Source organism: Triticum dicoccoides, chromosome 4B (assembly GCF_002162155.2).
Source record: "Triticum dicoccoides isolate Atlit2015 ecotype Zavitan chromosome 4B, WEW_v2.0, whole genome shotgun sequence".
In the NCBI taxonomy this organism is placed as follows: domain Eukaryota; kingdom Viridiplantae; phylum Streptophyta; class Magnoliopsida; order Poales; family Poaceae; genus Triticum; species Triticum dicoccoides.
The window spans coordinates 460,793,464-460,865,552 of record NC_041387.1 but is presented as its reverse complement, the minus strand read 5'-3'; the positions used below and the strand labels follow the sequence as shown (position 1 = coordinate 460,865,552).

General features: G+C 42.4%; 2 protein-coding genes across 2 annotated transcripts; one reads left to right on the top strand and one right to left on the bottom strand.

Moving 5' to 3' along the window:
* Window positions 1-40,966: 40,966 nt before the first annotated feature.
* LOC119290874 (LRR receptor-like serine/threonine-protein kinase FEI 1) lies at window positions 40,967-46,950 on the top strand. Its single transcript, XM_037569540.1, has 14 exons — window positions 40,967-41,324; window positions 41,800-42,004; window positions 42,096-42,231; window positions 42,421-42,492; window positions 42,595-42,666; window positions 42,889-42,960; window positions 43,186-43,257; window positions 43,436-43,507; window positions 43,636-43,733; window positions 43,979-44,134; window positions 44,216-44,548; window positions 45,849-46,094; window positions 46,210-46,343; window positions 46,444-46,950. The coding sequence occupies exons 2-14, from the start codon at window positions 41,911-41,913 to the stop codon at window positions 46,654-46,656; spliced, it is 1,770 nt and encodes a 589-aa protein (XP_037425437.1). The 5' UTR covers window positions 40,967-41,324; window positions 41,800-41,910; the 3' UTR covers window positions 46,657-46,950.
* An 11,840-nt stretch (window positions 46,951-58,790) lies between these two features.
* LOC119290873 (17.4 kDa class I heat shock protein-like) lies at window positions 58,791-59,601 on the bottom strand. The gene has a single exon (XM_037569539.1). The coding sequence runs from the start codon at window positions 59,491-59,493 to the stop codon at window positions 59,026-59,028; it is 468 nt and encodes a 155-aa protein (XP_037425436.1). The 5' UTR covers window positions 59,494-59,601; the 3' UTR covers window positions 58,791-59,025.
* Window positions 59,602-72,089: the final 12,488 nt, after the last annotated feature.

Sequence of the window (72,089 nt, the reverse complement as noted above, 5' to 3'; positions counted from 1 at the left end):
TCTCTGATTGTAGTGTCACGTTAGCAGCATCCTGTAGTAGTGTATATACACTCCACTAAGGGTTTTACTCCATTAACTTTTAGGCGATCGGCTAGAGATGGCCTTATGCCTTGCTTATTTCAGTTATTCACAATATGATGCTCTATATGTGCAACTATTTACTGTGCAGTTCAATTTCATCAATGATAGTTTCAACAATACAACTATGAATGATGATATTTGGTTGTTGTTAAGGATGTTGTAGTTAACATGTCTTTCCATTTTTTAACAATAACTAGTGTACTTTAGACCTGCACAATACCAGTTTGAATGACTATATTTGCTTGTTTTCAAATGGTATGCCTGTTGCAGTTAACATAACTTTCCACTTCTTGTTTTGCTTAACTAGCATGCTTAAACCTGCACACTTAAGCTATCATTTGGAGATTATGTTGTCTACCGTGGATATATTTGGTTGATGTTTAGCCTGTTATGCTTACCATGCCTTTAGATGTACTTGAAGGAAATATGCCCTAGAGGCAATAATAAAGTTATTATTTATTTCCTTAATTCATGATAAGTCTTTATTATTCATGCTATAATTGAATTAACCGGAAACTTAGTACATGTGTGAATACATAGACAAAACATATAGTCCCTAGTATGCCTCTACTTGACTAGGTCGTTAATAAAAGATGGTTATGTTTCCTAACCATAGACATGTGTTGTCATTTGATGAACGGGATCACATCATTAGGAGAATGATGTGATGGACATGACCCATCTGTTAGCTTAGCATTATGATCGTGTTAGTTTCATTGCTACTGCTTTCTTCATGACTTATACAAGTTCCTCAGACTATGAGATTATGCAACTCCTGAATACCGGAGGATAATTTTGTGTGCTACCAAACATCACAACATAAATGGGTGATTTTAAAGGTGCTCTATAGGTGTCTTCGAAGGTGTTTGTTGGGTTGGCATAGATCGAGATTAGGATTTTTCACTCCGTGTTTCGGAGAGGTATCTTTGGGCCCACTCGGCAATACTCATCATTATAAGCCTTGCAAGCATTGTGACTAATGAGTTAGTTGCGGGATGAAGTATTACGGAATGAGTAAAGAGACTTGCCGGTAACGAGATTGAACTAGGTATTGACATACTGACGATCAAATCTCGAGCAAGTAACATACCGATGACAAAGGGAACAACGTACGTTGTTATGCGGTTTCATCGATAAAGATCTTCGTAGAATATGTAGGAACCAATATGAGCATCCAGGTTCTGCTATTGGTTAGTGACCGGAGACGTGTCTCGGTCATGTCTACATAGTTCTCAAACCCGTAGGGTCCGCACGCTTAACGTTCGATGACGATTGGTATTATGAGTTTATGTGATATGATGTACCAAAGGTTGTTCGGAGTCTTCGATATGATCACAGACATGACGAGGAGTCTCGAAATGGTCAAGACATAAAGATTGATATATTGTACGACTATATTCGGACACCAGAAGTTTTCCGGAGAAGTTTCGGATAAAACCAGAGTGCCGGAGGGTTATCGGAAACCCCAGGGGAACTAATGGGCCTCGATGGGTCTTAGTGGAGAGAGAGAGGGGCGTCAAGGTCAGGCCGCGTGCCCCCTTCCCTTGAGTACGAATAGGACAAGGAAGGGGGGCCTTTCCTTCCCCCTCTCCCTCTCCTTCCTTCCCCCTCTTCCCCTCTTGGTGGAATCCTACTAGGACTAGTAGTCCTAGTAGGACTCCCCTCTTGGGGCGCGCCTACAGGGGCCGGTCGGCCTCCCCCCTTGCACCTTTATATACGGGGGCAGGGGGACCCTAGAACACACAAGTTGATTGTTTAGCCATGTGCGGTGCCCCCTCCACAGATTTCCACCTCAGTCATATCGTCGTAGTGCTTAGGTGAAGCGTTGCACCGGTAACTTCATCATCACCGTCACCACACCGTCATGCTGACTAAACTCTCCCTCGACCTCAGCTGGATCTAGAGTTCATGGGACATCACCGAGCTGAACGTGTGCAGATCGCGGAGGTGTCGTACCTTCGGTGCTAGGATCGGTCGGATCGTGAAGACGTATGACTACATCAATCGCGTTGTCATAACGCTTCCGCTTTTGATTTACGAGGGTACCTAGACAACACTCTCCCCTCTCGTTGCTATGCATCACCTAGATAGATCTTGCGTGATCGAAGGAACTTTTTTGAAATTACCGCGTTCCCCAACAGTACTCACACAGGACAATATTGGGAACAACTATTGTTTTCCATCGAGGTTAGTTTCATCCCATTGCTTATATATACTACTATCCAGGATACTGGTAGATGGTACCATATAGGTCGGGTGCTGGTAAGGGATTAATCGTCAAATCGAACATTTCGCTGGATATATCTGTAACAGCAGCAGTTAACTGCAGTTAATCAACCGATATTTGTAACAATGTAATAAACTCCATCTGCCCCATAATATAAGATGTTAATTCATCCAATATGTGAGCATATTAGATGTAATAAGATCTTATATAATGGGACATAGGGAGTGTTGTACTACATCATTTTGCAATTACTATTTAGCTTCTAATATTAACTTGGTGCTTTTAGGTACATATGTCATTGGTAAAGATCCGCGTTTCGACCCTTTTTGCATATGGGGCAAAGAGATATTCATGAACCAACATCAAGTGAGGAAACTGGTAAAGGTTGTTAGTAATATGGGTCAAAAGATGTCAATTAAACTATTTGTTTACACTTTATCCAAGACAACAGTGAACTGCAACATGGTAAGTAAGAACTCTGTAGCCTCTTTTTACTGCCCATAATGAGTTATGTTAGATGACAATTCTAAATCTTTTTCCTTTGCAGTGGTTCTCGGAGCAGTTTACTCAAGATTACCTCTCAAAATACATGATTGGCGGCTGACCATCACAAGGGGTTGGACTAGAGTTGTGCGTGCCTTCTGCATGGAGGAGAGGACAATAGGGGCATTCTGCTTCATCTTGTTCAACAATCAAAATGATTTTCGCCTCTTTCTTTACCATCTTTAATGGTACAAGTATACAACCCTCGTTCATCATTCTTTATTTGGTGCTTATATAATTCTTTTTTATGTAATTCTTGAACATATGTACCTATGAACCGAATAATGCATTGGTTGTTGAACCTGATGGATGTGAATGAAGTTATAGCCTACTTTCAAATTGAAATTCGATACAATTTTAAAGAACAAAAATTAAATTAGGGTGAAAATACCCTCTGCATGTCATTACGGTGCACATGGTCTGTAAAGCACAACATGTGTGATATACATCATAATCCGACACGGTTCACAGAGAGGAAACATGTGTAACCATGCACACAGTTGCCATTTGTAAAGCGTGTGTGATGTTAGACAATATCACAAATGGTGTGATGCGATAAAACTAAATGTTTGTGACAGTCGCCTTATCGTACATGCTCTATAATCATGAGCTGTTTCTGATGTGACACACATCATATATGTTGCACCCCAGAATATCGATTGCGATGGTAATGCAAGCACAAAACGAGTAGCAAGGATGGAGCATTTGGGATATGCAGGATGTCACAAACAGTTGTCTGAAGACTTGCGTTTGGGATACATGCCGGCAACGTGTACGCTTAGTTCCGGAGAAGTTTCAGATAAAATCGGAGTGTGATAACCCACAAGTATAGGGGATCGCAACAGTTTTCGAGGGTAGAGTATTCAACCCAAATTTATTGATTCGACACAAGGGGAGCCAAAGAATATTATCAAGTATTAGCAGTTGAGTTGTCAATTCAACTAGACCTGGATAACTTAGTATTTGCAGCAAAGTATTTAGTAGCAAAGTAGTATGATAGTAATGGTAACAGTGGCAAAAGTAACGATAGCAATTTTATAGTAATTGTAACATTAGCAACGGAAAAGTAAATAAGAAAAGCACAATATGTGAAAAGCTCATAGGCATTGGATCTGTGATGGATAATTATGTCGGATGCGATTCCTCATGTAATAGATATAACATAGGGTGACACAGAACTAGCTCCAGTTCATCAATGTAATGTAGGCATGTATTCCGAATATAGTCATGCGTGCTTCTGGAAAAGAACTTGCATGACATCTTTTGTCCTACCCTCCCGTGGCAGCGGGGTCCTAGTGGAAACTAAGGGATATTAAGGCCTCCTTTTAATAGAGTACCAGACCAAAGCACTAGCACTTAGTGAATACATGAACTCTCAAACTACGGTCATCACCGAGAAGTATCCCGATTATTGTCACTTCGGGGTTGTCGGATCGTACCACATAATAGGTGACTATAGACTTGCAAGATAGGATCAAGAACTCACATATATTGATGAAAACATAATAGGTTCAGATCTGAAATCATGGCACTCGAGCCCTAGTGACAAGCATTAAGCATAGCAAAGTCATAGCAACATCAATCTCAGAACATAGTGGATACTAGGGATCAGACCCTAACAAAACTAACTTGATTACATGGTAAATCTCATCCAACCAATCACCGTTCAGCAAGCCTATGATGGAATTACTCACGCACGGCGGTGAGCATCATGAAATTGGTGATGGAGGATGGTTGATGATGACGACGGTGACGACTCCCCCTCTCCGGAGCCCCAAACGGACTCTAGATCAGCCCTCCCGAGAGAGATTAGGGCTTGGCGGCGGCTCCGTATCGTAAAATGTGATGAAACTTTCTCTCTGATTTTTTTCTCCGTGAAACCAAATATATAGAGTTGGAGTTGAGGTCGGTGGAGCTCCAGGGGGCCCACGAGGCAGGGGGCGCGCCCCCACCCTCGTGGACAGGGTGTGGGCCCCCTGGCCTTGATTCTTTTGCGAGTATTTTTTATATTTTCCAAAAGTTATCTCCGTGGATTTTTAGGTCATTCCAAGAACTTTTGTTTTCTGCACATTAAATAATACCATGGCAGTTCTGCTGAAAACAGCGTTAGTCCGGGTTAGTTTCATTCAAATCATGCAAGTTAGAGTCCAAAACAAGGGCAAAAGTGTTTGCAAAAGTAGATACGTTGGAGACGTATCAACTCCTCCAAGCTTAAACTTTTTCTTGTCCTCAAGCAATTCAGTTGATAAACTGAAAGTGATAAAGAAAAACTTTTACAAACTCTATTTGCTCTTGTTGTTCTACATATGTAAAGCCAGCATTCAAGTTTTTAGCAAAGATTATGAACTAACCATATTCACAATAACACTTAGGTCTCATGTTTACTCATATCAATGGCATAATCAGCTAGCAAGCAATAATAATAAATCTCGGATGACAACACTTTCTCAAAACAATCATAATATGATATAACAAGATGGTATCTCGCTAGCCCTTTCTGAGACCACAAAACATAAATGCAGCGCACCCTTAAAGATCAAGGACTGACTAAATATTGTAATTCATGGTAAAAGAGATCCAGTCAAGTCATAACCAATATAAACTAATAGTAATGCATGCAAATGACAGCGTGCTCTCCAGCGGGTGCTTTTTAATAAGAGGATGATGACTCAACATAAAAGTAAATAGATAAGCCCTCGCAGAGGGAAACAAGGATTTGTAGAGGTGCGAGAGCTTGATTTTAAAATAGAGATGAATAACATTTTGAGCGGTATACTTTCACTGTCAATGCAACAACTATGAGATCTCGATATCTTCCATGCTACATACATTATAGGCAGTTCCCAAACAGAATGGTAAAGTTTATACTCCCCCACCACCAACAAGCATCAATCCATGGCTTGCTCAAAACAACGAGTGCCTCCAACTAGCAACAGCCCTGGGGGAGTTTTGTTTAATTATTTTGATTTGCTTTGATCTTTTGATCATGGGACTGGGCATCCCGATTACCAGCCATATTCTCGTGAATGAGGAGCAGTGTCCACTCCCTTGGGAATAACCCACCTAGCATGGAAGATACAAACAGACCTAGTTGAAACATGAGCTGCTCGAGTATACAAAACAGCATTTCATTTGAAGGTTTGGAGTTTGGCACATACAAATTTAATTTGGACGGAAGGTAAATACCGCATATAGGAAGGTATGGTGGACTCATATGGAACAACTTTGATGTTTATTGAGTTTGGATGCACAAGCAGTATTCCTGCTTAGTATAGGTGAAGGCTAGCAAAAGACTGGGAAGCGACCAACTGAGAGAGCGACAATGCTACGTCTTGAGCTTGCGTTGGTTTTCCCCGAAGAGGAGAGGATGATGTAGCACAATAGCGTAAGTATTTCCCTCAGTTTTTGAGAACCAAGGTATCAATCCAGTAGGAGGTCACGCGCAAGTCCCTCGTACCTGCACAACACGATAGCAACTCGCAACCAACGCTTAGGGGTTGTCAATCCCTTCACGGTCACTTACGAGAGTGAGATCTGATAGAGATAATATTTTTGGTATGTTTGATAGATAGATGCAAAGTAAAAAGGTAAAGGTAAAGTAAAAAACAAAGCAAGTAAATAAAGTGATATAGATTGATATGATGACAATAGACCCGGGGGGCATAGGTTTCACTAGTCGCTTCTCTCGAGAGCATAAGTATTCTACGGTGGGTGAACAAATTACTGTTGAGCAATTGACATAATTGAGCACAGTTATGAGTATATCTAGGCAATGATCATGTATATAGGCATCACGTCCAAAACAAGTAGATCGAAACGATTCTACATCTACTACTATTACTCCACTCATCGACCGCTATCCAGCATGCATCTAGAGTATTAAGTAAAAATAGAGTAACGCCTTAAGCAAGATGACATGATGTAGAGGGATAAATTCATGCAATATGATAAAAACCCCATCTTGTTATCCTCGATGGCAACAATACAATACGTGCCTTGCAACTCTTTCTGTCACTGAGTAAGGACACCGCAAGATTGAACCCAAAGCCATGCACTTCTCCCATTGCAAGAACTACCAATCTAGTTGGCCAAACCAAACGAGTAATTCAAAGAGACTTGCAAAGATAACTCAATCATACATAAAAGAATTCAGAGAAGAATCAAATAGTTTCCATAGATAATACTGGATCATAAACCCACAATTCATCGGTCTCAACAAACACACCGCAAAAAGAAGATTACATTGAATAGATCTCCACAAGAGAGGGGGAGAACATTGTATTGAGATCCAAAAAGAGAGAAGAAGCCATCTAGCTACTAGCTATGGACCCGAAGATCTGAAGTAAACTACTCACACTTCATCGAAGGGGCCATGGTGATGATGTAGAAGCCCTCCGTGGTGGATGCCCTCTCCGGCGGAGCTCCGGAACAGGCCCCAAGATGGGATCTCGTGGATACAGGAAATTGCGGCGGTGGAATTAGGTTTTTGGCTCTGTCTCTGGTCATACGGGGATACGTAGGTATCTATAGGAGGAAGGAGTATGTCGGTGGAGCTCCGAGGGGCCCACGAGGTAGGGGGCACGCCCAGGGGGGGCGCGCCCTCCACCCTCGTGACCGCCTCGTGGCTTTCTTGACGGAGGGTCCAAGTCTCCTGGATCTTATCTGATGAGAAAATCACGTTCCTGAAGGTTTCATTCCCTTTGGACTTCGTTTGATATTTTGTTTCTTTGAAACACTGAAAAAGGCAAAAAACAGCAATTCTGGGTTGGGCCTCCGGTTAAAAGGTTAGTCCCAAAAATAATATAAAAGTGGAAAATAAAGCCCAATATAGTCCAAAACAGTAGATAAAGTAGCATGGAGCAATCAAAAATTATAGATACGTTGGAGACGTATCAGGCATCCCCAAGCTTAATTCCTACTCGTTCTCGAGTAGGTAAATGATAAAAAGAAGAATTTTTGATGCGGAGTGATACTTTGGCATAATTTCAATGTAAATCTTCTTAATCATGGCATGAATATTCAGATCCGAAAGATTCAAGATAAAAGTTCATATTGACATAAAAATAATAATACTTCAAGCATACTAATCAAGCAATTATGTCATCTCAAAATAACATGGCCAAAAAAAAGTTCATCCCTACAAAATCATATGGTTAGGCTATGCTTCATTTTTGTCACACAAAGATGTTCCCAACTTCTATACCCCCGATGACAAGCCAAGCAATTGTTTCATACTCAAATAATCTCAAACTCTTTCAACCTTCACGCAATACATGAGCGCGAGCCATGGATATAGCACTATGGGTGGAATAGAATATGATGATGGGGATTGTGTGAGAAGACAAAAAAGGAGAAAGTCTCATATTGACGAGGATAATCAAGGGGCTATGGAGATGCCCATCAATTGATGTCAACATGAGGAGTAGGGATTGCCATGCAACGGATGCACTAGAGCTATGAATGCTCAACAAAAGAAAACTAAGTGGGTGTGCATCCAACTTGCTTGCTCACGAAGACCTAGGGCACTTTGAGGAAGCCCATCATTGGAATATACAAGCCAAGTCCTATAATGAAAAATTCCCCACTAGTATAAACAAGACAATTTATGAGACTCACTATATGAAAAACATGGTGCTACTTTGAAGCACAAATATATGAGACTCACTAAATGAAGAACAAGGTGCTACTTTCAAGCACAAGTGTGGTAAAAGGATAGTAACATTGCCCCTTCTCTCTTTTTCTCTCATTTTTTTATTATATTTTTTTTGGTGGGCTTCTTTGGCCTCTTTTTTTCTCTTTTTTTTATTTGGGCTTCTTTGGCCTCTTTTTTTGTAAAGTCCGGAGTCTCATCCCGACTTGTGGGGGAATAATAGTCTCCATCATCCTTTTCTTCACTAGGGCAATGCTCTAATAATGATGATCATCACACTTTTATTTTTCTTACAACTCGATATTTAGAACAAAGATATGACTCTATACGAAGGCCTCCGGCGGTGTACCGGGATGGTGCAATGAATCAAGAGTGACATGTATGAAAAATAATGCATGGTGGCTTTGCCACAAATACAATGTCAACTACATGATCATGCAATGGCAATATGACAAACTAAAGTATGTCATGATAATGATGATGGAAGTTGCATGGCAATATATCTCGGAATGGCTATGGAAATGCCATAATAGGTAGGTATGGTGGCTGTTTTGAGGAAGATATAAGGAGGTTTATGTGTGAAAGAGCGTATCATATCACGGGGTTTGGATGCACCGGCAAAGTTTGCTCCAACTCTCAATGTGAGAAAGTGCAATGCACGGTACCGAAGAGGCTAGCAAATGCGGAAAGGTAAAAGTGCGTATGATCCATGGACTCAACATTAGTCAAAAGAACTCATATACTTATTGCAAAAATCTATAAGCCATCAAAAATCAAGTACTACGTACAATGCTCCTAGGGGGATAGATTGGTAGGAAAAGACCATCGCTCATCCCCGAACGCCACTCATAAGGATGCACAAGCCAGGTACACTTCATGCTTCAAATTTGTTACACAACTTTACCCATATGTGCATGCTACGGGACTCACAAACTTCAACACAAGTATTTCTTAAATTAACAACTACTCAACTAGCACGACTTTGATATTATTACCTCCATATCTTAAAACAATTATTAAGCATTAGATTTATCTTAGTATTCAATTCACTCAAAATAAAGTTTCACATATCTCGAACACTAAGTATATTAACATTAAGCAAATTACCATGTTATTAATGACTCTCAAAATAATCTAAGTGAAGCATGAGAGGTCAAGTTTCTTTAAAACAAATCCACCACCGTGCTCTAAAAGATCTAAGTGAAGCACTAGAGCAAAAAATTATCACGCTCAAAAGATATAAGTGAAGCACTATGAGCAAAACTATCAAGCTCAAAAGATATAAGTGAAGCACATAGAGTATTCTAACAAATTTCAATTCATGAATGGCTCTCTCAAAAGGTGTGTACAGCAAGGATGATTGTGGTAGACTAACAAGCAAAGACACAAATAATACAAGACGCTCCAAGCAAAACACATATCATGTGGTGAATAAAAATATAGCTCCAAGTAAATTACCGATGGAAGTGGACGAAAGAGGGGATGCCTTCCGGGGCATCCCCAAGCTTTGACTTTTTGGTGTCCTTGGATTATCTTGGGGGTGCCATGGGCATCCCCAAGCTTAGGCTCTTGCCACTCCTTGTTCCATAATCCATCAAAAGAATTCACCCAAAACTTGAAAACTTCACAACACAAAACTCAATAGAAATCTCGTGAGCTCCGTTAGACAAAGAAAACAAAAGACTACTTCAAGGTACTGTAATGAACTCATTATTTATTTATATTGGTGTTAAACCTACTGTATTCCAACTTCTCTATGGATCATAAACTATTTTACTATCCATAGATTCATCAAAATAAGCAAACAACACACGCAAAACAGAATCTGTCAAAAACAGAACTGTCTGTAGTAATCTGTAACTAACGCAATCTTCTGGAACCCAAAAATTCTACCAAAATTAGACGAGCTGGGAAATTTTTTTATTGATCAGCAGCAATTGGAATCACTATTTTATCACGTTCTGATGATTTTTAACAATTCGGGCACTGAGCGCAAAGATTCTGGAAATTACAGCAAGATCAAATAACTATCTTCCAAGAAGATCTAATAGGTTTAACTTGGCACAAACAATAATTAAAAGATAAAACCACATCTAAACAGAATCTAGATGGATTATTTATTCCTAAGCAGAACCAAAAACAAAAAACACAAAATAAAATTGGGTTGCCTCCCAACAAGCGCTATCGTTTAACGCCCCTAGCTAGGCATAAAAGCAAGGATAGATCTAGGTATTGCCATCTTTGGTAGGCAATCCATAAGTGGCTCTCATGATAGATTCATATGATAATTTTATTTTCTTTCTAGGAAAGTGTTCCATGCCATTTTTTAAGGGAAATTGGAATTTAATATTCCCTTCCTTCGTATCAATAATTGCACCAATCGTTCTAAGGAAATGTCTACCAAGAATAATAGGACATGAAGGATTGCAATCTATATCAAGAACGATAAAATCTATGGGCACATAATTCCTATTTGCAACAATAAGAACATCATTAATTCTTCCCATAGGTTTTTTAATAGTGGAATCCGCAAGATGCAAGTTTAGAGAGGAATCATCAAAGTCACGGAAATCTAGCAAATCACACAAAGCTTTGGGAATAGTAGAAACACTAGCACCCAAATCACACAAAGCATGAAACTCATAATCTTTAATTTTAATTATAATGGTAGGTTCCCACTCATCATGGAGTTTCCTAGGGATAGAAACTTTCAACTCAAGCTTTTCTTCATAAGATTGCATTAAGGCATCAACAATGTGTTCGGTAAAGGCCTTATTTTGACTATAAGCATGAGGAGAATTTAACACAGATTGTAACAAGGAAATACAATCAATTAAAGATCAATTTTCATAATTAAATTCCTTGAGATCCCACCTAGTGGGCTTAGCAATATCTAGATTTTTATTTCTTTCAATCCCACCTTTATCAATTTCATCATCAAGATCTAAAAACTCAGAATTCTTAGAACGCCTTCTAGGTAAAGGAAGATCATAATCAGATTCATCAAGATTCATATTGCAAAACAAGGATTTAATAGGGGACACATCAATAACTTTTAGATCTTCATCTTGATTTTCATAGGAATTATAAGAACATGCTTTAATAAAGGCATCTTTGTAAGCACGCATCCTAGCGGTTCTTTCTTTGCACTCATCAATGGGAATTCTCATAGCTTTGAGAGACTCATTGATATCATGCTTAGGAGGAATAGATCTAAGCTTTAAAGAATCAACCTCAAGAGAAATTCTATCAACGTTCCTAGCCAAATCATCAACTTTAAGCAATTTCTCTTCAAGCAAAGCATTAAAATTCTTTTGTGAATTCATAAACTCTTTAACACTACTCTCAAATTCAGAGGGCATCTTATTAAAATTTCCATAAGAGTTGTTGTAGGAATTTCCATAATTATTAGAGGGATTACTAGGATAAGGCCTAGAATTAAAATTCCCTTTATATGCATTGTTACCAAAACTATTCCTACCAACAAAATTCACATCCATAGATTCATTATTATTCTCAAGCAAAGTAGATAAAGGCATATTATTGGGATCAGAAGAAACACTCTTAACAAATAAATTTCTAAGTTCATCCATCTTTTCACTCAAAACATTGATTTCTTTTATAGCATGCACCTTTTTATTAGTAGATCTTTCAGTATGCCATTGAGAATAATTGACCATAATATTATCTAGGAGTTTAGTACCATCTCCTAAAGTGATTTCCATAAAAGTGCCTCCCTCGGCCGAATCTAATAGATTTCTAGAAGCAAAATTCAATCTAGAATAAAATTTTTGTATAATCATCCACAAGTTCAAACCATGAGTAGGACAATTACATAGCATTAATTTCATTCTGTCCCAAGCTTGTGCAACATGTTCATGATCAAGTTGCTTAAAATTCATAATATCGTTCCTAAGAGAGATAATCTTAGTTGGAGGAAAATACTTAGAGATAAAAGCATCTTTGCACTTGTTCCAAGAATCAATACTATTTTTAGGCAAAGATGAAAACCACGCTTTAGCACGATCTCTAAGTGAAAAAGGAAATAGCTTTAATTTAACGACATCATTATCGACATCTTTTTTCTTTTGCATATCACATAAATCAATGAAGCTATTCAGATGAGTAGCGGCATCTTCACTAGGAAGGACGGCGAATTGATCGTTCATAACAAGATTCAACAAAGCAGTATTGATTTCACAAGATTCAGTATTGGCAAGAGGAGCAATCGAAGTGCTGAGGAAATCATTGTTATTGGTATTGGTGAAATCACATAATTTGGTAGCATCTTGAGCCATCGCGACAAACAAGCAAACTAACACACGAGCAAACAAAAGGCAAAGGGAAAAAGAGCAGGAGATTGGGAAAGAGAGGGCGAATAAAACGGCAAGGGTGAAGTGGGGGAGAGGAAAATGAGAGGCAAATGGCAAATAATGTAATGCGAGAGATAGGGATTGTGATGGGTACTTGGTATGTTGACTTTTGCGTAGGCCTACCCGGCAACGGCGCCAAAAATCCTTCTTGCTACGTCTCGAGCTTGCGTTGGTTTTCCCCGAAGAGGAGAGGATGATGCAGCATAGTAGCATAAGTATTTCCCTCAGTTTTTGAGAACCAAGGTATCAATCCAGTAGGAGGTCACGCGCAAGTCCCTCGTACCTGCACAACACGATAGCAACTCGCAACCAACGCTTAGGGGTTGTCAATCCCTTCACGGTCACTTACGAGAGTGAGATCTGATAGAGATAATATTTTTGGTATTTTTGATAGATATATGCAAAGTAAAAAGGTAAAGGTAAAGTAAAAACAAAGCAAGTAAATAAAGTGATATAGATTGATATGATGAGAATAGACCCGGGGGCCATAGGTTTCAGTAGTGGCTTCTCTCGAGAGCATAAGTATTCTACGGTGGGTGAACAAATTACTGTTGAGCAATTGACATAATTGAGCATAGTTATGAGTATATCTAGGCAATGATCATGTATATAGGCATCACGTCCAAAACAAGTAGATCGAAACGATTCTACATCTACTACTATTACTCCACTCATCGACCGCTATCCAGCATGCATCTAGAGTATTAAGTAAAAATAGAGTAACGCCTTAAGCAAGATGACATGATGTAGAGGGATAAATTCATGCAATATGATAAAAAAACCATCTTGTTATCCTCGATGGCAACAATACAATACGTGCCTTGCAACTCTTTCTGTCACTGAGTAAGGACACCGCAAGATTGAACCCAAAGCCATGCACTTCTCCCATTGCAAGAACTAGCAATCTAGTTGGCCAAACCAAACGGATAATTCGAAGAGACTTGCAAAGATAACTCAATCATACATAAAAGAATTCAGAGAAGAATCAAATATTTTCCATAGATAATACTGGATCATAAACCCACAATTCATCGGTCTCAACAAACACACCGCAAAAAGAAGATTACATCGAATAGATCTCCACAAGAGAGGGGGAGAACATTGTATTGAGATCCAAAAAGAGAGAAGAAGCCATCTAGCTACTAGCTATGGACCCGAAGGTCTGAAGTAAACTACTCACACTTCATCGGAGGGGCCATGGTGATGATGTATAAGACCTCCGTGGTGGATGCCCTCTCCGGTGGAGCTCCGAAACAGGCCCCAAGATGGGATCTCATGGATACAGGAAGTTGCGGCGGTGGAATTAGGTTTTTGGCTCCGTCTCTGGTCATACGGGGATACGTAGGTATATATAGGAGGAAGGAGTACGTCGGTGGAGCTCTGAGGGGCCCACGAGGTAGGGGGCGTGCTCAGGGGGGAGGGGCACGCCCTCCACCCTCATGACCACCTCGTGGCTTTCTTGATGGAGGGTCCAAGTCTCCTGGATCTTATCTGATGAGAAAATCATGTTCCCGAAGATTTCATTCCGTTTGGACTTCGTTTGATATTTTATTTCTTCGAAACACTAAAAAAGGCAAAAAACAGCAATTCTGGGCTGGGCCTCTGGTTAAAAGGTTAGTCCCAAAAATAATATAAAAGTGGAAAATAAAGCCCAATATAGTCCAAAACAGTAGATAAAGTAGCATGGAGCAATAAAAAATTATAGATACGTTGGAGACGTATCAGACAACAGTCATGGACATGCATTAAAATTAATCAACACTGAGTGCAAGCATGGGTAGGATATAATCCACCATGAATATAAATATCATGAAGGCAATGTTGATTTTGTTTCAACTAGATGCGTGAACATGTGCCAAGTCAAGTCACTTGAATCATTCCAAGAAGGATACCACCCTATCATACCACATCACAACCATTTTAATAGCATGTTAGCACGCAAGGTAAACCATTATAAACTCCTAGCTAATTAAGCATGGCATAAGCAACTATAATCTCTAATTGTCATTGCAAACATGTTTATTCATAATAGGCTGAATCAGGAATGATGAACTCATCATATTTACAAAAACAAGAGAGGTCAAATTCATACCAGCTTCTCTCATCTCAATCAGTCCATCATATATCGTCATTATTGCCTTTCACTTGCACGACCGAACGGTGTGTATAATAATAATAGTGCACGTGCATTGGACTAAGTTGGAATCTGCAAGCATTCAATTCAAGGGAGAAGACAAGGTAATATGGGCTCTTGGTTAAATAAACAATCATGCAAATGAGAGCCACTAAACATTTTCATTATGGTCTTCTCCTCTCGACCCCCAAAGGAAAGAAAAGAAAATAAAACTATTTACACGGGAAAGCTCCCAACAAGCAAAAAGAAGAACGAGAAATGTTTTTGGGTTTTCATTTTAATTACTACTACAAGCATGGACATTAAACTAACTTTTTTTTGGTTTTTCTTAAGGTTTATCAAACACACAAGAAGAAAGCTAGAAAAAGAAATTAAACTAGCATGGATAATACAATGAAAGAGTATGAGCATCGACGACTAGAATAAGTGTGTGAACATGAATGTAATGTCGGTGAGAAATATGTACTCCCCCAAGCTTAGGCATTTGGCGAAGTTGGTTTATTGCCAAGGATAGCCTGGCTGATATCCGAAGTTATAACCGGGGTTGTACTGAGATGCAGCAGCCATTGCCTCCTGAGCTGCGGCGTGTTGGCGAGCTGCCTCCACCTCCTCTCGTGTTCGATTGCCTCCTCCCTGGTAACAACATATCTTTGTTTTGCCTGGTAATCAAAAAGGGCAGGAGCAGGGAGAGTAACATGGACAGCGCGACATCTGTGAAAGATTAGTCGATACTGGAGGAATTGTTCATTCCTCACAAGAAAACGATGACTGACCATAGCGTCATAATCTAAATAAGTGGAAGGAAACTCCATATCACCCTCACGTGGAGGTATACCAAGATAATTAGCAACACGGGTCGCATAAATCCCTCCAGGTAAATCTCCAACTAAACCATTATTATGCAACCTACGTGCAACTATTGCCCCCAAGTTGTAATCTTTATTACCTAATACAACACTCTTGAGGACGCAAAGATCAGGGACACACATGTGACATGCTTCATCTTAACCATTTATGCATCTACCAATGAAGAGAGCATACAGAACCTATCACTAAAATACCCGATAGGGCTTAGCGGAACGAAAAGGGTTTTCCATGAGAAATAATGTATAGCAGGAAAATGAATGCTCCCTATGGTAGCTTGTGCTATATCCCTAGATTCTCCCACAGTGATACTAGCTAGAAAGTCTTTATATCCAGATTTACGGGGTTCAATAACATTACCCACTGTCGGAGTTTGCAAGCAGTTGTAAAATCTTCTAGGTCCATGGTATATGATTGATCATAAATATCAAACAGGACATTCTGAGAATTACGCGAAGATGTAAATTTAAACCTTCTCACGAATGAATCAGTCAATCGGTAGTACTGAGGACACTTATCTTGCATGAAGTCCTCAAGATCGGCATTACACACATATGCGTCAAATTCATCCTTCATGCCTACATTGACCATAAACTCTTTTGACGGCCATTCACAAGGCCGCATGTCATCTTCCCTTGGTGGTTCATCATCTTGCTCATGCATAGCATGCCAGGGTCCTCTCTTTGTTGAGGAACCACCTTGGTACATTTTCCTAGACATATTTCTTCCTCTAAAAAATTTCTAAAAAAATTTAGTAACTTCAAAATAAAAGTGAATCAAACTGAACAAGATTGATAGCAACTACTCCCACAAGTGCCTAGAGCCTATATCATGCATTAGAATTACTTGGTACCTCATAAATTTGACATGAAAGCTCAAGAACAGGGTCACCTAGGCAGCAAAAATTTGCAATGAATAAAACACTAGAACAAAAAATAATTGGACCATTGGAGGAGTCACATACCAAAGAACAATCTCCCAAAGCAGTTTTGTGAATGGAGCTTTGAGCAAAGAGATCAAAAATCATAGCAAAATGAGCTACAACTCGTGCTTGAGCTGGATGGGGATTTTTTTCCTGGACCCTCATGGCCAGGTGCTTCCCCCCCCCCCCTGTTGTGTTCTCAGTGCCTAAAATCCTCAAATATTCCATAAAAAATCATACAAAATTTGCAGGGCATTTGGAGAACTTTTATTTTTGGGATATTTTTTATTGCAATTCAGAAAACAGACAGATAATACTATTTTCTTTATTTATTCTAAATAACGAAAAGTGTAAAGAGGATACAAAAGGTTGTGCCTTCTAGTTTCATCCATCTCATGCTCATCAAAAAGGAATCCACTAACAAGGTTGATCAAGTCTTGTTAACAAACTCATTCCGAATAACATGGAACTGGAGAAAATTCGAATAACACTAGGTTACCTCAACGGGGATATAAACATCCCCAACAATAAGAATATCATATTTTTTTTTCTTGACAGTAGGAAGAGGGAATTCAAAACCTCCAATAATGATAGTTGGAACTTTTCCAATAGAATTGATGCTATGAACTTGAGGTTGTTTCCTCGGAAAGTGTACCGTATGCTCATTACCATTAACATGAAAAGTGACATTGCCTTTGTTGCATTCAATAACAGCCCCTGCAGTATTCAAAAAGGGTCTACCAAGGATAATCGACACTATCGTCCTCGGGAATATCAAGAATAACAAAGTCCGTTAAGATAGTGACATTTGCAACCACAACAGTCACATCCTCACAAATACCGACAGGTATAGCAGTTGATTTATCGGCCATTTGCAAAGATATTTCAGTAGGTGTCAACTTATTCAATTCAAGTCTACGATATAAAGAGAGAGGCATAACACTAACACCGGCTCCAAGATCACATAAAGCAGTTTTAACGTAGTTTCTTTTAATGGAGCAAGGTATAGTTGGTACTCCTGGATCTCCTAGTTTCTTCGGTATTCCACCTTTAAAAGTATAATTAGCAAGCATGGTGGAAATTTCAGCTTCCGGTATCTTTCTTTTATTTGTAATGATATCCTTCATATATTTAGCATAAGGGTTTACTTTAAGCATATCAGTTAAGCGCATACGTAAGAAAATAGGTCTAATCATTTCAGCAAAGTGCTCAAAATCCTCATCATCCTTTTTCTTGGATGGCTTCGGAGGAAAAGGCGTGGGTTTCTGAACCCATGGTTCTCTTTCTTTACCGTGCTTCCTAGCAACAAAATCTCTTTTATCATAATGTTGATTCTTTGATTGTGGGTTATCAAGATCAACAGCAGGTTCAATTTCTACATCATTATTATTACTAGGTTGAGCATCAACATGAACATTATCATTAACATTATCACTAGGTTCATGTTCATCACCAGATTGTGTTTCAGCATCATAAATAGAAATATCATTGGGATTCTCGGGTGTGTCTACAACAGGTTCACTAGAAGCATGCGGAGTCCTATTCTCGAATGCATCTACATTATTTCTCTAAGAATCCTACTCGATTCTCTTAGGGTGGCCTTCATGATACAAAGGTTCCTGAGTCACTCTACTAGTTCTAGTAGCCACTCTAACAACAAAGTCATGTTTATTATTTAATTCATCAAGCAAATCACTTTGAACTTTAAGTACTTTCTCTGCTTGAGTGGTAACCATAGAAGCATATTTGCTAATGAGTTTAAGTTCACCTTTAACTCTAGCCATATAATCACTCAAGCATTCAATCATGTGAGCATTACTCTTTAATTCTCTACCGACATAAGAATTAAAACTTTCTTGCCTAGCCATAAAGTCATCAAATTCATCTAAACATTGGCTAGAAAATTTAGTAGACAGGATTTCAACCTTATCATATCTATAGAGAGAATTTACCTTTACGACCTGTGTCGGGTTATCAAGACAAAGTGTTTCTTCGACAGGCGGTGTATTAAGACCATGTATTTCTTCAACGGGAGGTAAATTCTTAACATCTTCAGCTTTAATACCTTTTTCTTTCATCGATTTCTTTGCCTCTTGCATATCTTCAGGACTGAGAAATAGAACTCCCCTTTTCTTTGGAGTTGGTTTAGGAATAGGTTCAGGAGTTGGATCAATTGGCTCAGGAATTGGCTCCAGAAGAGTCCAATTATTTTCATTAGTCAACATATTATTCAATAACAATTCAGCTTGGTCGACTGTTCTTTCCCTGAAAACACAACCAGCACAACTATCCAAGTGGTCCTTGGAAGCATCAGTTAGTCCATTATAAAACATATCAAGTATTTCATTTTTCTTAAGAGGATGATCAGGCAAAGCATTAAGTAATCGGAGAAGCCTCCCCCAAGCTTGTGGGAGACTCTCTTCTTCGATTTGCACAAAATTATAAATTTCCCTCAAAGCAGCTTGTTTCTTATGAGCGGGGAAATATTTAGCAGAGAAGTAATAAATCATATCCTGGGGACTACACACACGTCCAGGATCAAGAGAATTAAACCAAGTTTTAGCATCACCCTTTAATGAGAATGGAAATATCTTAAGGATATAATAATAGTGAGACTTCTCATCATTAGTGAATAGGGTGGCTGTATCATTTAACATAGTAAGATGTGCCACAACAGTTTCAGATTCATTGCCATAAAAAGGACCAGATTCAACCAAAGTAATAATTTCAGGATCAACAAAGAATTCATAATCCTTATCAGTAACACAGATAGGTGAAGTAGCAAAAGCAGGGTCATATTTCATTCTAGCATTCAGAGATTGCTACTTCCATTTAGCTAATAACTTCTTAAGATCATATCTATCATTGCAAGCAAGAATAGCTCTAGCAGCTTCTTCATCCATAACATAACCCTCAGGAATAACAGGCAATTCATACTTAGGGGAGAACCTTCATCATCACTATCTTCAATAATTTCATCGTCAATAATTTCATTCTCTCTAACCCTAGCAAGTTGTTCATCAAGATATTCACCTAATGGCATAGTAGTATAAAGCATAGAAGTAGTTTCGTCATAAGTATCATGCATAGCAGAAGTGGCATCATCAATAACATGCGACAAATCAGAATTCAAAGCAGTAGCAGGTTTAGGTGTCGCAAGCTTACTCAAAACAGAAGGAGAATCTAGTGCAGAGCTAGATGGTAGTTCCTTACCTCCCCTCGTAGTTGAGGGAAAAATCTTAGTTCTTTCGTCTTTCAAGTTCCTCATAGTGATCAGTAGATATAAATCCCAAGTGACTCAAAGAATAGAGCTATCCTCCCCGTCAACGGCGCCAGAAAATAGTCTTGATAAACCACAAGTATAGGGGATCGCAACAGTTTTCAAGGGTAGAGTATTCAACCCAAATTTATTGATTCGGCACAAGGGGAGCCAAAGAATATTCTCAAGTATTAGCAGTTGAGTTGTCAATTCAACCACACCTGGATAACTTAGTATCTGCAGCAAAGTATTTAGTAGCAAGGTAGTATGATAGTAATGGTAATAGTGGCAAAAGTAACGATAGTAGTTTTATAGTAATTGTAACAGTAGCAACAGAAAAGTAAATAAGCAAAGCACAATATGTGAAAAGCTCGTAGGCATTGGATCGGTGATGGATAATTTTGTCGGATGCGATTCCTCATGTAATAGTTATAACATAGGGTGACACAGAACTAGCTCCAGTTCATCAATGTAATGTAGGCATGTATTCCAAATATAGTCATGCGTGCTTATGGAAAAGAACTTGCATGACATCTTTTGTCCTGCCCTCCCGTGGCAGCGGGGTCCTAGTGGAAACTAAGGGATATTAAGGCCTCCTTTTAATAGAGTACCGGACCAAAGCATTAGCACTTAGTGAATACATGAACTCCTCAAACTACGGTCATCACCTAGAAGTATCCCGATTATTGTTACTTCGGGGTTGTCGGATCATAACACATAATAGGTGACTATAGACTTGCAAGATAGGATCAAGAACTCACATATATTCATGAAAACATAATAGGTGACTATAGACCTGAAATCATGGCACTCGGGCCCTAGTGACAAGCATTAAGCATAGCAAAGTCATAGCAACATCAATCTCAGAACATAGTGGATACTAGGGATCAAACCCTAACAAAACTAACTTGATTACATGGTAAATCTCATCCAACCCATCACCATCCAGCAAGCCTATGATGGAATTACTCACTCATGGTGGTGAGCATCATGAAATTGGTGATGGAGGATGGTTGATGATGACGACGGTGATGAATCCCCCTCTCCGGAGCCCCGAACAGACTCCAGATCAGGCCTCCCAAAAGAGATTAGGGCTTGGCGGTGGCTCCGCATCGTAAAACGCGATGAAACTTTCTCTCTGATTTTTCTCTGCGAAACCAAATATATAGAGTTGGAGTTGAGGTCGGTGGAGCTCCAGGGGGCCCATGAGGCAGGGGGTGCGCCCAGGGCGAGGGACCCCCCCCCCTTGTGGACAGGGTGTGGGCCCCCTGGCCTTGATTCTTTCGCCAGTATTTTTTATATTTTCCAAAAGTTATCTCTGTGGATTTTTAGGTCATTCCGAGAACTTTTGTTTTCTGCACATTAAATAACACCATGGCAGTTCTGCTGAAAACAGCATCAGTCCGGGTTAGTTTCATTCAAATCATGCAAGTTAGAGTCCAAAACAAGGGCAAAAGTGTTTGGAAAAGTAGATACGTCGGAGACGTATTAGAGTGCCGGAGGGTTATCAGAAACCCCGGGGGAACTAATGGGCCTCGATGGGCCTTAGTGGAGAGAGAGGGGGCGGCCAGGGCAGGCCGCACTCCCCCTTCCCTTGAGTCCGAATAGGACAAGGAGGGGGGCGCCCCCCTTTCCTTCCCCCTCTCCCTCTCCTTCCTTCCCCCTCTTCCCCTCTTGGTGGAATCCTACTAGGACTAGTAGTCCTAGTAGGACTCCCCTCTTGGGGCGCGCCTACAGGGGCCGGCCGGCCTCCCTCCTTGCTCCTTTATATATGGGGGCAGGGGGGCACCCTAGAACACACAAGTTGATTGTTTAGCCGTGTGCGGTGCCCCCCTCTACAGATTTCCACCTCGGTCATATCGTCGTAGTGCTTAGGCAAAGCCTTGCACCGATAACTTCATCATCACCGTCACCACGCTGTCATGCTGACGAAACTCTCCATCGGCCTCAGCTGGATCTAGAGTTCGTGGGACGTCACCGAGCTGAAGGTGTGCAGATCACGGAGGTGTCGTACCTTCATTGCTAGGATTGGTCGGATCATGAAGACGTACGACTACATCAACCGCATTTTCATAATGCTTCCGCTTTCGGTCTACGATGGTACGTAGACAACACTCTCCCCTCTCGTTGCTATGCATCACCTAGATAGATCTTGTGTGATCGTAGGATTTTTTTGAAATTACCGCGTTCCCCAATAGTTGTATCAAAGCCAGGTCTATGCATAGATCTTATATGCACGAGTAGAACACAAAGAGTTGTGGGCGATAATAGTCATACTGCTTACTAGCATGTCATACTTTGATTCGACGGTATTGTTGGATGAAGCGGCTCAGACTGACATTACGCATACGCTTACGCGAGACTGGTTCTACCGACGTGCTTCGCACATAGGTGGCTGGTGAGTGTCAGTTTCTCCAACTTTAGTTGAATCGAGTGTGGCTATGCCCGATCCTTGTTGAAGGTTAAAACAGCACCTGACGAAAAATCGTTGTGGTTTTGGTGCGTAGGTAAGAACAGTTCTTGCTAGAAGCCCATAGCAGCCATGTAAAACTTGCAACAACAAAGTAGAGGACATCTAACTTGTTTTTGCAGGGCTTGCTGTGATGTGATATGGTCAAGGCCTGATGTGATATAAATTTTTGTATGAGATGATCATGTTTTGTAACAAAGTTATCGGCAACTGGCAGGAGCCATATGGTTGTCACTTTATTGTATGCAATGCAATCGCCATGTAATTGTTTTACATTATCACTAAGCGGTAGAGATAGTCATAGTAACAATAGTTGGCGAGACGACAACGATGCTATGATGGAGATCAGGGTGTCGCGCCGGTGATGATGGAGATCATGACGATGCTTCGGTGATGGAGATCATGAGCACAAGATGATGATGGACATATCATGTCACATATTTTAATTGCATGTGATGTTTATCCTTTATGCATCTTATTTTGCTTAGAATGTTGGTAGCATTATAAGATGATCCCTTACTAAATTTCAAGGTACAAGTGTTCTCCCTGAGTATGCACCGTTGCTACAGTTCGTCGTGCCGAGACACCACGTGATGATCGGGTGTGATAAGCTCTATGTTCACATACAACGGGTGCAAGCTAGTTTTGCACACGCAGAATACTCGGGTTAAACTTGACAAGCCTAGCAAATGCAGATATGGCCTCAGAACACTGAGACCGAAAGGTCAAGCATGAATCATATAGTAGATATGATCAACATAGTGATGTTCACCATTGAAAACTACTCCTTCTCACGTGATGATCGGATATGATTTAGTTGATTTGGATCACGTGATCACTTAGATGATTAGAGGGATGTCTATCTATGTGGGAGTTCTTAAGTAATATGATTAATTGAACTTTAATTTATCATGAACTTAGTACCTGATAGTATATTGCATGTCTATGTTGTTGTACATCAATGGCCCGTGCTACCGTTCCTTTGAATTTTAATGCGTTCCTAGAGAAAGCTATGTTGAAAGATGATGGCGGCAACTACACGGACTGGGTCCATAACTTGAGGATTATCCTCATTGCTGCATAAAAGAATTATGTCCTGGAAGCACCGCTAGGTGCCAGGCCTGCTGCACATGCTACTGATGACGTTAAGAACGTCTGGCAGAGCAAAGCTGATGACTACTCGATAGTTCAGTGTGCCATGCTTTACGGCTTAGAATCGGGACTTCAAAGACGTTTTGAACGTCATGGAGCATATGAGATGTTCCAAGAGTTGAAGTTAATATTTCAAGCAAATGCCTGAGTTGAGAGATATGAAGTCTCCAACAAGTTCTACAGCTGCAAAATGGAGGAGAATAGTTCTGTCAGTGAACACATACTCAGAATGTCTGGGTACCATAACCACTTGACTTAGCTGGGAGTTGATCTTCCAGTTGATTGTGTCATTGACAGAGTTCTTCAATCACTGCCACCAAGCTATAAAGGCTTCGTGATGAACTATAATATGCAAGGGATGGAAAAGACAATTCCCGAGCTCTTTGCGATGCTAAAGGCCGCGGAGGTAGAAATCAAAAAGGAGCATCAAGTGTTGATGGTCAACAAGACCACTAATTTCAAGAAAAAGGGCAAAGTGAAGAAGGGGAACTTCAAGAAGAACGGCAAAAAGGTTGCTGCTCAAGAGAAGACACCCAAGTATGGACCTAAGCCTGAAACTTAGTGCTTCTACTGCAAAGGGACTGGTCACTAGAAGTGGAACTGCCCCAAGTATTTAGCGGATAAGAAGGATGGCAAAGTGAAAGGTATATTTGATATACATGTTATTGATGTGTACTTAACTAATGCTCGCAGTAGCGCCTGGGTATTTGATATTGGTTCTGTTGCTCATATTTGCAACTCGGAACATGGGCTACAGATTAAGCGAAGATTGGCTAAGGACAAGGTGACGATGCGCGTGGGAAATGGTTCCAAAGTCGATGTGATCGCGGTCGGCACGCTACATCTACATCTACCTTCGGGATTAGTTTTAGACCTGAATAATTGTTATTTGGTGCCAACGTTGAGCATGAACATTATATCTGGATCTTGTTTAATGCGAGACAGTTATTCATTTAAATCAGAGAATAATGGTTGTTCTATTTATATGAGTAATATTTTTATGGTCATGCACCCTTGATGAGTGGTCTATTTTTATTGAATCTCGATAGCAGTGATACACATATTCATAGTATTGAAGCCAAAAGATATAAGTTTAATAATGATAGTGCAACTTATTTGTGGCACTGCCGTTTGGGTCATATTGGTGTAAAGCGCATGAAGAAACTCCATGCTGTTGGACTTTTGGAATCACTTAATTATGAATCACTTGGTGCTTGCGAACCGTGCCTTATGGGCAAGATGACTAAAACTCTGTTCTCCGGAACAATGGAACGAGCTACTAACTTGTTGGAAATAATACATACCGATGTATGCGGTCCAATGAGTATTGAGGCTCAGGGTGGGTATCGTTATTTTCTTACATTCACAGATGATTTGAGCAGATATGGTTATATCTACTTAATGAAACATAAGTCTGAAACATTTGAAAAGTTCAAAGAATTTCAGAGTGAAGTGGAAAATCATCGTAACAAGAAAATAAAGTTTCTATGATCTGATCGTGGAGGAGAATATTTGAGTTACGAGTTTGGTCTTCATTTGAAACAACATGGGATAGTTTCACAATTAACGCCACCTGGAACACCACGGGAAATGGTGTGTCTGAATGTCGTAACCATACTTTATTGGATATGGTGCGATCTATGATCTCTCTTACTGATTTACCGCTATCGTTTTGGGGTTATGCTTTAGAGACGATTGCATTCACTTTAAATAGGGCACCATCAAAATCCGTTGAGACGACGCCTTATGAACTGTGGTTTGGCAAGAAACCAAAGTTGTCATTTCTTAAAGTTTGGGGCTGCGATGCTTATGTGAAAAAGCTTCAACCTGATAAGCTCAAACCCAAATCAGAGAAGTGCATCTTCATAGGATACCCAAAGGAAACTGTTGGGTACACCTTCTATCACAGATCCGAAGGCAAAATCTTTGTTGCTAAGAATGGATCCTTTCTAGAGAAGGAGTTTCTCTCGAAAGAAGTGAGTGGGAGGGAAATAGAACTTGATGAGGTAATTGTACCTTCTCCCTTATTGGAAAGTAGTTCATCACAGAAATCAGTTCCAGTGATTCGTACACCAATTAGTGAGGAAGCTAATGATGATGATCATGAAGCTTCAGATCAAGTTACTACCGAACCTCGTAGGTCCTCTAGAGTAAGATCCGCACCCGAGTGGTATGGTAATCCTGTTCTGTAAGTCATGTTTCTAGACCATCACGAACCTACGAACTATGAGGAAGCGATGGTGAGCCCAGATTCCGCGAAATGGCTTGAGGCCATGAAATCTGAGATGGGATCCATGTATGAGAACAAAGTGTGGACTTTGGTGGACTTGCCCGATGATCGGCAAGCCATAGAAAATAAATGGATCTTTAAGAAGAAGACCGACGCAGACGGTAATGTTACTATTTACAAAGCTCGACTTGTTGTGAAAGGTTTTTGACAAGTTCAAGGAGTTGACTAGATGAGACTTTCTCACCCGTAGCGATGCTTATGTCTATCCGAATCATATTAGCAATTGCTGCATTTTATGATTATGAAATTTGGGAAATGGATGTCAAAACTGCATTCCCGAATGGATTTCTAGAAGAAGAGTTGTATATGATGAAACCATAAGGTTTTCTCAATTGATACGTCTCTAACATATCTATAATTTTTTATTGTTCCATGCTATTATATTACCCGTTTTGGATGTTTATGGGATTTACTTTACACTTTTATATCATTTTTGGGACTAACCTATTAACCAGAGGCCCAGCCCAAATTGTTGTTTTCTTGCCTATTTCACTGTTTCGAAGAAAAGGAATATCAAATGGAGTCCAAACGGAATGAAACCTTCGGGGGAGTTAATTTTGGAACGGAAAAAATCCAAGAGACTTGGAGTGCACGTAAGGGAAGCCACGAGGCAGGGAGGCGCGCCCTACCCCCCTGGGCGCGCCCCCCACCCTTGTGGGCCCCTCGTGGCTCCTCTGACTGACTTTTTCGCCTATATATGCCCATATACCCTAAAAACATTGAGGAGCACAATAGATCGGGAGTTCCACCGCCGCAAGCCTCTGTAGCCACCAAAAACCAATCAGGACCGTGTTCCGGCACCCTGCCGGAGGGGGGATCCCTTACCGGTGGCCATCTTCATCATCCCGGCGCTCTCCATGACGAGGAGGGAGTATTTCATCCTCGAGGCTGAGGGTATGTACCAGTAGCTATGTGTTTGATCTCTCTCTCTCTCTCTCTCGTGTTCTTGAGGTGATACGATCTTGATGTATCGCGAGCTTTGCTATTATAGTTGGATCTTATGATGTTTCTCCCCCTCTACTCTCTTGTAATGGATTGAGTTTTCCCTTTGAACTATCTTATTGGATTGAGTCTTTCAGGAATTGAGAACACTTGATGTATGTCTTGCATGTGCTTATCTGTGGCGACAATGGGATATTCACATGATCTACTTGATGTATGTTTTGATGATCAACTTGCGGGTTCAATGAACTTATGCATAGGGGTTGGCACACGTTTTTGTCTTGACTCTCCGGTAGAAACTTTGGGGCACTCTTTGAAGTACTTTGTGTTGGTTGAATAGATGAATCTGAGATTGTGTGAGCATATCGTATAATCATGCCCATGGATACTTGAGGTGACATTGGAGTATCTAGGTGATATTAGGGTTTTGGTTGATTTGTGTCTTAAAGTGTTATTCTAGTACGAACTCTACGATAGATCGAACGGAAAGAATAGCTTCGTGTTATTTTACTACGGACTCTTGAATAGATCGATCAGAAAGGATAACTTTGAGGTGGTTTCGTACCCTACAATAATCTCTTTGTTTGTTCTCCGCTATTAGTGACTTTGGAGTGACTCTTTGTTGCATGTTGAGGGATTGTTATATGATCTAATTATGTTATTACTGTTGAGAGAACTTGCACTAGTGAAAGTATGAACCCTAGGCCTTGTTTCCTAGCATTGCAATACCGTTTACGCTCACTTTTATCATTAGTTACCTTGCTGTTTTTATAATTTCAGATTATAAAAACCTATATCTATCATCCATATTGCACTTGTATCACCATCTCTTCGCCGAACTAGTGCACCTATACAATTTACCATTGTATTGGGTGTGTTGGGGACACAAGAGACTCTTTGTTATTTGGTTGCAGGGTTGCTTGAGAGAGACCATCTTCAACCTATGCCTCCCACGGATTGATAAACCTTAGGTCATCCACTTGAGGGAAATTTGCTGCTGTCCTACAAACCTCTGCACTTGGAGGCCCAACAACGTCTACAACAAGAAGGTTGTGTAGTAGACATCAAGCTCTTTCCTGGCGTCGTTGCTAGGGAGGTGAGTGCTTGAAGGTATATCTTTAGATCTTGCAATCGAATCTTTTAGTTTCTTGTTTTATCACTAGTTTAGTTTATAAAAGAAAACTACACAAAAAAATGGAACTGAGTTTGCCTCATACGCTTTATCTTTTTAATATACTTCGTGAGAATGATGGAAAGGAAAATTGTGCTCAAGTGCTAGAAGAAGAAGTCTATAAAATGTTTGGCTCTAAATCTTTGAATGAGGAGCATGATTGCAATGTTGTTAGTATGAATTCCTTGAATATCCATGATCCTAATGATATGCAAAGCCACAAGCTTGGGGAAGATATGTTTGATGAAGATGATATTTTTTGTTCCCCAAGTTTAGATGAGCAAATTTATTATGATGAAAGCATGCCTCCTATTTATGATGATTATTGTGATGATACGTATGCCATAAAGAATAAACTTGCTTATGTGGAGAGTAGTAAAATTTTTATGCAAGTAGATTATGAAAAGAATGCTTTATGTGCTGGTTATATTGTTGAATTCATTCATGATTCTACTGAAATTATTATGAGGGAGGAACATATGCTTGTAGGAATTGCAATAATATCAAGTTTCCTCTCTATGTGTTGAAAATCTTGAAGCTATGCTTGTTTTACTTTCCTATGCTAGTTGATTCTTATTCCCATAAGTTGTTTGCTCACAAAATCCCTATGCATAGAAAGTGGGTTAGGCTTAAATGTGCTAGTCATATGTTGCATGATGCTCCCGTTATGTTTCAATTCTTATCTTTTATGTGAGCATCATTGTCATCATCATGCCTAGCTAGAAAGGCATTAAAGAAAAGCGCCTGTTGGGAGACAACCCAATATTTACCATTAATGTTTTTGTGTTTCCACATGATTATGCTACTGTAGTAGTCATGTTTTATATCTTTTTTTCAATAAAGTGCCAAGTAATACCTTTAGGATAGCTTACGGTGATAGTTGTGTTGATCCTGCTGAAAATCAGAAACTTTTGCTCCTAGTAAATTAGTTTTGATAATTCACAGAAACATGCTTTTGATCTGATTCTTTTTGATATATATTGGCACACAAATTTATCAAGTTTTCCTAAGTTTTTAGGATTTTTTGTGTTACATAAGTATTCGAGAGTTACATATTACCACAGACTGTTCTGTTTTTGACAGATTCTGTTTTCTATGTGTTGTTTGCTTATTTTGATGAATCTATGAGTAGTATTGGAGGGTATGAACCATAGAGAAGTTGGAATACAGTAGATATTACACCAATATAAATAAATAATGAGTTCATTACAGTACCTTATGTGGTGGTTTTTCTTTCTTGCACTAACGGAGCTTATGAGATTTCCTATTGAGTTTTGTGTTGTGAAGTTTTCAAGTTTTGGGTAAAGGTTTGATGGACTATGGAATAAGGAGTGGCAAGAGCCTAAGCTTGGGGATGCCCATGGCACCCCAAGATATTCAAGGATAACCAAAAGCCTAAGCTTGGGTATGCCCCGAAAGGCATCCCCTCTTTCGTCTTCGTCTATCGGTAACTTTACTTGGAGCTATATTTTTATTCGCCACATGATATTGTTTTGCTTGGAGCATCTTGTATGATATGAGTCTTTGCTTTTTAGATTACCACAATCATCCTTGTTGTACACACCTTTTGGGAGAAACCCACATGATTTGGAATTTATTAGAATACTCTATGTGCTTCACTTATATCTTTTGAGCTAGATAATTTTTGCTCTAGTGCTTCACTTATACCTTTTTAGAGCACGGTGGTGGTTTAATTTTGTAGAAATTGTTGATCCCTCATGCTTCACTTATATTATTTTTAGATTATTTTAGAGCAGCATGGTATTTGCTATGGTTATAAAATTGGTCCTAGAATGATGGGCATCCAAGTTGGGTATAATAAAAACTATCATAGGAAGTGAATTGGATGCTATGATCAATTTGATGCTTGATAACTGTTTTGAGATATAGAGGTGGTGATATTAGAGTCATGCTAGTTGGGTAATTGTGAATTTAAAGAAAACTTGTGGTGAAGTTGGCAAGTCCCGTAGCATGCACGTATGGTAACCGTTGTGTAACAAATTTAAAATATGAGGTGTTCTTAGATTGTCATCCTTATGAGTGGCGGTCGGGGACGAGCAATGGTCTATTCCTACCAATCTATGCCCCTAGGAGCATGCGCATAGTGCTTGGTTTTTTATGACTTGTAGATTTTTGCAATAAGTATATTTGTTCTTTATGACTAATGTGAGTCCATGGATTATACGCACTCTTACCCTTCTATCATTGCTAGCCTCTTCGGTACCGTGCATTGCCCTTTATCACCTTGAGAGTTGGTGCAGACTTCGCCGGTGCATCCAAACCCAGTGATACGATACGCTCTATCACACATAAACCTCCTTATATCTTCCTCAAAATAGCCACCATACCTACCTACTATGACATTTCCATAGCCATTCCGAGATATATTGCCATGCAACTTTCCACCGTTGCGTTCGTCATGACACGCATCATCATTGTCATATTGCCTTGCATGATCATGTAGTTGACATCGTATTTGTGGCAAAGCCACCTTCATAATTTTCATACATGTCACTCTTGATTCATTGCCCATCCCGGTACACCGCCGGAGGCATTCATATAGAGTCATATCTTGTTCTAGTTTTGAGTTGTAATTCATGAGTTGTAAATAAATAGAAGTGTGATGATAATCATTATTAGAGCATTGTCCCTTATAAAAAAGGAGAAAGGCCAAATAAAAAAAGGCCCAAAAAGGGAGGGGGGACAATGCTACTATATTTTTCCACACTTGTGCTTCAAAGTAGCACCATGTTCTTCATATAGAGAGTCTCATTTGTTGTCACTTTCATATACTAGTGGGAATTTTTCATTATAGAACTTGGCTTGTATATTCCAACGATGGGCTTCCTCAAAATGCCCTAGGTCTTCGTGAGCAAGCAAGTTGGATGCACACCCACTAGTTTCCTTTGTTGAGCTTTCATACATTTATAGCTCTAGTGCATCTGTTGCATGGCAATCCCTACTCCTCATGTTGACATCAATTGATGGGCATCTCCATAGCCCATTGATTAGCCTCGTTAACATAAGACTTTCTTCATTTTTTGTCTTCTCCACACAACCTCCATCATCATATTCTATTCCACCCATAGTACTATATCCATGGCTCACGCTCATGTATTGCGTGAAAGTTGAAAAAAGTTTGAGATTACTAAAGTATGAAACAATTGCTTGGCTTGTCATCGAGGGTGTGCAAGATGAGAGCATTCTTGTGTGACGAAAATGGAGCATGACCAAACTATATGATTTTGTAGGGATGAACTTTCTTTAGCCATGCTATTTAGAGAAGACATGGTTACTTTGTTAGTATGCTTGAAGTATTACTATTTCTTATGTCAATATGAACTTTTATTTTGAATCATTTGGATCTGAACATTCATGCCACAATAAAGAAAATTACATTAAGGATTATGCTAGTAGCATTCCACATCAAAAATTCCGTTTTTATCATTTACCGACTCGAGGACAAGCAGGAATTAAGCTTGGGGATGCTTGATACGTCTCCAACGTATCTATAATTTTTGATTGTTCCATGCTATTATATTACCCGTTTTGGATGTTTACGGGCTTTACTTTACACTTTTATATCATTTTTTGGAACTAACCTATTAATCGGAGGCCCAACCCAAATTGTTGTTTTCTTGCCTATTTCAGTGTTTCGAAGAAAAAGGAATATCAAACGGAGTCCAAACGGAATGAAACCTTCGGGAGAGTTATTTTTGGAACGGAAGCAATCCAGGAGACTTGGAATGCACGTAAGGGAAGCAACGAGGAAGCCACGAGGCGGGGAGGCGCGCCCTACCCCCCTGGGCGTGCCTCCCATCCTCGTGGGCCCCTCGTGGCTCCCCTGACTGACTTTTTTCGCCTATATATGTCCATATACCCTAAAAACATCGAGGAGCACAATAGATCGGGAGTTCCGCCACCGCAAGCCTCGTAGCCACCAAAAACCAATCGGGGCCCTGTTCCGGCACCCTGCCGGTGGGGGGATCCCTCACCGGTGGCCATCTTCATCATCCCGGCGCTCTCCATGATGAGGAGGGAGTAGTTCACCCTCGGGGCTGAGGGTATGTACCAGTAGTTATGTGTTTGATCTCTCTCTCTCTCTCGTGTTCTTGAGGTGATACAATCTTGATGTATCGCGAGCTTTGCTATTATAGTTGGATCTTATGATGTTTCTCCCCCTCTACTCTCTTGTAATGGATTGAGTTTTCCCTTTGAAGTTATCTTATTGGATTGAGTCTTCAAGGATTTGAGAACACTTGATGTATGTCTTGCATGTGCTTATCTATGGTGACAATGGGATATTCACGTGATCTACTTGATGTATGTTTTGGTGATCAACTTGCGGGTTCAATGAACTTATGCATAGGGGTTGGCACACGTTTTCGTCTTGACTCTCCGGTAGAAACTTTGGGGCACTCTTTGAAGTACTTTGTGTTGGTTGAATAGATGAATCTGAGATTGTGTGATGCATATCGTATAATCATGCCCATGGATACTTGAGGTGACATTGGAGTATCTAGGTGATATTAGGGTTTTGGTTGATTTGTGTCTTAAGGTGTTATTCTAGTACGAACTCTATGATAGATCGAACGGAAAGAATAGCTTCGTGTTATTTTACTACAGACTCTTGAATAGATCGATCAGAAAGGATAACTTTGAGGTGGTTTCGTACCCTACAATAATCTCTTTGTTTGTTCTCCGTTATTAGTGACTTTGGAGTGACTCTTTGTTGCATGTTGAGGGATTGTTATATGATCTAATTATGTTATTATTGTTGAGAGAACTTGCACTAGTGAAAGTATGAACCCTAGGCCTTGTTTCCTAGCATTGCAATACCGTTTACGCTCACTTTTATCATTAGTTACCTTGCTGTTTTTATAATTTCAGATTACAAAAGCCTATATCTATCATCCATATTGCACTTGTATCACCATCTCTTCGCCGAACTAGTGCACCTATACAATTTACCATTGTATTGGGTGTGTTGGGGACACAAGAGCCTCTTTGTTATTTGGTTGCAGGGTTGCTTGAGAGAGACCATCTTCAACCTACACCTCCCACGGATTGATAAACCTTAGGTCATCCACTTGAGGGAAATTTGCTTTTGTCCTACAAACCTCTGCACTTGGAGGCCCAACAACGTCTACATCAAGAAGGTTGTGTAGTAGACATCATCGATCCAAAGGGTGCTAACAAAGTGTGCAAGCTCCAGCGATCCATTGGACTGGTGCAAGCCTCTCGGAGTTGGAATAAACGCTTTGATAGTGTGATCAAAGCATATGGTTTTATAAGACTTTTGGAGAAGCCTGTGTTTACAAGAAAGTGAGTGGGAGCTCTGTAGCATTTCTGATATTATATGTGGATGACATATTGTTGATTGGAAATGATATAGAATTTTTGGAAAGCATAAAGGGATACCTGAATAAGAGTTTTTCCATGAAAGACCTCGGTGAAGCTGCTTACATATTGGGCATCAAGATCTATAGAGATAGATCAAGACGCTTAATTGGACTTTCACAAAGCACATACCTTGATAAATTTTTGAAGAAGTTCAAAATGGATTAGTAAAAGAAAGGCTTCTTGCCTGTGTTACAAGGTGTGAAGTTGAGTCAGACTCAATGCCCGACCACTACAGAAGATAGAGAGAAAATGAAAGTCATTCCCTATGCTTCAGCCATAGGTTAGATCATGTATGCAATGTTGTGTACCAGACCTGATGTATCTCTTGCTATAAGCATAGCAGGGAGGTACCAAAGTAATCCCGGAGTGGAGCACTGGACAACGGTCAAGAACATCCTGAAATACCTGAAAAGGACTAAGGATATGTTTCTCGTTTATGGAGGTGAAAAAGAGCTTGTCGTAAATGGTTACGTCGATGCAAGCTTTGACACTGATCCGGATGACTCTAAGTTGCAAACGGGATATGTATTCTTATTGAATGGAGGAGCTGTCAGTTGTTACAGTTCCAAGCAGAGCGTCATGGCGGGATCTACGTGTGAAGCGGAGTACATTGCTGCTTCGGAAGCAGCGAATGAGGAGTTTGGATGAAGGAGTTCATATCTGATCTAGGTGTCATACCTAGTGCATCGGGTCCAATGAAAATCTTTTGTGACAATACTGGTGCAATTGCCTTGGCAAAGGAATCCAGATTTCACAAGAGAACCAAGCACATCAAGAGACGCTTCAATTACATCCATCATCAAGTGTCGGAGGGGGACATAGAGATTTGCAAGATACACACGGATATGAATGTTGCTGACCCGTTGACTAAGCCTCTTCCACGAGCAAAACATGATCAACACCAAAGCTCCATGGGTGTTATAATCATTACAATGTAATCTAGATTATTGACTCTAGTGCAAGTGGGAGACTGAAGGAAATATTTATTTCCTTAATTCATGATAAATGTTTATTATTCATGCTATAATTGTATTAACCGGAAAGTTAGTACATGTGTGAATACATAGACAAAACATATAGTCCCTAGTATGCCTCTACTTGACTAGCTCGTTAATCAAAGATGGTTATGTTTCCTAACCATAGACATGTGTTGTCATTTGATGAACGAGATCACATCATTAGGAGAATGATGTGATGGACATGACCCATCCATTAGCTTAGCATTATGATCGTGTTAGTTTCATTGCTACTGCTTTCTTCATGACTTATACAAGTTCCTCAGACTATGAGATTATGCAACTCCTGAATACCAGAGGAAAATTTTGTGTGCTACCAAACATCACAACGTAAATGGGTGATTATAAAGGTGCTCTACAGGTGTCTTCGAAGGTGTTTGTTGGGTTGGCATAGATCGAGATTAGGATTTTTCACTCCGTGTTTCAGAGAGGTATATCTGGGCCCACTCGGTAATACTCAACACTATAAGCCTTGCAAGCATTGTGACTAATGAGTTAGTTGCGGGATGAAGTATTACGGAACGAGTAAAGAGACTTGACGGTAACGATATTGAACTAGGTATTGAGATACTGACGATCGAATCTCGGGCAAGTAACATACCGATGACAAAGGGGAACAACGTATGTTGTTATGCGGTTTGACCGGTAAAGATCTTCGTACAATATGTAGGAACCAATATGAGCATCCAGGTTCCGCTATTGGTTATTGACCAGAGACGTGTCTCGGTCATGTCTACATAGTTCTCAAACCCATAGGGTCCGCACGCTTAATGTTCGATGACGATTGGTATTATGAGTTTATGTGATATGATGTACCAAAAGTTGTTCGGAGTCCCGGATATGATCACTGACATGACGAGGAGTCTCGAAATGGTCAAGACATAAATATTGATATATTGGACGACTATATTCAGACACCGGAAGTGTTTCAGAGAAGTTTCGGATAAAACCAGAGTGCTGGAGGGTTATCGGAAACCTGAGGGAACTAATGGGCCTCGATGGGCCATAGTGGAGAGAGGGAGGGGCGGCCAGGGCAGGCCACGCGCCCCCTTCCCTTGAGTCCGAATAGGACAAGAAGGGGGGCGGTGCCCCCCTTTCCTTCCCCCTCTCCCTCTCCTTCCTTCCCCCTCTTCCCCTCTTGGTGGAATCCTACTAGGACTAGTAGTCCTTGTAGGACTCCCCTCTTGGGGCGCGCCTACAGGGGTCGGCCGGCCTCCCCCCTTGATCCTTTATATACAGGGGCAGGGGGCACCCTAGAACACACAAGTTGATTGTTTAGCCATGTGCGGTGCCCCCCTCCACAGATTTCCACCTCAGTCATATCGTCGTAGTGCTTAGGCGAAGCCCTGTGCTGGTAACTTCATCATCACCGTCACCATGCGTCGTGCTGACGAAACTCTCCCTCGACCTCAGCTGGATCTAGAGTTCATGGGACGTCACCGAGCTGAACGTGTGCAGATCGCGGAGGTGCCGTACCTTTGGTGTTAGGATCGGTCGGATCGTGAAGACATACGACTACATCAACCGCGCTGTCATAATGATTCCGCTTTCGGTCCACGAGGGTACGTAAACAACACTCTCCCCTCTCGTTGCTATGCATCACCTAGATAGATCTTGCGTGATCGTAGGATTTTTTTTGAAATTACCGCGTTCCCCAACAGTACTCACACAGGACAATATTGGGAACAACTGTTGTTTTCCGTCGAGGTTAGTTTCATCCCATTGCTTATATATACTCACTATTCAGGATACTGGTAGCTTGTACCATATAGGTCGGAGGCTGATAAGGGATTAATCGTCGAATCGAACATTTCGCTGGATATATCTGTAACAGCAGCAGTTAACTGCAGTTAATCAACTGATATTTGTAAAAATGTAATGAACTCCATCTGCCCCATAATATAAGATGTTAATTCATCCAATATGTGAGCATATTAGATGTAATAAGATCTTATATAATGGGACAGAGGGAGTGTTGTACTACATCATTGTGCAATTGCTATTTAGCTTCTAATATTAACTTGGTTCTTTTGGATACGTATGCCATTGGTAAAGATCCGCGTTACGACCCTTTTTGCATATGGGGCAAAGAGATATTCATGAACCAACATCAAGTGAGGAAACTGATAAAGATTGTTAATAATATGAGTCAAAAGATGCCAATTAAACTATTTGTTTACACTTTATCCAAGACAACAGTGAACTGCAATATGGTAAGTAAGAACTCTATAGCCTTCTTTTTACTGCCCATAATGAGTTGTGTTAGATGACAATTCTAAATCTTTTTTCCTTTGCAGTGGTTCTTGGAGCAGTTTACTCAAGATCACCTCTCAAAATACATGATTGGCGGCTGACCATCACAAGGGGTTGGACTAGAGTTGTGCGTGCCTTCTGCATGAAGGAGAGCACAATAGAGGCATTCCGCTTCATCTTGTTCAGCAACCAGAATGCATTTCGCCTCTTTCTTTACCATCTTTAATGGTACAAGTATACAACCCTCATTCATCATTCTTTATCTGGTGCTGGTGTAATTCTTTTTTATGTAATTCTTTAACATATGTACCTGTGAATCGAATAATGCATTGGTTGTTGAACCTGATGGATGTGAATGAAGTTATAGCCTACTTTCAAATTGAAATTCGATACAATTTTAAATAGCAGCAATTAAATTAGGGTGAAAATACCCTGTGCATGTCATTACGGTGCACACGGTCTGTAAAGCACAACGTGTGTGATATACATCATAATCCGACACGGTTCACAGAGAGGAAACATGTGTAACCATGCACACAGTTACCATTTGTAAAGCGTGTGTGATGTTAGACAATATCACAAATGGTGCGATAAAACTAAATGTTTGTGGCAGTCGCCTTATTATACACGCTCTATAATCATGAATTGTTTCTGATGTGACCCACATCGTATATGTTGCACCCCAGAATATCGATTGCGCTGGTAATGCGAGCACAAAACGAGTAGCAAGGATGGAGCGTTTGGGATATGCAGGATGTCACAAACAGTTGTCTGAAGACTTGCGTTTGGGATACATGTCGGCAACGCGTATGCTTATCTACACAAAACGTATCTGTTGCTATTCCCTATCCCCGACAGTTTGTGGGTCATGTGGGGAGGAACCCCCTATCGCACACACTGGCCTGGCAATGGTTTGAAATGCCGCCACAGAAAGGGGTTAAAAATGTTTATATAGCATCTTGTTATACCAGTGTGCCACGCCCCTGCACCTGACAAGCAACTATTCTCCCAGGCTTTTCTTATCACATCCTCACACACATCTTCATGTAGCCAGCGAGCTTCAAAACAGAATAAGTGTCCACCTCTCTTCCATCCCCTGCAGACTCCTTCCATATGCACAATGATCGGCATGTGGTCAGAATGCCGAGGCTCACCATTGACCACCACATAATTTGGAAATATGTCACACCATTCATTGTTTGATGTTGCCTGGTCGAGCCTTTCATAAATGTACGTGCATAATTCTTTACTATGATTTCTCCATGTGTACATGTCATCCTCAAATCCAATGTATCAAAGCCCACAAAAATTTAGAGCCTCTCGGAAACCATCAATATAGTGTTGCGGTCAAGCCACCCCTTCTACTTTTTTCATAGCTCGTTAGAATTTCGTTAAAATGTCTTCCATTTTTGTGTTGTTGTTTCAGAATTTTCAGTAGCCTCCAATTCTCCATCCTATCCATAGCTGACTCTACGTACGCTCCCATCAACCGCCAAATCGATCCACCCCCCTGCTTAACATCCACATCCACATGCCGCCTTCCATACGATCTCAAGGTCACATCCACTCCTCTTCGCCAGAACAAAATGACCCCTCTCCCAGTCCCCTCATCTTTCCACGATGTCATGTTGGTGATCCTGAACCACTACCTAAACCTCCCTAACTCCTTCTCCTCCATTCTTGTTTCACACAAGAACAAAATATCGGGATTCTCCACTCTCCCCAATTCAAGAAGAGAACGAATTGCTAGGCCATTCCCGAGACCCCGGTAGTTCCAGCTGACTATTTTCATTGCTCCCGGCAGGGCTCCTCTAGCCGCCCGGTTGGTATGCTTGTGGTTGTGTTGTTTACTTCTTCCTCGCCTCTTGAACTGTTGTCATCTATTACGCTGTAAGATCAGACTCTTCTCCACTTTTGCCCTTCTTGAGGTTGCTGGCTACACTAGTATCCATCTCTTCAGCTTCTCTTTTCCCAGTTTAACATCTAGGTTACCGTTCAAGCCCACTCCCTCCGGACGCACCTTCCTCTTGAACTTCTTCCCATCCTTCCCCTTCCCAGCATTACTATCTGACATCTCCCTCCGAGGACTTCTCTCTTCACCAACCTTGTTAATCTTTGCCGCCGCTCCCTCATTTTTACCTTCCATCTGCGCTAACAGTGCCCCCCACAACCAGTAGGTCTACTACCATATTGTTTTGCTCCCTGTCCTGCAGAGTGTTTGGAGCTGGATCTAACTGGAGGCTTTTAGTTCCCTATTTGTTGCAGCTTTGTCGACTATCTCAGTCAGTTTCAGTGGACTCGTGACCTACCCCTCTTCAGCTGTGTTCTTGTCACTGTTCTCAAAGTTTGAGCTATCTTTTTTCCAGGATGCCGCATTGCTCCCTGAGCCACCAGAGCCTCTTCCCCAGCCATATAGCCTCCTTTCCCCTGAACCATGAGAACCATGACTCCCTCTACCTTCGCCTATGCTCTTTCTGTCAGTGTTACCCCATATATCTTGCCATTTCCCTCTTCCTCCGCCCCCTCTTCTATAGCTTTCCTCAGCCCTCATCCATGGGTCATATTGCGATGCGTCACCTCTAACAGGCTTCCTCCTGCACTCCTTCTCACCATCCCCGATCACACCACAAGTATAGCAAAAGCCGAGCATGTGCTCGTATTCAAAACGACACCGAAGCAAGTCCTTCTTCTTCTTCTTCTTCCTCTTCTTCTTCTCACCTAGCTCCACTATTGTTTCACCTTTATTCTCCTCCCGCCTATTCTCCCTATCCAACACAAAACCCCTCATGAGGGGCTCATTGATATCCAACTTAACCTTCACTCGGAGGTACTTCCCCATTACCTTGCCCCCATGACCAACATTCACATCCAGAAACTCATGAAAATCAGCACCAATGCTCTCCCAGTGGCTCGTTCATATACCCAAGAGGTAGCCCAAAGACACAGATCCACATGGGAATGAGGTTGAAGTCATATTCATCCACTGTCTTCTCCGGATCAAACTCCTCCATGACGATCAACTCCTTGTCAAACCACCAGGGGCCTTCCTCCAATGCTCTTATCCAGGATGTTTGCCTCTAGCTCTTTGCACTCCAAGCCTTTAATCGGACACCAAATTCTTCCCAAGGTTTTCCCTACTACCCCTGCGTGCGCTGATTTTTCCGAGAACAACTTCTCCACTGCCTGAGGATCATCCGGTGCCCAATCATACGATTACCCCTTCTCTGCCTGCCCTGCCTTCACACTCCTTTCCACCGCCGAAAACTTCAAACCTCTCATCAGTCCTTCCACATCCTCCATCACTCCTTCACAACCCCGCACACCAAGACAAAGTACCCTAGGGACGAACCGGTGGTGTACGACGGCGGTCCCTAGCTCGCGGAGACTTATGGTGGATGGGACGGAGTGTGGATGAGGTGGTTTGCAGGGAGGCGATCCTGAAAAGTCAGACTGATGCAGATCGATGATCGGCGACGGTGTCCATGCCAGAAACCCTAGGGAGTCTGGGTTCGCCCCAAGATCGCCACTCCGTGACGTACGCTAACCGTCACCGTAAGGGACGGACCTATTATTGAAGACCTTCTTACGGCTAGGTATGAAATTGGTCTGCCCAAAACATGTTGATTGCTATGAGTATGTGATTCGTGAGTTCCTCTAGCTAATAAGTACTCCTTCCGTTCCTATATAAGTCTTTCTAGAGATTTCAATATGGCTACATACAGATGTATATAAACATAGTTTAGAGTGTAGATTCATTTATTTTGCTCCGTATGTAGTCCATATTAAAATCTCTAAAAAGACTTATATTTAGGAACGGAAGGAGTACATCATGAGCCCTCTCTGCAGTAAAGAATGCGTCGCTTTTCTCGTCCAAGTGAAGAGAGATGTCGTTGTCACTTCGCGTGCCATAATACAAGCCCATTTTTTCGGGTACAAGTACAAACACCTTAACCCAATGATAACTGCTAAACAGCAATACAGACAACGAACTTGCTCTAAGCACAAGATTTCCTTTAATAACAATATAAAATCAACACGAAATCTAATCAGACAAATTCCGTATATCATGCAAGGCAATCTGGTAATAACTGAGCGATTAGCTGTTCGCCCCGTCGTCCCGTGTGCCGCCGTCGCTGACGCAGTGCGCGGACAAAACCGCACTCTCTCACGCTCACTGCTACGACTACTCGCGCCCCAGCTCCAGTCCCACTCCCACACCCACGCCACCACCGGCTGCCTAATCTCCTCGGACCCATTTACCCTCCCCCCTCACTCTGCCAGTGCTCAGTGCTCTCAGCTCTGCTCACCACCACCACCACCACCACAGTGACCACACCACACCACACCCAGTGCCGCTTCTTCCCACTCCCTGCTCACATCCTCCATCTCCCCCACCGCTAATCGTCGGCACCTCTGTTCCCTGAGCTCCTCTTCCTCCTCGAGTCCAGACCCACCAATCTCAACCCAACCGCGGCTCTACCGCCCGCCGCCGCGCCGTAGCAGCTTAGCGTCGCCGCCGCTCTCCTCGCCGCAAGATCGCGCTCCTGCTGTCTCCGCCCCGCTGAGGGTTTGAGGTACGGGCTCATTCCCATCCAGTGATGCTCTTAGTTAAACCCCACCGAGCTCCAGGATTTCTGCTCCGGGCGTGCCGCTCACGCCATCTAGATCCGCTACTGGTTCCCGATTTGAGAAACGAGCCCGCCTAATGCTTCCGTCCTGTAGATTTATTTTCTTGGATTTGGGGAATCTCGAAGTCAGATGCTCGAAGGCAGCTAGTTCAGTTAGCCTGAAAGGATTATTTTTTTGCATAAAAAGACTGAAAATGTTGCTTCATTTAGTTCCCATAGCATCTCGAAAAAAAGTTAGTAGCTCCCATATCATGGCCGCCAATTTCGTGCGAAAGCCCCGGACACCGTTATCTCGAAAAGTACTGCATTTGATCTGCTATTTTTTCTCCGCCGTTCAAGGCTTAAGATTTCTCTGAGCGCGTCTTTAGTTTGTTACTACTATATGATTATTGCTGATTTGTTTTGCTTTTCACCATTGCAGGGTTGGTTGGTTGGGTTCTCTCCGATTGTAAAGATGCATACCGTATTTCCTCATTCATGACCTCTGGAATATGCTCTAGTCACCCTTGTATGCTCCACCAGGTGGTGACAAATGGGCTATTTTCTCAGAAAACAGCCCGGTTTCCTCTTTATTCTGATCATCCTGCACCTTGGGGGCCGTGCAGCAAGAGCGCTAAGTTCAGACGGTATGTGATGATGGTTGTGGCTGCTCACGGGCCATTTGATTTGTTTTTTCTGCTTATCCAATACTGATCATGCACGAACTGTTTCATACAGGTGAAGCACTTCTCGCCTTTAAGAAGGCAATCACAAATTCAGATGGGGTCTTTCTAAGTTGGCACGAACAAGACGCGGATCCCTGCAAATGGAAGGGTGTTAAATGCGATGGTCACAGCAAGAGAGTGATTTATCTGTAAGAAACAAAAAACCACTCTGCATATTAACTCTGCTTACTGTCATTTGCTCAACTTCTTAACCTATCCACTCACTGTTTTGCTTCAGTTATTTGGTGTTCATATTTTGGACACCATGTCCTAGTTTCAATTCATATTCAGTATTTTGAGTCGCATTATCATAAGGTCACTCACTGCCTTCCATTTAGGATTCTCCCATATCACAAGTTAGTCGGGCCCATACCACCAGAAGTTGGAAGGCTAAATCAGCTGCAGACTTTGTAAGTGTGTTCACCTTTTCTTTTTTTGCATTTCTTAGCTATTTCCCGCCTTGTATATCAAAGAACTTGGTCTTTGATATAAATGTGGTTTTATGTCATTAGATCACTACAGGGGAACAGTTTGTATGGTTCACTCCCTCCCGAGCTAGGAAATTGTACCAAGTTGCAACAACTGTAAGTTTTATTGTAATTCTGATTGCTACCTATGTTTTTTTTCATCGAATGAAATGTTAGATTCTGCAACGGATAATTAATTAAATGTTAGATGCTGCAACTGATAATTAATGGTCACAAGCTTCTTGTATCTGTGCCAGAGAATTTTTAGCATGTAATTTTTGCTTTTATTTCTTCTGTGAAATCAGGCTCTTATTGCGTATGTTGTGAAATCACTTGCAGGCATCTACAAGGAAATTATATAAGTGGATATATCCCTTCGGAATTTGGTGATCTGGTTGAACTTGAGACGTTGTGAGTCCTCTGGTGTAGTTTTAGCTTCTTTATTAAATTTGATTATAAATACCTCAGGTTAGACTAATGTTACTACATCTGCCATGTACCATTTTTTACAGTAATGGGTCATATAAGAAGGCTTCAACACAAATTATATGTATTGAAATGTAGATAAATTCACCTTTTGTGTTTATGTTATTTAGATATTCATTCCTATTTCTGAAATATGTTTATTTTATCCAGGGACTTATCCAGCAATACGTTGAAGGGATCAATCCCGCATTCTCTTGATAACCTGACCAAACTTGCATCTTTGTAAGTGCTTTTTTTTTTATGTCCATAAGCTGACCAAACCTGTTATGTTAAGCTACTCTCTCCGTCCCAAAATAAGTGTCTCAACTCAACTTTGTACTAACTCTAGTACAAAGTTGTACTAAGGTTGAGACACTTATTTTGGCCCATGAAAAAATAATTATTTTCACATCCTATGCAGCAACGTATCCATGAACTTTCTGACAGGACCAATACCATCAGATGGTTCACTTACCAATTTTAATGAAACTTCGTGAGTTGTCTTCTCTCTTATTTATATCTATCTAACTAAATCTGCATATTCAGTCGAGTAAAGGCGTATGCATTGTGCCATAAGCTGCTCTTTCTTCTACCCATCTGAATTTTCACATGGTAATGCAGCTTTATTGGGAACCGTGATTTATGTGGTAGGCAGATTAATTCAGTGTGCAAAGATGCACTTCAATCACCATCAGATGGCTCTCAGCAGCCTTCCAAAGGTAACAGATATTTGAACATTAGCCTAAATTATTTGCATTATTTGTTGTATGCGTCTAATATTTTTTGTTCACAAGGTCGAATGTGCATTTAGTCATTGACGCCAATAATAGCTAATAGATCCTTTTATTATGGCAATTTTGCATTCTGTAAATTAACTTCTATTTTCAGTTCAACAACGGGCCTCTATATTTTCAGTTCATAATAATTTTGTGTTCTTATGTGTTTTCCTGTTCTATTATGGTAGATGACCCAAATAAAAGGAGTTCCAGAGTTGTTATAAGTGCGGTCGCGACAGTGGGAGCTCTGCTATTGGTGGCTCTGATGTGTTTCTGGGGTTGTTTTCTGTACAAAAATTTCGGGAAGAAAGATATACATGGTTTCAGGGTGGAGCTATGTGGAGGTAACGATGCCATGAGTTATGCGAAGCCAGTAATTCACATGTCATAAAGAACTTTTGTTATAACCTTGCTTATCATTTCAGGCTCTTCTGTTGTGATGTTCCACGGGGACCTCCCTTACTCCACAAAAGATATCCTTAAGAAGTTAGAGATCATGGATGAGGAAAATATCATTGGAGCAGGGGGTTTTGGGACTGTGTACAAACTTGCAATGGATGATGGCAACGTTTTTGCATTGAAAAGGATAGTGAAAACAAATGAAGGGCGTGACAAATTCTTTGATAGAGAACTTGAGATATTGGGAAGTGTTAAGCACCGTAATTTGGTCAATCTCCGTGGCTATTGCAATTCCCCTTCATCGAAACTGTTGATATATGACTACCTTCCAGGTGGAAGCCTGGATGAAGTGCTACATGGTGAGTTCCATATTTTTCTTTTCGCCATACATCTTAATTCTGTTTTCATTGAACTCTTCCAATTATTCATAGTTGCAGTTGTAATATAAACTGATTTTAGCTTGCTTTCCTCAGTGATCTTTAAGCATGTGTTAAGCAAACACTAAAATAGCCTATAGGATTAAGTTATTTGTGCCTGAAACTCAGCGTGACATCAAAACCTAGAAATCCTGAATTTAAGATATGGGTGCCGCCATGCAAGGAAAAGAGTACAAATAAAAAAGTTGGTTTTGCCTGCGATCCAATTTTGAGGCCTAGAGGATCCTTAGAGTAGACCTTCACCTTCTCAATCAAACCAGACCCTACAAGAAAAAAAGTTCAGATAACTGTGTCCTTGGAGTAGATTTTGGTTATAGGCAAGGTCAGGTTTACATCATATCTTGGAGTAGAATAGGATTTGATCACACGTGCAATGTAAAGGATGAATAAGAAATGCCACTTCCTCTGCATACAAATACGAGGCCTACAGTTTTTGTGTCATTATATTGTGGACTAGCAGCAGGGAGCCCGAACAGAGGGAGATCAGTGGTCCTTTAATCAATAGTATCGTGTTAGGAAATTTAAAATTGCAGGAGCCTAATTCATTAAGATCTAGGAGTCCATATTGTGTTAGGAAAGGTCAAGGGCTTGAGCATCCACTATACAAGGATGTCATGTTCGAGTCAAGTAAGAACAATGAATCTATTATCTCCAAGCTATTCTCTGATAGTAACCTATGTCTACCCAAACCCTTCAAGCCACAGCTTTTGGTTATCTTCAGCGCGGTAGTCATCATGTTGTGGATCAAGGTCCACTGGTCCACAACTTGTTTTAAAACGGCGTGCATGCAAATTTAGTAACATTTTCTCTCTTTTGTCCTTGTTTATCTCCCCTCTCTTCAAAATTTATGAGTAAGCACCCTTTCTCTCTCTCACGAGTCATGATGGATCAAGGTTCACAACACCTTGGTTTCAAATGGCATACATGCAAATATCATGGTTAAAGTACGCCTTATAATTTCTCAAAAAGAAGCACACATTTTAAGAAAAAGAAACAGAGGAAGTATTTCTTGCAGGCAGACTGAATAGTCTGTAGTTCATTTCAGTAGCTAAACAAGGATGGACAGCCTTAACTATGGTTTCATCTAAAATTTATGTCGAACCAAATTGACCTTGTACAAGTAACTTTTGCTCAGGTCTTCCATGAGCATTAGTCTATTACTGAACAGGAACAATTTTTTAAAGCCCAGCCTAACGTCTCATATGTTCATCGTTCTTGGCAGAAAAAACTGAGCAGCTGGAATGGGAGGCGCGCATTAACATAATACTTGGAGCTGCAAAAGGCCTGGCTTACTTGCATCATGATTGCTCACCTCGAATAATACATCGTGATATTAAGTCGAGCAATATCTTACTGGACGGCAATTTTGAGGCACGTGTATCAGACTTCGGACTGGCAAAGCTACTGGAGGATGAAGAATCTCATATTACTACAATAGTTGCAGGAACATTTGGATATCTTGCCCCAGGTATGTGAAAGTTGTTCCATTTCATCAATGATGAGAACGAAAATGCATGCTTCACTTCGGAAAATGTATCGCTTTGTAATAATCTGAGCTAATATTCGCAATATCGAACATCCAGAGTATATGCAAAGTGGCAGGGCTACCGAAAAGACGGATGTCTACAGTTTTGGAGTTTTGGTACTCGAGATACTGAGCGGAAAGCGACCTACTGATGCGTCATTCATTGAGAAGGGGTTGAACATTGTTGGATGGGTACGACCTTTTTATTTCCTTTCTTTTCATGTGCACAACTCGCATGCATGTCACATCTTTTTATGTATTTACCACAAAGGGTTAACTTGCTATATGGCAGCTGAACTTCTTGGCTGGAGAGAGCAGAGAGCGGGAGATCGTGGATCCGGATTGCGACGGCGTGCAGATCGAGACCCTGGACGCCCTGCTCTCTCTCGCCAAGCAATGCGTGAGCTCTTTGCCGGAGGAGCGTCCGACGATGCATAGGGTGGTACAGATGCTGGAGTCGGATGTAATTACACCGTGCGGCAGTGATTTCTACGATTCAGAGTAGGGCTAGGAAACCACGGCTGCTGGCTTCTACGATCGTGTGGTAGTGATTTCTACGGTCTGGATTGAGACGCACCACATTCTTCTGCCGCTGGTTTCCCTGTGGAGGCACATTCCATTTATTCTTTGCAGATTTTTGTAAATGCATGCATTACCGAGGGGTTGGGTGGGCTCCAACAGGCTGGTTCTACGGGGACAACATTTTTGCGATTTGTATGTATCTATGCCACGCTACAGAGTACAGACTGTTATATGTTGATTTAATAAGGGGAATTGCCTGGAGATTGATGTGCTTGTATTTAACCATCAATGGGGGGTGGTCGTGTTGTATCTTTACATGGCCTTGGGTGTAGTGGCTATATTGTATCTTTACATGGCCTTGGGTGTAGTGGTTACCTAGGGATGGTCCTCTCACCCATGGATAAGATGGTTTGGAAGGCTTGGGCACCTTCAAAAATTAAATTCTTTGCTTGGTTGGCGCTCCAAGATAGAATTTGGACCGTCGATAGGTTGGCAAAACGTGGGTGGCCAAATTGTGATCTTTGCCCTTTTTGCAAGAGGGCGCAAGAATGCGGACCTCACCTCTTCTACAAATGCCGCTATACTTGAAGGCTTTGGTCATTGGTCATCGAGAAATTCCTCATTCTCAGGCTAGACACTTCTGCTTGGCCCTTCTTTGACTCGGTTAAAGATTGGTGGGCGAGTACTTGCGCCGACGGCACGCCAAACCGACAAGCCAAGGCATCCCTCACCATGCTCGTGTCATGGACAATTTGGAACGAGCGTAACGCAAGAGTTTTCAAACATAAGAGTGCTCCACCGACAATCTTGCTCTTCTCCATCTCTACTGAGGCCAACCTTTGGATCGTCGCCGGTGCAAAAAAGCTAGGGCCTTTAATTTTGCGAGAATAATCCGCATGCCGTGTAATTGGGTGACTTGTAACAAACTCTTTTCTCTCTTATTTAATGGATGAGGCAAAGCTTTTGCCTTCGTTTCAAAAAAAAAACATTGTGACGATTTTCGTCTGGTTTCCATTAATTAATTGGGGCCGTTCATAGAAGATGAGGTCGAGAGGGTGATCAAATCCATGCCCCCGGATAAAGCTCCGGGGCCGGACAGATTCACAGGCAGGTTCTATGCAATGTGTTGGCATATCATCAAAGAGGACTTCATGGCAGCCATGCACTGCTTCTACAATGGTGACATGAGGGGAATGGCAGCAATAAACAAGTCTCTTGTTACTCTCCTGCCGAAGAAAGAGGGGGCCTTGGATGTGGGGGACTTCCGCCCCACAAATCTTGTGCATGGTGCGATCAAAATCTTTGAGAAAGTGCTCGCGTGCAGACTAGTGGTGGACTTGCCGAGACTCGTAGGCAATCATCAGAGCGCATTTGTGAAGGGTCGATCGCTGCATGACAACTTCATGCTAGTGCAATGCATGGCCAGACGCCTCAACGCCTTGGGAAGGCCAGCGATTTTGCTTAAGCTTGATATCTCAAAAGCCTTCGACTCGGTGAGGTGGCCTTTTCTCCTGGAGTTACTACAACAAATGGGTTTTGGACCACGGTGGAGATCATGGATTTGCGGCATACTTGCGACCTCGTCCACCAAGGTCATGGTTAATGGTGAACCTGGTGACACTATCCTCAACTGCAAGGGGCTACGACAAGGTGACCCCATCTCACCAATGCTATTCATTCTGACTATGGAGTCGCTTCAGCGCTTGTTTGAGTTTGCTGCCAGTAGAGGATTCCTTGCGCCCTTGGCGCAGGTAGGCCTAAGGAAGAGGCTTTCCATCTTTGCGGATGATGTGGCCTTGTTTGTGAAGCCTATCCCTATGGATCTTGCTATCTGTCGGTGCATTTTTCAGCTGTTTGGAGAAGCGTCAGGCCTCAAGATCAACATGAACAAGTCGGCGGGCTTGCCAATACGCTGCACGGAGGAGGAAGTCAACTTGGTTTGCAGTCAGCTTGGATGCCCTGTGGGGTCATTCCCTATCAAGTACCTTGGCCTGCCTTTGTCCTTGCGGAAGCAGACCGCGCCCCAGTTGCAATATCTTGTGGATCAAATGGCGAACAAGTTGCCCTCGTGGAAAGCTGCCCTGATGCCGAAGAGTGGTAGTTTGACCTTGGTGCATTCGGTCCTATGTGCCATGCCAATTCATGCGATGATGGCAATGGACCTACCCATGAAAACGATTGAAGCTATGATCAAGATATGTCGAGGCTTCCTCTGGTGCAGACGATTGGAAGCGCAGGGTGGAAACTGTGCTGTGGCTTGGGACGCTGTTTGTGCTCCCAAATGGGCAGGAGGCTTAGGCCTGCCTAACTTGAGATGGATGAACGTGGCCATGCAGTCTAGATGGCCCTGGCTCAAAAGAACGGATGTGACCAGACCATGGAATGAGTTCAACATTAAAGTCCCTAAGGAGTCCATGCAAATCTACCAGGCAGCCACTGCGAGCACTGCTAATGATGGACGCACAACACTTTTCTGGGAAGATCGATGGTTGCATGGGCAGAGGGGGCAGGAAATTGCACCTTTGATCTACAGCAGTATACCGAGAAGGATCCGAACCTCTACTCCTCACGGGCTGTAGCTGATAGACGTGAGGAGTAGCGTACTGTAATTGAACATTGTATTATGGTGGAGGCATTCTTTTGTCCTTCTTCTTTAATATATGATATGCACACTCGTGCATATTCGAGAAAAAAATTTAATTAACTGGGTACTCTCTTTTTAATTAATGAATGAGACAAAAAAATTGCCTTTCATTTCAAAAAATTAAAATAATTTTTTTGAAGAGGTTGAAACATTTGACCTTTGCATTCAAGGATGCACACAACTATTTTTATTAAATTATTCAACAGAGTTTAATAAAAAACTATTTTTATTAAATTATTTGACGTAGTTTAATAAAACAAACACATGGATTGACCGAAAGCCGCCTATTTGACGATCAACCCAAAGCTGCCTATTTGACGACCTCTTTTGGCTATACCAATAAGGTTGATAAAGTGCCCAACCTCGTGCCAAAGCACACGATCTAATCAGGTGACCTTCCCAAACCGCCCGTCGGCGAGTTGAGAGCACCAATCGGTTGTAGCAGACGCTCAGCGCGTACCGCATGCACACTCTCTAGGATCCGCCGCTGCCATCTTTCGTTGTCTCAGCTTTAGGAGGGATCAATGCATCGACCTTGCCAGTCGTCTCTGTCGTCGACGCCACCACGACGCCAGACAATGCCATCCTTCTGCGCGAGTCCATCTACACGCATCCGACGTCGAGACTCCACTACGCCGCACCACGAGATCCATCGTTGTCGATGCGGAAGATGTAACACCGCTCCACCTCTGGGCCCCTCTAGTCAGCACCCGCTTCAAAACCCCTGGGGGGAGAATGACACAATGTACCATCAACGTCCGATTCGGGAGACCCAGATTTAGGGTTTCCCCCGGAGCAGGCCGAGCGAGATGACGCAGCCTGCACCGATGATGCCTCAACAAGGAAACAACGTCAAAGACACTGCCATCGTCCATCAAGACCGAAGTCGACGCGATTTTCACCGTCAGTCACGCCATCCCGACGTTGTAGCTGATTGGAACCGCGCGGTGCCTCGCCATGGAGACGCACGCAACCGCTGGACCGCCACTACAACCCCCGTCCACCATCGCCGCCGGCCACCACTACCCAGAAGATAGCACCAGCCGTCACCGTCCATAACCCGTGCCGCCTGGTGCCTTGGGACCACGGATCTGGGCCAGATCGCCGCCGCTGCCAATACCCGACATGCCCCACCACCAGAGGGTAGCCGCATCACCCGCCTCAAGACGAAGCCGCTAGGAAGCAGAGCAGATCGCGCCGCCGTGACCCTCCACGTCGCGACGCCTTGGCCCATCGATCCCGGCCCGCACCAGATCCACGCACGAGGGGGCGGAGAGCCCTGGTGCCGCAGGTGTCGGTTGGGCTTCGCCCGGTCACGCCCTCTGGCGGCGACAGGGGAGGGGAGGAGCGGGAGGAGGGGCGCCCGGTGGCGGCTAGGGTTCCCTCACGTCGCCTGCCGGGGCGACTCAGGAGGATCGCCATTAAAATAATAAATAAATAAATAATATTGTAAATCTTGATAAACCTTGATCATTAGTGCTCATAGCGTAACTATTGACAAGCGTTGGCCTATCTTAGCGTGTTTTGCGTGGTGAAAATACAACACACTTCTAGGCGAAGTTCATGAGGGAAGAAAAATAGGAGCCCAAAGTGGCAAAGTTGTACACTAGGCATGTTTGATTCAAAGGGTTTAAATTTTTCAAAGTACATTTTTGTTTCATAAATTACCATTTGATTCTGACCCCACTGAAGCATTCCTATGAGCGTGATCTAGTAATTTTAGTGCAAATTCTTTTTTAGCGTAGTAGCACACACACTCTATTCTTAGAAAAGCGAGCATTAATGCAAATCTAGAAATTGAACCCTAATGAACTGGTTTCACCACAAGGAACCGAACAATCTGAGCAGTTCACAACTTTGGTACAAATTCGATCATGTGATAGACAATGCAATATAGGTTTGGACAATCACATGTGAAAATAGATCAGTACACAATTTTGTACAAATATGATCCTACGATATTTGCAATCTCTACTAACTCCCTCCGTCCGGAAATACTTGTCATTAAAATGAATAAAAGAGGATGTATCTAGATGTATTTTAGTTCTAGATATATTCTTCTTTGTCTATTTTGATGACAAGTATTTTCGGACGGAGGGAGTACTTAAAAAGAATGTAAAGTTTCCGTTTCACCTTTCTTCGCACCACCCCTTCGTTCAATCTTCCACGTATAATAATCAATCACCTTAATTTACTTATCTTTTGAACCAATTTCATTTTAATTTACTTACCAAATTTTTAATCAAAATAAGAGGTAAATAACTGTCAGAATTTGATAAATATTTATTTACACAATCGCATACTATGGGCAGGTAATTCATTTCTGATCATAATATAAGGTAAATTAGAAACAAAATTTGACGAACATTTATTTATACAGTTATATATTATGAGCAGGTAAATCATATTAGAATATTTATATCTCATCGCAATGCACGGACATTGTTCTATGCAATATAGGTTTGAACAATCACCTAGCGATCCCACCCTTGTAAGCCTCTCACCACTAGAAAAACAACGAAGCTACAAGCTACAACCAAATGGAACCAGATACGAAAACGATTGCTTGGAACGAAACTTCTTTGAAACAACTCTAGTGAGGAAAACACAGCCAGACATTGAGCAGGAACTCGCTAACAAGCTTACATTTCGTAGCATAGTGAAGTCTATTTTCGGGAAGACGCAAAGCTTAGGTATCATTTGATACTCCCTCTGATTCTAATGGAGATTAGATTAGTAGGAATATAGGCGGAAACGTCTTCAGATTGAGTCTCAACTATTGGTAAAAGCGGTCATACTTCCTTCGCCTAAAAGAGAATTTAATTTAGTGGCTCTTTCAATAAAAAACATCCTCTGGATAAACCTCACGGCTAGGAGATCTTCTTAATAGAAGGGATGTTTGGCGATAAGCTTGTGCCTGTTTGGGGAGATCATCATAAATTATTAAAGTACGCCGTTCGTTGTACATAAAATACTCAGCCAGGGTCTTTCCCGTCTCCTTTTTTTTCGAAAGGGGGAGGGGGGGGGGGGGCGCCCCGGCCTCTGCATCAGAGCGATGCATACAGCCATCTTATTAACCAAATAGCAGAAAGTGCGAACAAGGTTCCAAAGTCTCCAGCTGATAAAAGAAAAAGGCAGCTCACACAAAGCTTAAAAAGCTAGATACACAAACTAGCCAAGAAAAGATGCCACAACCGGCTGGCTAAAAATAGATAGGTAAACTAATTGCCTATCCTATTACATGACTGCCATCCAAACCGGTTGAAGATATCCCAAGCTACCATCTCCCAACGGATAGATCCAGTAACCAAATGCTCCCTGACCTCCATTGGAGTGAGTAACGACCACGAACGGATCACTGCCGTAGCTCGGAAAATAATCTGCAAAAAATGAATCCGTGATGTTCTGTTAAAAACCAAATCATTTCTGCAATTCCAGATAGTCCACAACAAAGCGCAAACTCCAACCCTAATATGTCTTGCTAAGTCAGGCTCAACCCCATTAAGCCATGTCCCAAATAAAACATTGACACAAGTGGGTGGAGTAATATTAAAAGCAATATGGACCGTCCGCCAAAGAACTTTGGCCAACGGGCAATCAAAGAATAAATGCTTAATCGTCTCATCCCGATCACAGAAACTACACCTAGTAGGTCCTGTCCAATTACGCTTTATCAAGTTGTCCTTTGTTAAAATAACTTGTTTATGAACAAACCACATAAACACTTTAATTTTTAAAGGAACTTTGACAGCCCAAACATACTTGGACGTTGGAATGGAGTTCGAATTAATAACATCAATATACATTGATTTAACTGTAAATACTCCAGAACTAGTCAACTTCCAGCGTAATCCATCGGGTTGGTGAGAAAGTTGAACCTCCATCAGTCTCCTAACTAGATGGAGCCATTCTTCCCAATGATTGCCCGCTAGCGACCGCCTAAACTGAATATTAAGGGGGATAGATTGAAACACCGTTGTCACAAAAACATCATGTCGTTGAGCAATCCGATATAAAGACGGATATTGAATGGCTAAAGGTGAGTCGCCAAGCCAAGTATCCTTCCAGAAACGTGTACTTGCACCGTTTCCAATAACAAATCTCGTCCTATTGAACATTGATTGTTTGACTTTCATTAGTCCTTTCCAGAAAGGCGAATCAGTCGGCCTGACGGTGACCTGGGACAATGTTTTAGTCTGGAGGTACTTGCTGCGGAGGATCTGCGCCCACATGGCCTCAGTTCCGGAAGAAAGCTTCCACAACCACTTACTAAGAAGGCATCTATTCTTAACTTCAAGATTTTCAATACCAAGACCTCCTTGGTCTTTCGGTCGACAGATAATGTCCCATTTAGCAAGCCGGTATTTTCTTTTAAGATCATTACCCTGCCAAAAGAAGCATGACCGATAGAAGTCCAGTCTTTTCCTAACACCAACTGGGACCTAAAAAAATGATAAGAGGAACATAGGCATACTCGTGAGCACCGAATTAATCAAAATCAAACGGCCTCCGTATGACATGAGCTTACCCTTCCAGCAGCTCAGTTTTTTTTCAAAACGATCCTCGATGCACTTCCATTCTCTGTTTGTCAGCCTATGATGGTGTATCGGAATACCAAGGTACGAGAAAGGTAGACTCCCCAACTCGCACCCAAACAATTGCCTATAAGACTCCTGGTCGTCTTTGGCTCTATCAAAGCAGAACAACTCGCTCTTATGAAAGTTAATCTTTAACCCGGTCAATTGTTCAAAAAGGCATAACACCAGCTTCATATTTCTCGCCTTGGCCAAGTCATGCTCCATAAAGATGATTGTATCATCTGCGTACTGAAGGATGAAAACACCTCCATCAACGAGATGAGGTACCAAACCACCTACTTGACCATTCTCCTTAGCCCTTCCTATCAAAATTGCTAACATATCCACCATAATGTTAAACAAGATAGGGGACATCGGATCTCCTTGTCTGAGGCCTTTATGTGTCTGGAAGTAATGACCTATACCGTCATTCACTTTAATTCCCACACTCCCTTTTTGCGTAAAGGATTCGACCTGTCGGCGCCAGGCTTCATCAAAACCTTTCATACGCAAAGCCTGTTGGAGGAATGGCCACTTGACCTTATCGTACGCTTTTTCGAAATCCACCTTAAAAATTACTCCATCTAATTTTTTGGAATGGATTTCATGGAGCGTTTCATGAAGAACAACCACCCCTTCAAGGATGTTCCTGTCCGGCATGAAAGCAGTTTGAGATTGTTGCACCACAGAATGCGCAATCTGTGTGAGCCTATTGGTCCCGACCTTGGTGAAGATTTTGAAACTAACATTGAGAAGGCAGATCGGCCTGAACTGCTCAATTCTCACAACATTCGTTTTCTTAGGGAGCAATGTGATAGTTCCAAAATTCAAGTGAAATAATTGAAGCTGTCCAGAGAATAGATCATGAAACATAGGTAGTAAATCCCCCTTAATAATGTGCCAGCACTTTTTATAGAACTCGGCCGGGAACCCATCCGGTCCGGGAGCCTTATTGTTTTTCATTTGTGCAATAGCATCAAACACCTCCTTTTCTGAGAACGGGGCAACCAGGATATCATTATCAGCAGCAGACAACTGAGGCACATCCTCAGTCCTGGACTCATCGAGGGACACACGATTATCCTCCGGAGGTCCAAATAACTGTCTATAATACTCGGTAATATAGGTTTTGAGATTATCCTGACCTAAAATCGTACCCTCATCCCGTTCAAGCTGAAAGATCCGCTTCTTTCTGTGCTTACCATTAGCAATGAGGTGAAAGAATTGAGTATTCGCGTCCCCTTGGACCACTTTGCGGACCTTAGCTTGCAAAGCCCACTTCAATTCTTCTTCGCGGAGAAGTTCTTTCAGCCTCTTCTCCGTCTCATTTTTGACCTGGATCTCAGGAGGCAGCAAAATCGTGGATCCGGCTTTTATGTCCAGGGCCTGTACAAGAGAAAGGAGCCTATCCTTCTCGATCTTATACACCCCACTAAGGTGCTTAGCCCAACCCCGTAAGAAACTTCTCAAATGCCTAATCTTATTCTGCCAATGCTCGACCGCCGTCCTTCCTCCTACACCCTTAGCCCATTCCCTGGCTATGAGGTCTAAGAACCCCTCGCGTTCGAACCAGGCCATCTTAAATGAGAAGGTGTTTTTGTTCCCCAAATGTTTTGGCTCCCCTGAGTCGACGAACAATGGTGTGTGATCGGAAATTCCCCGCGCGAGAGCTTGCACCGTGACAAGAGGGAATTTTTGTTCCCACACCACGCTCGCGAGAACTCGATCAAGATTTTCATATGTCGGATTTGGCAGAGCGTTAGCCCAGGTAAACTTTCTACCAGAAAGCTCTATCTCCCTCAGATCCAAGCTTTCAATAATGGTATTGAACATAAACGACCACCTGCCGTCAAAATTATCATTATTTTTCTCCTCTCTCCTCCTAATGATATTGAAGTCACCCCCGACCAAAATTGGAAGCTGCTCGGACCCACAGATCCGAACAAGGTCCGCCAGAAACTCCGGTTTACGCTCGGGCTGTGCGGCACCATAAACCGCCACCAAAGCCCAGTTGAACCCATCAACTTTAGACCTAACTCGAAACTTTACCGCGAAGTCTCCCATTACTACACTCCGGACTTCAAGGGAGTCGCATCTCACACCCAGTAAGATACCTCCCGATCTTCCTCGCGGAGGGAGGCAATACCAATCGAAATCAATAACACCCACAAGAGAGGATAGAAACTGCGGCGCAAAATTATCTCCACCCGTTTCCGATAGAGCAATAAAATCTAACCGATGTTCCAGAGAGGCCTCAGCAAGAAACCTTCTTTTAGCCAAGTCTTTCAGACCTCTGCTATTCCAAAAGATTCCTTTCATAATTCGTCATGGAATTTTTTAGTAGTCCGTATCCTAGCACTCCTACGAACTGCAGAGTCGGGATAAATCTTCCGTTTCCACTTACGCTTTGGCTTAGTGGGCTCTGTCGCCCGGTCCTCATAACCGGGCTAACCGGAACTAACAGGTGGAACATCTAAAGGCACATCATCGTCCTCAGACTCCTGATTAGAAGGTGCTAGATCCGCACATAGATTATCTAGCACTCTAACCCCTAACGCATCAATCTCGTCATCATTCATGGGTTTAACCGCTGCCAGATTACGAATAGTCTCTAGGGCACGCTCTGCCTCCAAATCTAACATATCATTCACCGAATTGAAGATCTCATTATCAGTAGCACCAAGTGAAACTCCTAATTGGTTTGCATTATGAATGATGTCCTCAGGAGAAAAATGCAATAAAGAATTAGATATGGTGACGGACATACCAGAAGATATCGCAGCATCGTGAAGCTTGGTCGCCCTCATAGCGCACCGCTGCTGCATATCATCCACCTCCGGAAGGTCCTGAACGCGAGCACTCATCCGTCTCCCAGTCGAGACCGGGTCCGGGATCCCGCCAAAGGCAACAACCTCCTCTCTAGTGAACAGAGGAGGCGGCTGCGGGCTCCCAAGGCCCTCGGACAAGTGCCCCGCGGGTAGGACAAGAGACGGGACAGCTGGGGCCACCTGCCCGCTCCCTCCTCCTGCCCCACCCACCGGCTCAGAGTGAGGCGCCGAAGTCGCAGGAGGCGCGGTCCTCCTGACCGCAGGCGAGGAAGGGAGATCTAGGGCCACCTGCCCCAACCCCCCTCTCCCAGCGCCTCGGGAGACGCAGAAGCCACCACCAGGCCCTGAGGAGGGAGAGTCGAGGTCGCCTGCCTCGGGCTCCCACTCCCAGCGTTGGGCGACCCCGACGCAACCGGCGTCACTGGCGTCGGTACAGTGGGTGAGAGGTCAAGGCCACCTGCCCTGACCCCCCTCCCCCAAGGTCCGCCTCGAACGAAGACGACATCACCGGAGCCACGACAACCGGTGAAGCAAGGGAAATAGAAGCGACCTCCGGCTCCACTTCCCGAGCTGCAGCCCCCTCAAAGTCCAACGAAGGAAGCGTGTGCTCAAACACATCATCAGTCTCCACCCGATCACTCCAAAGTCTGGGAGGCGCAGAAGCAGGCTCAAAAGACCCGAATTGCAACGACGTCTTAGGCACCGATGGTGTGGGTGCCGGCTCAACTCCGGTCCCCTCCCCAGGCAACTGAGCATCTGGGCGAGACCCGGTCGACCCTTCTCGAGCGGACTCGGCCGGTGCCCCCTTGGCTCCTGCACCGCCGTCACTCTCGTGCATATCAACATCATCCCCATTAACCTCCTCAGAAAACATCTCAGTGTCCTCAAACTCTATATCGAGCGGGAAAACCTCTCCCCTATATGTCCAGTGGACCACATCAGGCACGAAATCAACATTCAGAACACTCACCAAGATCCGAGCAACTCCATGAGCACGAGTGAAAGCCATATCCACTCTCTCCGTTTTCCCAACCATGATACCCATACTGGCCACAACTCGAACATCCTGTAAAGGCTTAGATGGGGCCCCAGAAAACCTCAACCAGACCTGCGTAAGCGGCTTTCCTTTAGGTTCCACCTTCGTCCACTCGTGAAACTCCAAAATACACTTAGTACCAGGAACTCTAGACAAGCCAAAGCACAACAGTTTCTGCAGATCCTCCACAGAAGGGAAATTCACCTTGAAGACATTAGCTTCGAGGCTGACGAGCTCCCACTGGAAGTCACCCGGTGCCAACTCCTGAAGCCTCCGGATAATCTGAGCCTCAGTCACCTTGCCCTGGGTTGCTTTGACAATCCCGGTAGTCAAGCACTGTGTCTCCTCTGGAATCTCCCTCGCCACCGGGGACTCAAAAAACAACAGCTCCGCACAATATAGTCCATAATAGTCAGAGCAGGAGCCTGGTCACGCAAAAGTGGGCACTCTCCCGAAGTATGTGCTGGCTTGCCACACGAGTCACACAGCTCTGCCACGCAGTCTGCAATAAAATGGCCCTTCTCACCACACCGGTAACAGAGCATCCTTTCCTTCCTGCGCACCCACTTGGCCGCCCTCTCAGAATCAGACTTGTCAGACGCCTCAGCCACAGCCCCACGCACAGGAACCTCAACATTGGTCAGGGCTGTTACCACATCCATTGCCTGACTAGTAAGATCAGAAGACTGAATGTTATCTGTCACAACAGCGGTAGTCGCATGGTCAACAGCAGCCGGGGGCGTAGTCTTTCCCGTCTGCTAACTCCGCTCGCGCGGTCTGAGCCGCTGGTGCTCCGTCCACTCCGGGAGCTGCTGTGGCGGAGCGGAGAGTATCCGAACAGGGCTTTAGTTATTTTGGATCCGAGGGAGTATCATTTTATTGCTAGGTAGAGAGCATGAAGTCTATGTAGAAGTAGAGCGGCCAACGTATAAAAGAACTGAAGAGGAAACGAGTTGGAACAGAGTAATAGACATGGAGAATGCTGCTCCTCTGACTCTGCTCAAATACAACAAACACTACACCTTCGAGCCATGCGCAAACACGAAACTCATATTGCGCGCACGGCTCACACACAAACCATCAACAACGGTAACAACGGTACACCAAAGACCAAACTGAACCCAGCATTCGACGCAACACTAGGACGAGACTCAAACCCAACACCCGCATATCCAAAGCTTGTTTTATTGGGACTCTCACCACCAGAGGCACTATTATTCCCGCATCCTCCTCATCTGAGCAGAAGCAGCCACACGCCCAACGCTCTCTAGCCAGTGATCTGGACGGGCTTGACGTCGGGCTTCTTGGCCTCCGCTTTGGGCACCGTGACGGTGAGCACGCCGTTCTCCATGGCCGCCTTGATCTCCTCCGCCTTCACGTTCTCCGGGAGCCTGAACCTGCGCAGGAACTTGCCGCTGCTGCGCTCCACGCGGTGCCAGGTGTCGGTCTTCTCCTCCTGCTCCTTGTTTCGCTCGCCGCTGATCTGCAGCACGTTGCCGTCGTCCACCTCCACCTTCACCTCCTCCTTCCTCAGCCCCGGGACGTCCGCCTTGAACACGTGCGCCTCGGGCGTCTCCTTCCAGTCGATGCGCGCGCCGGCGAACGCCGCGGCCTCGGAGCTGGTGGTGCGCGGGAAGATGCTGCCGCTGCCGGAGTCGAAGGGGAAGCCGTCGAAGGGCTCCCAGAGGTCGAGGGAGAAGGGGTCGAACACGTCGCCACGGCGGATCAGCGACATCGTCGGCGGGCTGGCGATAAGCTGCTGTTGAATTTTTGGTTCAGTGAGAGTGGTGCGTGAGAGCGAATGGTTTGCGCGATCAAAGAAGCTTTCGATGGTTTTCCTCTGCCGGTCTTGGGACGCTGCCAATGCAGGCGGTGAGAATTTATAGTGGGGCAGTCGTGCAATGGATATGGGGTTCTTGAGAGTTCTTGTTTGTTCGAGCGCGTACAGGTAGAAGCAAGAATCGTGTAGCTGGGCGGGGAATGCTTCCACCATTCGCTCTGGACCCTGCTACTCAGGTCTATCATAAACTAGATAATTCTGGGCGCGTCTATAGATCGCCGCATTCCTATTTGACGCTCTCTGCGGCCGATTGTCACAGCACAGAGCACAACGAGCGACCAGGTAAATCGGCCGGCCAACTTGTTTCCCTTTTTCCTTTTCAAGTTTATATTTATTTTAAAAAAATGTTCTTAAATTTCAAAAATATAAATTTCTATTTTTTCTGTTTCCAAAATTTGTGCACAAACTCAGAAAAAATGTTTGCTTTTAAAAAACTATTCACATTTTAAAGATTATTAGGAATTTCAAAAAATGTTTCCTTCTCAAAGTATGTTCGAAATTTATTCATGGTTTCAAAATTTGTTCCCTTTTTTAAAATTTGTTCAAATTTAAAAAAATGTTCACGGCTTCAAAAAATATTTCCTGTTTTTCAAATTTTGTTCACAAACTCAAAAAAATTCAAGAATTCCAAACGATGTTCGTGGCTTAAAAAATTGGTCTGATTTTTCAAAAATATTTTAAAAAGTTTCTTCACAAACTCAAAAAATGTTTGCACTTCCCAAAATATGTTTGAGATTTAAAAAAAAAACACTTCATTTAAAAAATGGTTCTCTTAAAAAAATTGCACTAACTCATTTCGGGTACCTACGGTAGCTCGATTCAAACATTAAAACAACAATTTGCACTAACTCATTCGAGCGAACCAACCAAGTTAGGCCATGTGTTTGCCTTGAGCTTGTATTTCTTCTAATTTTATCTTTTTGTTTATATTTTGAAAAATTCATCAACCAAAAGAGGCTTACCCCGGGGTTATACTTAGGTTTCTCCACTTTAGATTTTGCTTTGCATAAAGCCATGAAACACCAGAGGTATCACCATTAGGAAGTTGTTGCCCAAGGAAGGAAGAGACGCATTTTGCCTCGGAGCCACACTACTTGAACCCCGGGCACCCGGACTGGGCTAAGAGGAGGCAAGGTGAGGCGAGGAGGCCCGGACACTCGAGGGTCCCAAACCCCGGGCACCCGGAGTGGACAGAGGAGGAGGCGAGGTGCTGGCGAGGAGGCCTGGGCACTCGGGCACCCGGAGATCCTCTGGGTGGGTGCACACAACAAAGAAAACTTCTTCCGACAAAGCCTGAACTGGATGGGAGAAAAAGGATAGAAGAGATTTGAGTTCCCCAACCCCGACACCATAACAACCCCTCTTAGTAGTACAGATGTTCCTAGGACTCAAAAAGAAAACCAAAAAACTTTCTGAGTCCCCGAAGAACACTGTCATCTTCCCTTTTGCATCGATGGGAAGCCTTGCGACCACTATTGATATAGGAGGCTCCCCCTTGATGTGTGCATATTTTAAAATATGCTATGAAGCTGTATCACAACATCAAGACGCCCCCCTACGTCAATAACCGAGTGCAACCGAACAAATGCGAACTATATAAGCATGATGCATAAGCTAGATTGTGATCAAGAAGAATATGAGTCATGGTGTTAGGGATCACAAACTAGGGGTGTTGTGAGAGAAAGAACGAGTGTGAAGAGCAAACCAAGCAAAGAGACAATGACGACTCACACACGCATAAACAAGTAGCTCACAGCCGAAGTACCAAGTATGAAAAACGACAAACAAAAGTATTACAAGTCCATAGAAAAGATCAAAGAACAAGCAAGGGCTTTTAATTTCTCCAAGCACACGGCGAATCCTAATAGAACACTCCCCCCATTTGGCATCGAGACACCAAAAAGGGAAGAAGGCGATGCTAACGAAACGCCCAAAACGTGAGTAGGGGCACTGGCGGCGCCATCATCTTCATCCTTTGGAATGTAGCCATGAAAAGGGTTGGTGTAGACCGTGGTAGCACTGTTAGTGTCCTCAGCCCCTAGGATCAGGCACCCCAGACTCACGCTCTCTGGAAGCCTTCAACTCTCTCATCTAACTCTTTCTGAAGTTGGTCTCCACCACCTGACGCCTTGTGGTGGAACGGCACATCTTGAACAAGTTGATGAACCCATGAAACAACATGTTCTTCTCCTTACTAGAGAAAGAAGAAGCAGCAATAGAGCAAGAAAAAGCAGCGGGGTCCTCTGTAGTGGCACCTCATGAGGAGGAACCCCAAACTCAATAGTCGGAGCAGCAGCAGATGCCTTCTTAGGCCTGGGCTCCTTTCCCACCAAGGGTAGCAGATCTGCATGAACCCGTGGCTTGTAGTTGCAGTACTAGAGCACAAAGTGAGGGGAAACTTGCGCATGAGCCGCTCTTTGTCAAGGATCTTCATCTCAATGAGAGCCTGAATGATGGTGCAAGCACACATGACTTCTTGTCATACACACAAGACTTCATCTCCTCATACATGAAATTAAGAACATCCCCTTTATATCCTTCATGAGCATAAATCAACAAGTCAATGGTGGTCCCCCAAAACTCATCAAAAGAGCCTATCTTGGGGACCAACAAGGTACGGAAGATCTGGCAAAGGGTATCATACTAAGGCAGCATTCCATGAATAGTGCCAACCTCATAGGCTATAGTACTCGACTTATAAGCAAAAGTAAGAGCCTTCTTGCTGCGACTACGCTAAACAACAGTGGCAAAATCATCAGAAGGCTTGCGAAAGAAGGTATACCCAGTGATAGTGGCTAAGTGGGAGACTATTGGAAATATGCCTTAGAGGCAATAATATTGTATTATTATATTTCTATATTTATAATTAAGTGTTTATATTTCATGCTATAACTGCTATGATCCTGGAATATGCGATTCAGTGGAAAACTCATATGCATGTGTGAAATGATAAACAGATAAAATAAAGGTTCCTAGTCTCGCCACTATGACTAGCTCAAGTGTTGTTAGTGATCATGTTTTCCGGATCTTAGCATATCGTTAAGGTGTAATGATAGTCTTAAAACAACATTGAGATTATGATGTTGGAAGAACGATAACATTGAATCGACCCAAACATGTTTGTTATGAATTGAGATAATATCATCTGTAATCAATTGTAATAATATGGAGTATTAACGTGTAACATGGTGATGACTCAAGAGGATACCGATGCATCCCGGGTTTTGTGAATTATCGCGAAGCAAAGGGAACATCACATGATAACCAAAGATTCACTTGAATATCATTCGTGTGCTGATAGGGATCGATATGGACGTCCATAGTCCCGCACTCGATCATCGAACAAATGGTTTCGCTCATGTCTATGAGTTATCGAGCCTACGGGGTCACAAGTTTAAGAAAATCACGATCTTCTAAGTTTTAGTAGGATGGGAGTCACGAGGATATATTCGTGGAATTATTTCATGAATATTCGGAATAGTTCTGAGAGGTTCCGAAAGCGTTCCGGGGTCACCAGAAGGGTTTCAGGCAGTATCAGGTAATACTAGATATTACCAATAAATTATATATAGGTGGAAAATGTTCATGGAGATTGGTGAGCGAGGGTGCATCGTTTCTCCTGTCTATCTCATGGGTCACGCCATGATGTGATTACCATGTGTGCCGTTGAAGTGTGCGCGGCACATGGGGCACGGCGTTATGCAATGCCGCACATGTCGAGTCCCTGGGACTTGTTCGTGCTGGAAAAACTTTGGACAGAAGAACGCAGCCTTGGCTCTTCGGCTAGCTGAAGAATTTAGGAAACTGATGGCTGGGGTGAGAGACAAATGAGGCGTGCATTGAATGGGCACATGGGCGCATTGGATGCCCTGTTTTGCTCGATCTGCCATGCCCTTCAAGTCCGGTAGTCATAATTATACGACACCGTCAATGCCCGGATATGATCATGCTGACATCGAGCCGTTTTGTGTAGAATATGTGTGCCGTGGTATAATAGTTAGAAGAGGTGGTTACTGATGAGATGGCCGTGTGCAAACTGACACGACATCGATGCTGGACGAGATCATCGACTACATCAAGTTCCTGCAGCTCCAAGTCAAGATTCTAATCATGAGTCGGCTGGGTAGAGTGGCCGGCATGGCGCCGCTGATGGCCAGCATGTCCTCCAAGGTAAGACACTCATAACAAGCATCCATCAGTACCTATTAGCCGTGCTTGAGTGCACCCGGTTCTGAGGCGCGTCGATGTGGAACAAAATGCAGGTGAACATCAGCGCGAAGAACAGCAACGACAACAGGAACAGCTGGGCAGCCGCGACTGCCAAGGAGAACGTCGGAGGCGAGAGTGATGATGGAAGAGGGGGCGACGGGCTGCAGGTGACGGAGCAGCAGGTGGCAAAGATGATGGAGGAGGACATGGGCACGGTAAACCACACATCTAGAGGTTCATGGAGATTCAGGGGAATAAAGTTGCCCTTGGCCTCCTTCCCCGCGAGACGAAAGGTCACGCAACCTGAGGTTTGGTTCCCAGGTTTCCGGCTTTTGACAATTTCAGATCTTACATTGTTGATTCCAAAGTAATGTTCACACTGATCACGCGGCTATAAAATATCTTATGGAAAAGAAAGATGTTAAACCTAGACTCGTTAGGTGGGTTCTCTTGCTACAAGAATTTGATTTGCATATCACTGATAGAAAAGGAGCTGAGAACCCCATAACTGATAACTTGTCTAGGTTAGAGAATATTCTTGATGACCCAGTACCTATTGATGATAGCTTTCCTGATGAACAACTAGCTGCAACAAATGTTTCTCACAATACTCCTTGGTATGCTGACTATGCTAATTACATTGTTGCTAAATACATACCACCTAGTTTTACATACCAACAAAAGAAAGAATACTTCTACAATTTAAGACATTACTTTTGGGATGACCCACATCTTTATAAAGGAGTAGAAGGTATTATTAAACGTTGTGTACCTGAGCATGAACATGAACAAATCGTACGAAAATGTCACTTCGAAGCTTATGGAGGGCATCATGCGGGATATAGAACTGCTCACAATGTATTGCAATCTGGTTTTTATTGGCCTACTCTTTTCAAGGATGCTCGTAAGTTTGTTTTATCTTGTGATGAATGTCAAATAATCGGTAATATCGGTAAGTGTCAAGAAATGCCTATGAATTATTCACTTGCTGTTGAACCATTTGATGTTTGGGGTTTTGATTACATGGGACCATTTCCTTCCTCTAACGGGTATACTCATATTTTGGTTGCTGTTGATTATGTTACTGAGTGGGTGGAAGCTATTCCAACTAGTACTGCTAATCATAACACTTCCATTAAAATGCTTAAAGAAGTTATTTTCCCAAGGTTTGGAGTCCCTAGATATTTAATGGCTGATGGTGGTTCACACTTTATTCATGATGCTTTCCGTAAAATGCTTCCTAAATATGATGTTAACCATAGAATTGCATCACCTTATCATCCTCAATCTAGTGGTCAAGTTGAACTTAGCAATAGAGAAATAAAACTAGTACTACAAAAAACTGTTAATAGGTCCCAAAAGAATTGGTCTAAGAAATTGGATGATGCACTTTGGGCCTACAGAATAGCGTATAAAAATCCTATGGGTATGTCTCCCTATAAAATGGTTTATGGAAAAGCTTGTCATTTGCCTCTTGAGTTAGAACATAAAGCATATTGGGTAATTAAAGAACTCAACTATGACTTCAAACTTGCCGGTGAAAAGAGGTTATTTGATATTAGCTCATTAGATGAATGGGGAACCCAAGATTATGAAAATGCAAAATTATTTGAAGAAAAAGTTAAAAGATGGCATGACAAAAGAATCCAAAAGCGGGAATTCAAACTTGGAGAATATGTTCTTTTGTACAACTCTCGTTTTAGATTATTTGGAGGAAAACTTCTCTCCAAACGGGAAGGACCATATATTATAGAAGAGGTTTATCGCTCTGGAGCTATTAAGATTAATAATGCCGAAGGTACTAACCAGAGGGTGGTCAATGGACAAAGAATTAAGCACTATATCTTAGGTACACCTATTAATGTTTAAAGCAATATTATTCAAACCATAACCCCGGAGGAACACATAAAAGAAACATTCTGGAACATTCCAAAATCATGAAAAAAGAGGAGGTACGTGATACAATAAGTAAACGGACTACGAAAAATCCGCAAAAATATTTTCTATCAGTTTTGGAATATTAAAAAAATTAGGAAAATAAGAAACAACGAGGAAGGCACCCGAGGAGGGCACAAGACACTAGGGCGCACCTAGGTGGGTTGTGCCCACCTCGGGAACCTTCCTGCCTCCGTTCTTCTCCCGTTTGCTTGTTTCCCAAGGTAAAAAATCTTTATATACCCCCCGAACGTATTCACCACTGTATCGCGGAGAAATTTTCTGTTCTTCTTTCTTGCTGTTTTCTGGCAAATCTAGATCGTCATGGCCGCTCTGAGTTCCTGCAAGGACAAGTTCTTCGAAAGGGTAAACAACCCTTACTTGCCGGAGGTGATGAAGCACCCTCAGACCATCGAGATGCATGAGGGGGTGCTCCACATCCAGGATGTTCAAGGGCCCAAGGGGAAGGGCACCGTGGAGGCCAGACTCGAAGCCATGGAGTAGGAGGTATTCAAGTGCAAGGGGATGGTGGAGCACGGACTCAATGCCAATCACCTCATGATTACAGATTTCACCCGTGATCACAAGGTGGATGGCCGGTCCATGAAGGATGTCGTCTTCACCCTCAACGAGCAAATCAACTTTCTGCAAAGCCAAATCTATGATCTCCAAAATCAAGTCTTTGAATATGAGGCAAGATTTAAAGGTATGAGTTTGGCTGCCAGCTGCAGGACTCGTGAGACTCACACTTCCTCTTAAGATGGTGAACCGCTGCCATGGAATCCGGAGGATAAGCTCGCTACTACCTCATCACCACCACCATCATCATCTTCACCACCAAAGGAGACTTGAGTTCATGGTTTGGGCACTCCGCTTGGCTTGTGCCAAGCTTGGGGGAGGTGCCCCGGAATCATATCACCACCACTCTCTTTGCCTTTATCTCTTTTAGTTCGATCTTTAGTTATCCTTTGGTTTAGTTCAACAAAAGTTTAGTTCGATCAGTTTTCGAGTGCTTGCTTAGTGATCTACCTATCTATGTAATTGTGTGCGAGATATATAACAAAGTTTAGTTCGAGTTTTGTTTCTTTACTTCTTTGTTTCAATAAAAAGAAAGGAAAATAAATAAAAATGATCATATGCTAATCTTAGGGTAAGTAATGACATCACATAAGGAAAAGTATAAGTGGTAAAATTTATTAGAGATTGACAAATATAGCATTGGTCAATGATGCAACTCGTGAAAGAATTAATAAGGGAAGAGAAGAGTCACATGCAGATATACTATCTTTGACATCTTTTATGATTGCGAGCCCCCATTAAATATTATATGTCAAAATTGTTGACGTTGGACAAGGAAGACAACGTAATGAGTTATGCTTGTTCATATCCACATAGAAGTTATATTGTTATAGATCCTTCAACATGTGGTGCTTTCTCAATATCTTTGCTAGCCAAAAATTCCGCACTAAGTAGAGATATGCTACTTCTTGAGCTTGCGTTGGTTTTTGCCTTGAAGAGGAAAGGGTGATGCAGCAAAGTAGAGATAAGTATTTCCCTTAGTTTGATAACCAAGGTATCAATCCAGTAGGAGGTACAAGCAAGTCTCCAATCTATGCACCTAAGCAAACAATCAAACACTTGCACCCAACACGACAAAGGGGTTGTCAATCCCTTCAGCATCACTTGCAAGGATGAGATCTGATAGAGATAGATATAAAAAAAATACTAAAACGTAAAACAAACTAAAAGTAAATAAAACTCAGCAAGGTATATTTGGGTTTTTGGTTTATAGATGTGAAAATATATGATGGAAAATAGACCCGGGGGCCATAGGTTTCACTAGAGGCTTCTCTCTTAAAGAAAGCATACGGTGGGTAAACAAATTACTGTTGAGCAATTGATAGAAAAGTGCAAAGTTATGATGATATATAAGGCAATGATCATGAATATAGGCATCACGTCCGTGATAAGTAGACCGACTCCTGCCTGCATCTAATACTATTACTCCACACATCGACCGCTATCCAGCATGCATCTAGAGTATTAAGTTCATAAGAACGTAGTAACACTTTAAGTAAGATGACATGATGTAGAGGGATAAACTCAAGCAATATGATGTAAAACCCATCTTTTTATCCTTGATGGAAACAATACAATACGTGCCTCGCTACCCCTACTATGTCACTAGGTGAGGACACCGCAAGATTGAACCCAAAACTAAGCACCTCTCCCATTGCAAGAAAAACCAATCTAGTTGGCCAAACCAAATCGATAGTTCGAATAGAAATACAAAGATATCAAATCATGCATATAAGAATTCAGAGGAGACTCAAATAATATTCATAGATAATCTGATCATAAATCCACAATTCATCGGATCTCAACAAACACTCCGGAAAAGTATTACATCGGATAGAACTCCAAGAACATTGAGGAGAACTTTGTATTGAAGACCAAAGAGAGATAAGAAGCCATCTAGCTACTAGCTATGTACCCGTAGGTCTATGGTAAACAATCACGCATCATCGGTACGACGATAGGGTTGATGTAGATGCTCTCCGTGATCGAATCCCCCTCCGACAGATCATCGGAAAAGGCCCCAAGATGGGATCTCTCGAGGTCATAGGCTTGGGAATGCGGAAAATTGGAATTTATAGAGCAAGTATTAGGGTTGGAGGACTCCTGAGGGGCCCACAAGCCCTCAGGGTGCCCCCCTGGGACGCACCTAGGAGACTTGTGGCCTCCTCGGGAAGCTTCTGGCCCCCTGTCCAAGTCCTACGGGTGTCCTCTGGTCCAAGAAAAATCATCGCGATATCGGTTTTGCATCATGATTTACTGTTATTTATAATGCTTTTATGCATAATAATGCTTTTTGGAGTAACTCTAATGCCTTCTCTCTCATAATATGCAAGGTTTGCACAAAGAGGGAGAATGTCGGCAGCTGGAATTCTCGACCTGAAAAAGCTATGTCAGAGTTACCTATTTTGCACATCTCCAAATGGACTGAAAATTTACGGAGAATTGTTTTGGCATATATGAAAAATACTGGAGCTAATAACTATCGGAGAGGGCCACCCTGGTGAGCACAAGACACAAGGGCGCACTTGGGCCCCCAGGCGCGCCCTAGTGGGTTGTGCCCTCCTCAGCCCACCTCTGGTGCCCATCTTTTGGTGTATAGGTCAGTTTGACCAAGAAAAAAAATCAGGAGAGAACTTTCCGGACAAAGCGCTTCCGTCTCGAGGCGGAACTTGGGCAGGAGCACTTTGGCCCTCCGGCGCGACTCCACCAGGGGAACTTCCCTCCCAGAGGGGGAAATCATCATCATCATAATCACCAACAATCCTCTCATCTTTGGGAGGGTCATCTCCATCAACAACACCATCTCCTCTCAAACCCTAGTTCATCTCTTATGTTCAATCTTTGTACCGAAACCTTAGATTGGTACCTGTGGGTGAATATTAGTGTTGATTACATCTTGTAGTTGATTACTATATGGTTTATTTGGTGGAAGGTTATATGTTCAGGTCCATTATACTATTTAATACCCCTTTGATATTGAGCATGATTATTATTTGTGAGTAGTTAATTTTGTACTTGAGGTCACGGGAGAAGTCATGTTGCAAGTAATCATGTGAATTTGATATGTGTTCGATATTTTGATGATATATATGTTGTGATTCTCTTAGTGGTGTCATGTGAATGTCGAATACATGGCACTTCACCATATTTGGGCCTAAGGGAATGCATTGTGGAGTAGTTATTATATGATGGGTTGCTAGAGTGACAGAAGCTTAAACCCTAGTTTATGCGCTACTTCGTAAGGGAACGATTTGGATCCAAAAGTTTAATGCTATGGTTAGATTTTATCTTAATAATTTTCTCGTAGTTGCGGATGCTTGTGAGGGGGTTAATCATAAGTAGGAGGTTTGTTCAAGTAAGAACATCATCTAAGCACCGGTCCACCCACATATCAAATTATCAAAGTAGCAAACACGAATCAAACCAACGTGATGAAAGTGACTAGATGAAATTCCCGTGTACCCTCAAGAATGCTTTGCTTATTATAAGAGACCGTTTTGGTGTCCTTTGCCTCAAAATGATTGGGCTACATTGCTGCACTTTTGTTACCGTTACCGTTACTTGCTCATTACAAATTATCTTGCTATCAAACTACCTGTTACCAACTATTTTAGTGCTTGCAGAAAATACCTTGCTGAAAACCACTTGTCATTTTCTTCTGCTCCTCATTGAGTTCGATACTCTTACTTATCGAAAGGACTACGATTGATCCCCTATACTTGTGGGTCATCAACCCCTCCACCCCCTCTTCATTTGTGGAGAGAGCCATCAGAACGTGCCTACACTTCCATCATTCATTTTTTGAGAGAGGACCACCTACTCATGTGTTGACATCAAGAGATTCCATTCCAACCATTGGAACCTTGATTTCTAGCCTTTCCCAAGTTGCTATCCACTCAAATCCTCCTTCCACCATAGCCAATATGCGTGACAAGTTGAATGTTGGGGAGACTATCATTTGAAGCACAAGAGCAAGGAGTTCATCATCAACACACCGTCTATTACCTTTTGGAGAGTGGTGTCTCCTTGATTGGTTAGGTGTCGCTTTGGAGCCTCCGACATGTTGTGGAGTTGAACCAAGAAGTTTGTAAGGGAAAGTAGATCGCCTACTTCGTGAATATCTACCCGAGTGAGGGAAGTCCTTTGTGGGTGATGGCCATGGTGGGATAGACAAGGTTGCTTCTTCGTGAACCCTTCGTGGGTGGAGCCGTCCATGGACTCGCGCAACCTTTACCCTTAATGGGTTGAAGTCTCCATCAACATGGATGTACGATAGCACCACCTATCGGAACCACGCCAAAAATCCTCCGCGTCTCCTTTGTGTTTGCACACTCCAATCTCATCCTTTTACATTCTTGCAATTTGCTTGCTTTACTCTTCCGCTGCTCATACTCTCTACATGCTTGCTTGAAATGTATTGTGAATGCTTTAACATGTGCTAAACTCAACCTTAACTTGTAGAAATTAAAATCTTCCAACTTTTCTTGTTAAGGGTCTGATCACCCCCCTCTAGACCCCTCTTCTCGATCATTTTAGGAACAAACTTTGTCTTGGGGTATTGATCTTCTCCAATCAACTCCATTGGCATTGAACTTTCGTTCAAAACCAACACCTTGGTTCTTCGGTGTCTTCCTTGCTTGCATACAATTTCCTCAAATTGCTTACTCCCGGCAAGATTCTTGTAAACATCTTTCTCTATAATTTCCTTCAATAAGCTATTTTCTTGCTCAAGTGTAACTTGGCTAAGAGAATCATTAGTGGAATCAAGAGAATTACTATAAGCAACAATATGGGATTTACCATGGTTATTGTTACTACTAGAAGAAGAACCTTTCTTGCTCTTGTTACTAGGTTTAACTTGTGTCATGTAAGTAGACAAGAGGAGACATTTGGCAATGTAATAACTCTTCTTTCGAAGATCATTGCTTTTAGGAACTCATGCTCTTGCTCTAAATTTAGCTTCTCGAAGCGTAGCTTCTCATGAGTTCTTAGGAGCTCTCTATGATCCTCTTGAGTTGTTTCATGAGCTAACTTAAGAGTGTTTGGTTCTTTAGTTAGACGCTCAATCTCCTTCTTATGATTGTCATTCGTTTCATCTTGATTATCATGATTACTAGCAAGTTCATTATGGTTTTCATCACTAGTTTTGTCAACAAGTAGATCATCATCACCTAGCAAATCTTCTTCATCACTATTGAAATCAAGATACTCTAGGTGTGATACCTTGGGGCCTTTAGCCATGAAGCATCTTCCAATTCATTCATTTCTTGAATCAAATATGTCATGGGAGTTGGATGACACTAGTGCAAGACCGGCAACATCTTCATCTTGAGTATATTCGGAGTCGGAGTGATAGCTTCTCTCGGAGTAGTTGTCGGAGTCAGAGCCGGAAACCCATTCACCAATGTGAGCTTGATGTCTTCATCTTGTGTATCTCTTTGATGACTTGTCTTCCCTTTCCGAATCCTTGCTTCTTCGAGAGGGTCTTCGTTTATAACAATCATCTCTACTCCTTCTCTCTCTATGAGGTGATTCATCTCTTCTGCTCCTCCTTTTTGGTGAGTCCTCTCTTTTCTTGTAGGGAGTCGTGCACTTATTGTAATAGTGCCCAGGTCTTCCAATTGTAGCAATTACGACCATGACTAGAAGATCTTTTCTCATTGTAGGACCTTGACTTGGAGCTTCTCTCTTTGCTTCTACTCTTGCAGAACTTGTTGAAGTTTTTCACCATTAAGCTCAATTCTTCATTAGAGACTTGATTATCATTT

Coding starts and splice junctions, on each gene's coding strand:
- LOC119290874 (XM_037569540.1), top strand. CDS start 41,911: ATGGGCTATTTTCTCAGAAAACAGCCCGGTTTCCTCTTTATTCTGATC. Junction 42,667..42,888: donor TGTACCAAGTTGCAACAACT/GTAAGTTTTATT, acceptor AATCACTTGCAG/GCATCTACAAGGAAATTATA. Junction 42,961..43,185: donor CTGGTTGAACTTGAGACGTT/GTGAGTCCTCTG, acceptor TATTTTATCCAG/GGACTTATCCAGCAATACGT.
- LOC119290873 (XM_037569539.1), bottom strand. CDS start 59,493: ATGTCGCTGATCCGCCGTGGCGACGTGTTCGACCCCTTCTCCCTCGAC.